Source organism: Excalfactoria chinensis, chromosome 1 (genome assembly GCF_039878825.1).
Source record: "Excalfactoria chinensis isolate bCotChi1 chromosome 1, bCotChi1.hap2, whole genome shotgun sequence".
Lineage (NCBI taxonomy): Eukaryota > Metazoa > Chordata > Aves > Galliformes > Phasianidae > Excalfactoria > Excalfactoria chinensis.
In genome coordinates, this window is record NC_092825.1 from 60,041,344 (window position 1) to 60,113,432 (window position 72,089).

The 72,089-nt window shown below is 37.8% G+C and overlaps 2 protein-coding genes across 4 annotated transcripts in view; one reads left to right on the plus strand and one right to left on the minus strand.

Moving 5' to 3' along the window:
* Nucleotides 1-236: 236 nt before the first annotated feature.
* SLC15A5 (solute carrier family 15 member 5) lies at nucleotides 237-32,339 on the minus strand. Of its 2 annotated transcripts, none has more exons than XM_072349570.1 (10): nucleotides 32,225-32,339; nucleotides 30,039-30,556; nucleotides 28,391-28,616; nucleotides 24,641-24,810; nucleotides 21,533-21,753; nucleotides 18,901-19,087; nucleotides 15,039-15,227; nucleotides 10,909-11,040; nucleotides 4,726-4,834; nucleotides 237-2,300 (listed from the first exon to the last, which is right to left on the minus strand). In XM_072349570.1, the coding sequence occupies exons 2-10, from the start codon at nucleotides 30,403-30,405 to the stop codon at nucleotides 2,150-2,152; spliced, it is 1,752 nt and encodes a 583-aa protein (XP_072205671.1). In that variant the 5' UTR covers nucleotides 30,406-30,556; nucleotides 32,225-32,339; the 3' UTR covers nucleotides 237-2,149. The 2 variants fall into 2 exon arrangements, with proteins under 2 accessions (XP_072205671.1, XP_072205680.1); XM_072349579.1 differs by having other exon boundaries at nucleotides 30,039-30,472; nucleotides 32,225-32,336.
* Nucleotides 32,340-63,286: 30,947 nt separating this feature from the next.
* Nucleotides 63,287-72,089, plus strand: part of MGST1 (microsomal glutathione S-transferase 1) — a 9,441-nt gene continuing 638 nt past the window's right edge. Inside the window, exons 1-4 of one of the 2 annotated variants that reach the window (XM_072326746.1) lie at nucleotides 63,287-63,436; nucleotides 65,965-66,124; nucleotides 67,352-67,446; nucleotides 69,173-69,775. In XM_072326746.1, coding sequence (XP_072182847.1) covers nucleotides 65,999-66,124; nucleotides 67,352-67,446; nucleotides 69,173-69,419 — 468 coding nt within the window. In that variant the 5' untranslated portion in view covers nucleotides 63,287-63,436; nucleotides 65,965-65,998 and the 3' untranslated portion in view covers nucleotides 69,420-69,775. Of the gene's footprint in view, nucleotides 63,437-65,964; nucleotides 66,125-67,351; nucleotides 67,447-69,172 lie in introns of both variants that reach the window. The other variant, XM_072326659.1, reaches the window with a different exon arrangement.

A 72,089-nucleotide genomic window follows, 5' to 3' on the forward strand; every position in this document is an offset into this window, starting at 1 on the left:
ACTTAGGCAGTAAAACTGCAAAACTGAACTGGGATTTTTCTGTCCACTGACAGCCCATGAACCCCACTTTGGAGGCGACTTTTTGTACACGCTGTTTCAAAGCTTCAGCTCTTTATGATAATGATCAAAACATGTATATCTGCATTTGCTTCATGCATTGCAACATGAATTAGTTATCTGAATGTTTGTCTCCCATGAGAAATGTCATAGGTCAACCAAATATTGAACAAAAGGCTATTTTAACAATTTACATCTGTTTATTACATTATTTCATATGTATGCATACCTTGGTATTTATTCTCTTCATTTTTCATAATGCATTAACCCTGATGTAAAAGGCAGCATCTTTCAAAGTCCAGACTGCAGCTACAGAGTCCTTTATACTTATTTCACATCTGCTGGGGCAAGATTTATAAAAAGTAGGAAATTGTTTGAAAGTTAAAAGAATTCCATGAGGTTTGTATGCAGCCCCAAAACGCTCCAGTTGGAGAAGCATCCCTGTCTGTTGAGGTACAACTACTAAATTGCCCTGTCATAACAACAAGCATGACTGACATACTTCTTCACACAAGTTATTCTGCATGACCAGCTGAAATAAGTCAATATCTAGCAATCAGTAGCCCTTCCCATCCATCCCAAAGGCCAAATATTTTAAATCTAATAAGAAAAAGCTTTTCTCAAGTTTGCGTGAAAAAGGTAGAAATTTCAGTAGCCAAATACACATCCCACAATCCATTCTAACTCATGTAATTCTAATATCTCCTTATGAAGGCTGCCCGATGCTTCAGTCTCCACTGCTGTAAGACTTCCTTGCAGTACTGTGTGACAGAGAGATCCTTCCTTACAGGATGTTCCCCCACACACACCTTTCAGAATGACAGATCTTCATCAGACAATTATACTGCAATATTTTATGTTCTCTGCTGTGATCTATTTTCAGATTTTGATCTCTGAGAAAAAGCAGCCTCGGTGCACATAATATCAAATTTCCCAAGCACAACTGGAAGAAATACAGATGTTCAGAATGGGGCTGAACTGAGAATCACCTGAACCACAGGCTTCTAAAAAGTTGATCTTCCCAGAAGCCAAGCAAATGTTGCCACCAACTAGCTGGAGAGAAGTCACCAAGACAGCACATCAGAAGGCCATACCCAAACACTCAGATATGCCATAACTTTTAAGATTAAAGAAGCACAAAAATAGAATTTCAGAGACCGGGTCTCAGAGACTTGAAAAGAAATTGTCCTCTTCAGAAAACTCTCTCAAGGAAACCAAATCAAAACAATGAGAAAGCTCAAGTACAATTAATGGTAGATAGGGTCTCTTCTGGGACCCCTGGAGTCTCTTCCTCTTCACTACAAAGTCAGTTCTGGAGGAAAAGTCCATATCTTGCTGGCAAGCAGAAGCCAGAGTGAGACAAGTAGGCAGCCTTCCTTCTCCCTTTGCCCCCTCACCCCCAGCAAGAACCCACTATCAGAGCAAACTGCCAGTCGCACACTCACTCCCACAGTGCTTCTGCTAAAGTGAAGGCCAGATGCCTCAGCTCAAGTGTCTCACATCAGATTTTTACAGATTTGTTACTGCATATGATTTCAGTATATTCCTGGTAGGCCTCAAGGCAATCTCCAGAGAAGCTTAGCATGGTAGCGCCCATTTTCCTGAAGGGGAAACTAGGGTAAAGGAACAACTGGCTAAAGATCAGAGAGCAGATAAATATTAGCCAGGAATAACACAAGGCTCCCACCTTCACAAGTATCAATTAATTAATACTGCCTACAGTGTTATTTTCAAGTGATACAGTCACAGTGTAATCTGCTAAAAAAATATATACATGAATTTATTAATTTTTAACCATTAGTAATCATAAATACACATGAATACCGGTCCTTTTCCCTATACGTATTAAAAGCATCTCTACAACAACCATGCTAAGAAGTGAGCTCTCACTGTCCGTGACATGCATTATGACAGTACAGCATCCTACAAGGCTAAATCCCAAGACAATTGCTGTATTGTAAACTTCTAAATGACATTAGTGCTAAGGTGATTAGTAACTACATTGGCAGTTCCACTGAAGTGCACCACATATATTTTCATTAGAAAACTTGCAAGCAACAACCAAAATTTAGTCCAACAAGGGTGAAACTTTTCAGGTTGTCTCTGTAGGAGACAAAATGGGAGAATGATCCAGGACGCTACCATAGTGCTCGATGACTTTGTCATGCTTCAGAAAGACTTCTTTTTCCTCAGAAAGACTTCCTCTGAACTCACTGGTATATTCCTCGGTCAGATTGCTGTATCTGGGAAGGAGAATAGTGAAGGAAAGTGCTAGGATAACCAACCTTTCTGAGATTGATTTCACACAAGTTACAAGCACCTTCTGAATCCTGAGGTTCTAAGCAGTCAAAAAATACGATAGCAATACACACTTTCATGGACTTTTTCATAATAGAAGGACAAAAAGTGCTGAACTTGATGCAGGCATTAACAAAAGCACTGCTTTATCAATAAATAAACAGCAGTTTGTATCTGGAATAGTACACAAAAAACACTGTTTTGCAACCATGCTTTTCTCAGAGAAACTTTAGTAGACTTCTTCTAATTCAGAGTTGTAAATGCCAATATCCTCCTACACTTAAATCAGCGCTTATATCTGTATAGTATCATCCTTTTTTCGCCCTTCTGCAAAATGACAAGTATGAGAATTTCATTTGGCACAAAATGAAACTGTAGCATTTAATGCAAAAAAATGTATTTCATGCTGGTCTTGGTCATCTTACTGAAAAATAAAATACCTTATTGTATTTTTTTTGTTATTGTAATGAAATGTCAACTTGAAATCAAACTAAACATATACACACACAATGTTTGCTCCAAAAGTAAAACCTCCTATTTTATTATTTTGGCTCACAATATTGAAGGCAGATATTGGTAGTATGGCCTTAGAGGTTGAACGTTCCCACTAATACTTCGTTACATTTTGTTGCCTCATGATGAATGGCAGCAGAGGGGGTATTCTGCCAAAATGGTGTCTGACATTGAAGTATCTATGAAGCAAAGGTGTCTCATTGAATTCCTCCATGTGGGGAAAAAAAACTGTATCCATTAACATTTATCAATGATTGCTGAATGCATATGGAGACCAAACAGTAGATTTCAGCACATGGAGGTGGGTTGTTTGTTTCAGCAGTGGTGACAATAATGTGAAAGTCAAGCCACATTCTGGACAGTCACACACACACAGCCGGTACAGATTTTGTATGATCACAGCTTGCAGGCTCTTGTTCATTGCTGGTGAGAATGCACAGTAAGTGGTGGTTGAAAAAACTGTTTTGTAGCTGACAATTTGCTCTATCGAATGGCGTTACTGTACTCTTTCTAGCTGATGTAGTTGCCAAGGAAATAACAGAAGGCATTACTTTCGGAGCAAACCACCTATTTCTAAGTAAACATGAGACTCTTGTTGACTTTTAAGAACAAGTTAACTTGTGACAAAATTATTTGTTGAGACTAAACCAATTTTGAAAACAAAAATCCTTCAATTTTCAGCAGTAAGTGACACAAATGGTTAAGAGAAAGATCTCATTTTATAGGAAGATAGAGTACCTGGAGGAGGAACATTTTCAAGCATGATTCAGGTCACAGTTAAAAAAAAACTGAAGTGAGAACTTGCTACCTGTACAGGTGGACACTCGTGTTTCAGATTACACTGAAGTGATTGATAAGATTCTACAGTAAACATTGGTGCTGCAAAGTTAGAGTAATATGTAACAGGAAAAGGAGCATTTTAGTTCTAGAAGTACAGTGCCTTGGAAATTTTCTATTACTGCCATTATCAAATCACTATTTCAAGTCTTCTGAAAGATTTTCCATAGAACTGCAGCCTGATATCTTGAGAGAATGCCATTTACACATAACTTTTCCCCCCTCACGATGACAGTGCTTCACTCTCCATTCTTAACCACAAGTATTCCTTATAACACTGATAAGTTGATTAAATACTCCAGAATACAAGATGCGGGCAGCTCTAAAACCATCTTGAATATAAGGTGAATTGTTTCTTGTAATTCCTTGCATTTTACAGTCAATACGTAGGCATTAAACCTGTGCTCTACAAAGACTTGCTTTGTCTTTGGAGGATAATTAGCGATTCCATTATACCCAGTAAAAGCTTTATTTGTCTCACACTACTCATCAGACTATCAGAAATTACTTATCCATTACCCTGTTGAGACCAGCACATCAAGCATTAACCAGTAGTGCTCCGCTATCTTCTTGCGGGTCTCACATCTACTGCCTTATGCTGAAGATGCAGGGACAATAGAAGTGTTTACCATATTTTGGTATGAAAGCAAGTGCACTCTAAGTCATTTCCAGGGCTTCCATTAACCCATATTTATGTCCTTTAGGAAAGGATTCTCTTTGTTCAAGACCTTTTTTTTTTTTTTTTTCTTTTTTTTTCTTTTTTCTTTTTTCTTTTTTTAATTAAAAAGACTCTTAAGGTATTCAAGGCTAATGATATGCCTTTATTAAATGTATTTTTAAGTCTTACCACAAATTTTCTGTGAAATCTCCTATTTCAGAGGGGAAAAAAAGAATGCCTGCAGAATTCTGAATCCAGACATCATACAATCACTAATTCAGTATTACATGCTACTTACAGGTTCTGCAAGAATTTCTGCCCTACCTACAAATGAAATATCAAGTTTACTTCCTCACACACACCTGTTTGCAATGGTCCAGAACCCAAGGGTGTTCACCATCATCAAGGAAGCCAAGAAGAAGAAGAATCTCTCCAATTTACCTTCATGTAGCAAGTGTGGAAACCAGGTGCCTGTCAAAGCAGACATTTGAAGCAGAATTAGTTTGCCTTGCAGGTTGAGATGTGGTTTCTATGAAAGACACAAAGAGAAGCTTGTGTAATACACAGTCATGGCAGGTGACTTGAGCCCCCTTGTAGCTATTTACACAGTCTTAATTCACTCAGCATGTATTTTTTTCCAAGTCTATGGTGTACTTTGCTTCTGATATGAAGACATGTAGTGAAGAAACTTTCTTAACAAATCTGAAGCATACTGGAAAGTTAACTCTACACAACTATTACAGTCATGACCTGGCCATTAACCCTGTTAAATGAATGCCAATGCAAAAGTTTTAGGAAGGGTTAGAATTAAGGTGGTTTGAAGAAATCTTAATTTACATCTCTCACTCTATTAACAGGCTTCTTCTTCAAAAAGTTTTTTTTTTTTAGTGCCTTGGGTGTTGCTCCATTGCTGATATGCTAGCTGACATTTAACTTTCTCTATGGCTGCCTTTAACTAAAAGTCTGTAACACGTTCTCACACTGTACACATAATTTGTCCTGCAAGAGTCACAGAGCTTTGGCTCACTGAGGCTTTTAGCAACAGTGCCTGGGACATTCTGGAAGAAAAACTCCCTTCAGCAGAAAACAGTACCACATATAGACACATGCCCAGAGCCTCTGCCCGTATTCTTGTGTGCTTTCAACATTGCTTACTACAGCCAGCAAACAAACTCAGGTGGTAAATTATTACTATAGAAATTGAGATGCTTACCAAGAAAGCAAGCCCCAGTCAGACTACATCTGAAGAAAATCACCTCCTGAAGTATTATAATCAACTACAGTGAGAGGTAAAACCAAGGTGAAAAAAAGAAATGACTATAGATACAGAATATCAGGGAGCTGTACAGTGCTACAATGACCTCCTACGTTATTTGGGAGCACAGGTTATTTACTGCCTTTGAGAAAGGAGAGTGTGCCCTCATTAGCAAGCATTGACGTTCATGAGGAGCACTCAGCCACAGTCGAGAACCTGATGCCTACACTGCACACAGCTCAGGAAGGCTGCATCACACTGATTCCCATTAGCAGCTGGAACACAGCCAGCACCGGCATTTTGGGGATTTAGTTTCATCCAAGGGAATTATTACTATTATTATTATTTTTTTGTGGTACAAGATTGCTGCGATGCAAATCAGCAGACAAATAGAAATGATCAGAAAATTCAGGTCAGAAGCTCACAACTGACCTCAACAAAACTATAAGCATTGATGCACTCAAATATGCTTTTCCTTGCTCCATCAGATTCTGGTATCAATTCCTCCCTGTTTATGTGGGGTCACTATTCACCACTTGAAGTAGCTTAAAAGGAAGAGGAGGAAAATAGCTTTCTAAGGCATAACTATCTGGTACAGAGCTGATAGCCACAATTTATCTTTTGACCTCTGAAACAGCTTCTTCCATCCAGTGCAATTCTTAGCATGTCCACTTTTTACTAATTAATTTTGGAAAGAAGAAAAAACACTGTGAAAGGGTTACACACACACACACACACACACACACACACTCTTACATTTTTCCTCCACAGTTTAGCGTGGTGAAAACATTTCTTATCAAAGCAGTTACCTCTCTCTCTCCCGGGACTATCAAGGAAGCTCTGTATCAGCAGCTCTTCCCCAGCTCTCAACTGACTCTGTGCCATGTCACCTTCCTGCCTGTCACAGCACAGCACCACCTCACCTCCATGCCTGGTGTCTTTCATAGCATTATCTCAGAGTGAGCTTTAAAACGTATCATTTAACTCTGTCAGTTGACTGAGCTCCTAGGTGCTATAACTTCATTTTAGTAGCTTATAAACTTTTACTGTCATAATTCACCATCAGATAGTTTTTCATTTTGCATCCCCATGTGGCCAACAGAGCTCAGCAGAGAGTGCGGGTCTATCTGATGAGAGGGGAAGCACACATGGGGCTTGGTGCTACAGCTTGTCAAAGCAGAGTTCACACTGTCTGCCAGGTTACTTACATCAGCTGGTCTAACTATATGAGCAGCAGGAGTTTCCTAATGGAATAGAGTTTACAATGTAAACTGAAGAGAAAATATGGACTTAAAAATAGTACTAAGCTACATACAAGGAATTTAGAATCTTAAAAAAAAAAAAAAAAAAACACACACAAAAACAGTGAAATAGATTTTGGACGCTATCTTGAAAGCACGAAAGGTATCATACTGAAAGTTGAAAGTGAGACTGGTTGGTTCTATTGGGGTGAAACATGAGCATGGGCATTAGGAGATCTGGGTTCTGCCTCCATTTTACCTCTTCTAGAACCTCAAAAATCAGGTAAGGTCTGGCAACATGTATTTTCACCAGTGTGTATAGCCAGCATTAACTAACAAATTCCTAGTTTCTGCCACAAATACTTGCTTCTTCTTTTTCCTTTTAAAAGTAGGCTGACTTCCCAATGAAATAAGTGTTATACTTAGGCTACATTATCTTCTGCTCACATAGAGTGCACAGAGAATCCTCTGCTGACAGAAAGACATGGGAGGACAGCCATTGCTGTTGAAACTTCCATTATGCATATTGGGCAGTGAAACTACCTTTAGACACCTCACTCCTTACTTCTCCAAAAGCTTTCACAAGCCATATGCAGAATCTAGCATGGGCTGGGTTTGGTCCATGTTTCCAGGATTTTATTCTCAGCCACAAATACTAGGAACTTATTGGGTCTGTTTGTTTGTTTTTGACGGAATAAGATGCCCTTGGCACTACTGTATTTGAAGAATTCAGAACTTTTTCATCCTTCAATCAGAATGCAATATGCTAACAATTCACTTTTCCCCCAAAAGACACTGCCTTTGGGTTCTGTCAATCCTTTACTTTTCTATAGAGATTGCCAACAGAAGTGCCAATTACAAGGTTGGTTTGTCACATAGATAATTGCTCACTGGGAATTAACTTTCTACAACAAGCTCCGGATTTCCATTTTTATTCCAACAATAGAAATACTCAGTAGCATGAATCACCACAGAATCAGAAGTTTCCTTCAGCCAACTATTTTAAAGAGCCTTTTGTTATTTGCTAGAGGTGAACTGGTTATGCATTTCATGGCAAATATAGAAAAGAATTAGAAGACTAAGCCTAGGAGTATCCTGAATTCCTCAACATTGCAACCAGATGTTGTCAAATTAAAAGTACCTGGTAAACTTGCACCAACATTCAGAAGCCTTATCCATTTTGCATCAGAAATGCTCAAACAGAACAAAGGAATATGATACACCAAGAAAAAAAAAACAACCTGATCCTTCCAACACAGGAAAAAAAGTAGGTGAATTAGTGACTCAAAGTACTTGTGGTGAACAGTCCCATTAGTGACAGATAGTGATATAAGCTATGGTAAAATATAAAACAATTTCCTCATGTGCTGGTACACACAAGGTACTTGTCACAATAGTGGTACCCTTGGAGTTCTCAAAGGATTCACAGTGAAGCCCAAACTTGCATAGGAAGGCATTCAGTTTGTTTACTGAATGATACCATCATTTTAGTACAGGGAAAGTAGAGGAGATAAAATAAAGAAATCATATGGCAGAGGTTAGCCCATTCTGTACAACTCTTGTATTTTTTAACTCTATCCTTCAACCTAGAATGTTACTATAGAAAAAAAAAACAGCAAAAAACAGATCTTAGAAAAGAATTTCACCTCCTATAATTTCATCAAGTCAGGAGGCATATATTCAGTCTTTAATCATATCCAAATTCAAGTCATGGTGCCCCTTTCTAGTCCTTATTAGCTAAGTAGGAACCAGTGGACACCACCATCTGGACTACAAGAAATATCCTTTAGCTTTATCATCACTGGTGTTTAGAACCACACAAGGCTCCAATATGAAAAGAGAAAAAAAAACGAGAAATCTCAATACAACTGTGTCAGGGCAGTTTCCATTCTCTGGCCTTTTTTTTCCCCCCCTTGCATATTTACATTAATATTTTTAGAGAACAGTACTCTGAAATGATTGACATAGGAGGACAGGTTGTGTCTTGCATCTTCTTCCATTAAAATGTTAGGAGAGGTAAAAGATCCAAAAGAAAGCAGTTTCCCAGCTTGCACTGAAAATATCACTGTCACCCATCATCTGTTTGCACTCGTCAGATTTTTTTTTTTTTAAAAAAAAAGGTTATATTTCATCATATTCACACCATCCCCCATAGATGTGATTAACAAGTGATTAATGCAGCTTTGCCTGTGACTGATATTTGATCGACTTTGCCAATAAAAATCTAAATAATTTTCTAAACTAGTGACATGACGTATTGTATAAAAAGGTTTAAATATTCTCACTCTCTGTACTTCGAAATATACACTAGAGGATCTTCTTCACCGTATCCTGAATTGCCTCATGGCAATCATGGCCACATTGCTTAAATATGGGAAAACCAGAAATAGTTTTGGCATAAGTTCAGTGAAGCAAGAATCGTTGCATAAAGCAAAAGCATCCGTAGCCCAAGAATTACAGGCTGAGACTTGTTAAATCCTACAAAAAGTGTTGCATAAACACTGTCATCTACTTTCAGCAAGAAAAGAATGAATTCCCATCTTGGTTAAATTGGCTTAGCTTTTCAGAAAAAAAAAAAAAGGATCAGAGTCATTTGTTTTTCTCCACAGTTACTTAAACTGTCCGGATACCAAATGTTTCAGAAGCTCTTTAAAGAGAGCTGAAAAAAAATACCAAAAGCAAGAGTATGTTAGTTGAACTTATTTCATTTAAGAAAGCTCACCATTTTGTTTTCTCAAGCTCTGTCATCTTTAGAAGTTTCAACAATTAACTGTTAATCTTTAAGTTGTAAAGGATTACTACTTTGCTGATCTGAAGCTTTTCATTGGAAGCACAAAAGAACACCTTGAAAAGCACATTATAAAGATTCAGAAAAGTACAGAACATGAATATTTCGTAAGAAATGTTTTCACATAAAACAAGACCAACTCTAAAGTAATTGTTACACATTTTGTCCAGCCCCAGAAGCTAAATCTCAAGCTTACTTTGATTTGAGACAGAGAGACAGAAGTTCAGTGGGGTGAGTGAAGGAATACTTAACTGGAGGTGGAAATTCAAGCAGCTCTGCTCACTGCCACAGATGTATCTGCACATCATGGTTCTTTGCCTGATTCATCCAGTGCTTTCTACCCATCTCCAGGTGACACTTGTCTGTCTGGTAATTAAACTCTAACAGAAATGTGAGCTTAAAAACATCCCTATTTCAGATATGTAAACAAAGGGATCTCTGTCCTTGAGCTCAAGGTCTCAAATGCATCCCTTTTCAAATTTACTTATGAAAAAGTCATATGTATTGAACAAAGATCTATCAGCAAAAAAACCTTAAACCTTTTGTCTTTCTTCAAAGACAGCATTGCAGAGCAAGCTCCACTATGGGGGCTTGAACTAAATACTGCTTAGAAGAATCAAACTGAATTACACGTAACTCACCTTGAAACATACCAAGTTTTCTGGGAGTGATATTATTTGCCTGGAAAAGCGTAAAAGCCATGGCAAAACCATGCCATCACAGAATCTGGTTCTTCTAGCAGTTGGGGGAAAGGGAGAGGAGTAAAGACTGTGAGAAAGGAGAAGTGTGTCTGGGGGAATAAATCCCTTGGACAGCTTTGAAATGCTCAGTCCAAGTTCCTTTCCTTTATGACACAGTTAAACTGAAGAGATGTATTCTGCATTCTCTGAAGCAGTAATCTTGCTGTCACAGCCAGAAGCCTCCATGTAATAATTGTGGCTAGCATGAACATATTTGTTCATTAACAACAACAACAAAAAGAGACACATTTCTAGTATTCCAGAGGAGAAAAGAGATTGGAGGTAGAAGCTTCCTGCACAGTGCCATTCTCTAATTATTCCACCTATCAAAACTAAGATTACTCATTAAAATTAGATGAATACAGCTGCAAAGCTATTTCCTATCTTAACTCCATTTTAACTGTGAAAGCACATCAATAAAACTTCGGCATTCCCTTCAGCTGTGCTGTCTATTGCTCCAGATCAATAATCAGTGGGATTAGAAAACTGCTCAGCAACACCAGTCATGGCCATATTCTTACCTTGAGTGCCTGCGTGGGTTGTCTGAACAAAGAAAGCTCCCATGAAGCAGCCAGCACCATTGAAGAGAGTTAAAAAATGCATGGAAATTCCTCGAATTCTTTCTGGTACAAACCAGAACGATAGCAATGCACCTTTAAAATAGAAGCAGATACAGTGACAGCTTTGTTTTATTTTTAAAATAGCAATGGTAGAAGATAAATGAGAAAAATATCCAGTCCATGTCACATGAACTTTGTATATTTTATCCATAGAACCTACTGCAGAAGGACAATTACATCTGTTCCCATAGAAGTTAAGAAAAACCCAAGAAAACTCCATCACAAGTATGATGTGTGAAGAAAGCAGATGTGATATGTAACTGCAGGACCTCATATGCCAGAGCCAGTGCAGCAAGGTCACTAATGAATACTTCTGAACTTCAGTGCACTGCCTTTAGTAGGACACTTGATTTGGCTTAAGGCTTGGCAGTACTCCGCTTCCTTGGACAGAAACTCCAAGGGTCACTAGTTACTTTAAAACTTATTGTCCTTCACTTGCTTGCCACAGAAGAAAACTAGAAAAAAATAAAGCTTTAGATGTAGGAGGTTGCAGCATATCGTTTTAGCAGTTTTTGTTTTAGACTGTAATTCCCTTAGTTGTAATTTGGCTAAAGTTATAGTAACAGCATGTGCTTATAACAATTTTTCTTTGAACAAGTTTACCTGGTCAAAACTTTTTCTCCCTAATGTTACATACTGAGCACTCATCCAGAACAGTTTTCCAAGCCCCAGTATCTTCCAGCCTGCTTTATTACCTGAGTTTGATCCCCAGACTGAGAAACTTGTCAACAGAGAAGTCTATTCGGATGCTGAGCTGCCTGGAGCATTACTGAAAACAAATGAATCCCCACAGCCACTCTCTTCCTCCCTTTTTAATTTGGATGTCCAAATTAGACCTCCGGAAACATTTTACAAATGAAAAATAAAAGGTACTATAGGCAGTGATCTTTTTTCCCCTCATTTGCAATAGAAGCCAAAGAGGCCTGAGGGCAGGGGAAAGCAGGTGAGCCCAGGACACCATCTGTAGATGGAACAATACAGTCTGAAACACTGGACTGTCAGTGTCTTAGCTATACTAAGTCTAAGAGCTTAGAAAGTGATTAAGGGCTTATTTTGTCCTACTCATCACCAGGCTGCAAAGCATGCATCTTGGCCAAATTCTGCTTGGTAATAGTATCCTACTTAGTAAATTACTCCTGCTGTTTCAATTGCATACTCCATTCCTCACTTCTCCCACAGTACTGCTGTGAACAATTAACCAGCTGCTGCATTTCTCTCTGGAGACCACAGCATTTCATTGGTGGGTGAAGCGATCCCCAGTATATCCCTTAACTAATAAGGCAGTTTGTTACAGGGCTTTCCATTATTAAGCGTTTGGAGAAATGCTGATGGGCAGAGGAATGTATTGCAGTGCTATAGCAAACAAATCTTGTAACCGTGGGCAAGCAGCTACAGTGCACCCAATTGCTCAGATGCTGTCAGTGCAACACAGCTGCCATGCCCAGAAGAACGGCTCCCCGTCACCATCCCTATCTCATGCACTGCAGGGGCAAATGCCTGCTAATGATGCTCCACAGGATGGACTTTCCTCCACTCGTTTTTCTAACACTAAGCTTTAGAAGAATAATTTCCTACTTCAAAGCAAGCTAGGGTAGCAAATTCAAGCTCCCTGCATGCGTGTGTGATCTTAAATTCTAACAGTGGATGAGAGCAGTTATTTCATCATTTCATTATATATATAGATTTTAAGCAAGTCTTCAGCATTAGGCAAAATTTATATACTGTTATTACATATTCTTAAAGATCTTCATGCCACCCAAGGCAGGTGATTATGTAAGCCTCCTATCAACAAGATAATGAAATATATCTTATAAACACAATTGTATGTATCAGCAATCAAATGCAGATAAAGAGTTTAATATGCCAAACCTAGCTTCTATAACCAGTCACTCCAGAAATGAGATATTTCCTCTCTTCCCTCTGAGTACAAGTGTGAACATTTCTGTCTTCAACTAGGATCATGTACTTTCAGACCAAGTGAATTATTATGATAATTGAATTTGACCTTCTGCATAATACGGGCAGTAAAACGTCTTGAAAGGTGAAACAACTATTTCAGTGTCTAGGCTGTCATTACCATTCATGTGGATCCAGTGAATGGTTCCTCAACAGTAATTCAGTTCAGAATGAAAGAGAAACCAGTAGGCCAGATGCCAAACTGCCTGAAACATTCCAGCATGCCTTGGTCATCTGCCTGGGGCTGCCTCATGGGGTCTGGGTCTCATGGGAGATCTATATTCTACCCCAGCAGCAGCTGAAGACCAGGCAGGTATGATAAAAGGAGCCTGCTTGCCCTGCATGTGCATCTTTGATTCTGTATCACAAGAGGTGCCAGACACCTACCTGTGGGCAAAGGAATGCAAGCCTGCATCTCAACTGAAAGTAGTAGCAATCTACCTATTTTAGGCATCTACCTTCAGTTCTTTTTCATGCAAATCTCAAGTTCTGACTTAGCCTGAGGATTCTTGAATCACTATGACTGTAGCTCTTAGTGAGATGCCTAGTCTTTATTTGAATGGAAGACAATAGATTTCTTCCTAATGCTTTCTAACAATAATTCTTAAACAAAACTATTTGGTCTTGTAGGGCATCTTTTTGCTTATTTTGTTTTTAAAGACTAACGCCATCTTCCAGTCACTGGACTTGTGTTGTGTCCTACTATGCTAGTTAGGAGCTTTATTCCATCAGAAATATTCTTTTCATGCAAAAGAATAAGACTATAAGCAAGCCATCTCTTAACAACTTTTTTTTTTTTTTTTTTGTTAAGCTAAACAGAGAAGGTCACAGTTTTCTGTCACGCTTAACCTGTAACCTAGAAACCACACAACCTGCCTAGAAACCTATCTCAATTAAGTACTTGAGAGCAAATTGGATGAGGAGGCATTATGAAGGTGTTAAGTATTTAAAACTAGGGAAAATTACCTTTTTCGTGACAAACCATGACCCACTGCTCTGAGTAGTCTTACAGTGCAAGAGTGAAGCCAAAATTATTTTCTGCTCTTAAATAAAAATTCAGACATTTCTGGGGGTTGCACTGGGAACAACAGATGCTCAACCTGTCCAATTAAATGCTTGTGGAGATCAGCTAGCTAATAACATTACCTACATATTCTTTTAAATGAATGCCAACTAGGTTATTTTTGTTAATAACTTTTTTTTTTAAAATAAGCTTTGCAAGGTAAAACACCTTGCAGTCCTCAGAAGAAAATAAGCCTCAAGAGTGTCAGTGTAAATGTGTAAAAGTAGATTACATGGAAGGGGGAGAAGCTTTAGATTCACAAGCACGAGGCCATCTACATAATTTATGGATGACAGATGTGACTTAAGCTCTGCCTGTGTTGTGCAGGAGTGTTTATCTCTGGCTCCATTACACTAACTAAGGCATGATGCTCTGTGGAGGCATCTTCACATGACTTCTGAATGGAGTACAAACAGCAGTCCTGCATCTGCCTACAATATTTTTCCAGTTATTAGGTGAGTTAAATTGTGGTATCTCCTTGCATTCACTTTATGTCTGTGGAAAAACATGTGATTTTATTACATGGTTCCATAAATGTAAGCTAAATTGCTTCTCCTCGCTGTGGTCTGAATGTGCTCAAAAACTGCAGCCATGGCTCAGTTATCATGTGTATTTGTTCAGTCCTAAGAAAATAATCAGTAACAGAATAGTCCAGAACTGATGGAACCTCAGAAAGACATCTGGACTGGCCCCTACCTAAAGCAACTTCCATTTCAGGGAAAAAAAAAACCCAAGCCCAGAATCCTACTGTCATCATCTCCTACAAGATGGCAAGAAACACAACCCTGGGGCCTGACAAGGCTGCAGCACCTCCCTGTAAACCTAGAACAATGCCACTACATTACAGCCTGCAAGACAAATTATGCTACCCAAAGCAGGTAAAGAATAAATCTGCTCATTAAGCCTGTGAAACAGAGCCAGGGATAAAATATTACATGATAATTTATTTTTAGATAGTGGTGTTCTCTACAAATCAGGAGGCTTTTGTATTAGCCTTTTAGGTTTTACTTACAGGAGGGAGTTACCAAGGCTTCAGCCACTCCAAGCAAGATATACTGAGGAGCTAAGTGGAAGCAAGGCATGGATGAGACCAGGAGAACCTCTTCAGAAAGGGTCTGTTCCACCTGAGGGAAATGCTTTCGGTGTATTTCAGAGAAGCCAGCAGCCATCACAGAAAGTGCAGCAGATAACTGACCTGCAACTGGGTTAGGAGCAGAATATTCACCAGGGTTACAGTTATAGGAATATCACATACTTACAGTGAAGCAGAGTCCCAATACATGCAAAAGTTTTTTGTTTTTAATAATTTTTTTTAAAAAATACATTCTGGACAAAGAAACAAGAAAAGAGATCCTATTCCACAAATTTTATTCTAAATCTCTCGTAAAGAGACACCAGCTCAGCACACGCAGAACGCAGGGATGCAGAATAAAGAAGAGATTTTTCAAAAAAAAACACTTTAAATTATTATTATTTTCTTTAATACTAGAGGAGGTGTGAAAGAAAAAAGATGGCAGGTTGTTCAGATACCAGAAAAGACTGAGTACAAAGAGCACGGGAAATCCTACAGTTCAAGCAGGAAGAAATATCTGAAGTATAAAGACAGGATATCAGCTTTACCTTTTTATTTTCCCCCTGTACAAAAAGTAGTGCAAGCAAATGACTGTATTTCTAAAGTAACCACACCATTTCCACAGCTTAAGACCGTTACCTGAGGCAACAGAACCTAACTTTGGCATATACCGTGAAGTAACACTATTCTGGAAAATACAGCAGCTACCTTTGTGTTATCAGAAATACCTGCAGAACTAGAAACTAGTAGGTTTCTTTTATTTCTTTCTTTTTTTTTCCCCTGTCACTTCTAGACAAAGGAACACAAACTTCTCATGTCAGAAGTTATGTACTTCTCACTTGGTACTAGTATCCCTCCACATTATCACCTCCCCCTACTCTTACCATTATTAATGGAAAACCTGTGCCGTCACATACTCAAGTTTGAGATGATCCTTCCTTTTATTCACAGTTTAAAGAATTATCTACTCCCTTATCTACCTGTGCCATCAAGCGAGCAGCAGCGTTGGTTGAAGGGGAGTAATGAAAGGCTTGGCTGGGGGAAGAGGAAAGCTGCAGCAGCCCATGCTTCAGGGACTAAGAGTGTTCACTGTATTTTATGACTAAGCTTGAATAATGGACAACTATACAACAAATACATATTTCATTCTCTGTCGAATTTTCTGTACTATTAGTTAAATCAAGCAGGAAAAACTCAGAACACCTAAACTCATCTTCTTCATGAGGAGGCCCACCATCTAAAATTTACTTTCAGATTTTCATGCTTGCTACATCATACTAGATTTACAAACAAACTAACAATTATAAAGTAACAAATTACAGTCTCCACACAGGTCTTATTAGAGAAATTGGATAGTTCAACATTGTCTTGTGGTTTGCCTTTGAAACTTATACTCTTAACATAATGGAAGTTATTTAAATTCCTTCCTCTTAAAAAGTTGAAATATAGTTATAAACTAGCTTAACACTACCATCTTATTTGTACTTTCAATTTTTTTCCTGAAAATAATTGTGAATTTAACTAACTGTTGGCAAAGATATTGGCACTTAGAAGTCTGCTATATTTGCAGGTGCAGTCATATGCTTGAATATCTCAAGCCATTGCCTGTACTTACAGGCATTTTTTATGCCTCAGGTAATTTATCACTCCTAACAAAAGGCTATTTTAATAAATGAACCTATTAAGAAGAAAACACTGCATATATTCTACTGCTGTTCAATGTAACAGGATATAACATTAATACTAACTTAATAGTTTTCCTTAAAACCATGGAAACTTCATCTGAATGTGCTTTCTGTGCTTTAATGCAGATGTTATTTTAAAAACTAGGGTAATTGCAACCTGCTGTGTTATATGCATCTGGTTTGTATAAAACTTAATAACACTCTTAATTAGGCTAATTTAGTCAGATTAATACCTCTATGTGTGTCAGTACTCACTGTGCTGCATGCCATGGGGCACTGAATTAATAGTAACACACTGAGAAAATAGTCGTTTATAAATATTTTTGTCTGAGGTTTGTAATATAGGCTGCATGATAAAACGTGCGGGAAGTTTAATGAGAGCATCTCTGGAAGGGAATAGCTTTAAGTGAACGCAGAATGGAAGCTGTTTTTCTTGTGGAATTGCATGTAGTTGATATCAGAAGACAGTTGCAAATATCCCTCCAGATCTCAGAACATAGGAGGTCTGAGGTTAGGGACACCATGGCAAAAGGGACCAGGAAATGGAAGAACAGTATTGCCAAAGGAAAGAAGTCCAACTTCATAAGGCATCACCTGTACTAAAATCATAACTGCTTCTAGGCCATGAATTTCCATAAATGAGCCCCAGTCCACAAGTCTGAGCTTAAATGCTCACTGCTGAAAGCGCTGGAACTAATAAAAGGAGAGACTTCACACTATTTCTATGAGGAAAAAGAGCTCTGGAAATCCTTCCTTTCTTCCCTTTATTAAACTGAAGCACACAAGAAGGAATAGGTAAGTTCCATTTTAGATTGATAATTTATTAAAATGCTAAACACTTATATAATAATATATTACATACTCAAAATTGTAGTGCTAGAGAGGAAATCTATACCTCTCCAAGTAATCTTCCACTTGTGAAATGCTGAAAATTGGGAACAGCACATAATACTGCACATTTGTTTGTTTACACAACCAGTAGCCTGTGACTTCAGAACTTGGGTGTTTTTAAAGACCGCTATTGCAGATAGAAATAGGCTAACTTTTTTTTACTTTCTATTTGGGATTCAATTAAAGTGTTGGGAATGAACTGCAACAGTGATAAGTTTCATAGAATCGTAGAACGGCCTGGGTTGAAAAGGACAACAAGGATCTTCTAGTCTCAACCCCCCTGCTATGTGCAGGGTTGCCAACCACCAGACCAGGCTGCCCAGAGCTACATCCAGCCTGGCCTTGAATGCCTCCAGGAATGGGACATCCATAGCCTCCTTGGGCAACCTATGCCACCCTCTGAGTGAAGAGCTTCCTCTTAATCTCTAACCTAAAACTTCCCATTTATTAATGGTTTAAAACCATTCCCCCTTGTCCTATCACTATCCGCCCTCATAAATAGGTGTGGTAATTGACTGTTTATATGCTCCCTTCAAGTACTGGAAGGCCTCAGTGAGGTCTCCCTGTAGCATTCTCTTTTCCAAACTAAACAAGCCCAGTTATCGCAACCGTCTCTCATAAGAGTAAGAGTTCTAGTAAACTGCAGTCCTAATGCCAGAACATGCATAAAAAAAATAAAAAAATAATATATGCATATATATGAAAAAAGCTTATACTTATAACAATTATTTAAATCTAAACTCACCATCTTGAGCAACAGAATCATTTTCAAGAATCAGAGAGCTACTAACAAAGGTTATCCCCCCACAAAACCCTTTCCAAATTGAACAAAACTTAAAGATTAGGATAAAGCATGTAGAGGGTAACCAATATGAAATAAAATGCAAGTCTAAATGGTTAGTGCTATTTCTTTCACTGGTTCTTTAGGATAACTTTGTTTTTTCTCAGTGTTTGTCTCAATACAAAGAAGAGCTTTGGCCTCCATCGTCAATAAGAACTATGCCTTTTTTTCTAAATAACATTTTCCAGGATTGTCTTCTCTAAAGCTTCTTTGATATATACCCACCTCTGTCATCCCAAAACAAATCTAACTATATAAACTACATATAAACTATATAAACTATAAATATAGTTTGTAATAGTGGTAAAACATATTATCATCTCCTGAAGTTTCTTTTCAAAACAAAAATATGCATCAAAACTGAATAAACAGATTTTAGACTTACCAATGTAAATTGTTGGAGAATGTCTACTTCCCTTGGAACTGAAGAGATATGAGTTAATGCATTCCAAAATTGGAACAAGAATCAGTAGTGGCACGATGCTTATCACATTCATTGCAGCAATTGGCAATACAAATCCACCAAAGTTCAAGTTGGAATTCATGGTTTGGAGATAATATCCTGAAGGAATCTGTATTGTGGAATACAAACCATACATACCAACTTCAGTATAAGTTACCTTTTGTGGTATATATATATATATATATGCATACACACACACATATATATAATATATATATATTATATATATATATTATATATATAATGTGTGTGTGTGTATGCATATATATATATATATATATATATAATGTGTGTTTTTTCCCCTACAGTGGAAACTTTTTCAACGCTTCCTTCTGAAGAAGTCACAGAAAACCAATTATACACTAACCAAAAGAAGTAACCATTCATGATAAGAGCCTTTCAGATAGCGACTCTCATTCTCTGCTAGGCTTTCACATTATCTACTTATTTCACTTACTCCTCAGTTTAACAAATCTAAGCAGCAACCTGTCAGTTTGTATTAGCTCTAATGAAGATCAAATAAACTATCAGTCAACATAATAAACTCTCCTGAGTACTTTAGTGAGTTCTTACACATCTTCACAGCATATAACAGGACTGTTTTCATTTTAGAATAGTGCGATGCAAAGTTGTCTTGAATTTCTAATTGTGTGCTCTAAGTGGAAGAAATTTGTTAAAGACATTCTTGCCATCACATAGCTTTAAGAGCTATGTACTTAGCCATAGTCTTTGAAGCAGCTTAATGTGGCCGACATTAATGTGACTGGCATAGCAGCTATGTAAGGGGTTCTTTTTTATTTCCGTAAATCAAAACCAGAAACCAATAATCACATGAGCAACATACCAATGGTAGTCATCAGGATATGAAGTTAAGTAGACTTATAAGACTGTCTTTCACTTCAAAGAGCAAATAGTTCCTACTTGTTTCATGAAGCAGAAAATCTGAGTTTATTGACACATACACAAGAAAGCCCACAACTGCTTATGTCAACTAATTTTTCCGCAAGTGTTCTTTGAGGAACCTTGGTGTACTAAGCACTGAAATTTCACTAGCAACAGGGAGTTACAAACTACTTCATTTTACAGACTGATGGGAAAATAAAGAGGTAACTTGGGTAATTCACAGAGCTTTCACAATGGCAGAGCTGGAGGTAGAATGGATTTCTTTAATCTTATTTCTGCTTTCATAGCATTTTGAATTTCTGAAGTTTCCTGCATAGCTCATACCTGTGACTGGTAATGCCAAATCCAGATGGAATGTTACTTGTAGTTGTCTGAAAATTGAAGTGTAGCTAGTAACCCAGCTCTTCAAGGGTTACTTATCAATGATTATAGCCAACCCTAACCAACAGAATTTCATTCTATGCTAAAGAATTATTTAAATATTGACTCTTAATAAAAATACTGTCACCCATATTTCACCTCCCCCCTCAAAAATAAAAGACGTGAAAGGGTGAATAAATAGAAACAGAATCATGATAGATCAGATGTAATCTAAGTTTCATTGGTTCCTCATTTCCACTGCCTACTGCAAATCAGAATTGACTTATTATTAGGAATTATCATCAACATGAAATCTGTTAATAATATAGAGAAAACACAATTTAGGCAATAGATCGATGTTTTTTCATAGTCTAAGGAAAAGCCTTAAACATATTGGAAATTCTGCTGAGTGTCATCACTTTCAGGAGGTGCAAACAGTCTTTTCCAGATATATACCTAGACATTACAACAGAGATTATTGATTCCTGATTCATTTCCACCTGGTCATTTATTTTTTCTTCCACTCTCCCTGGCACGCAGCAGAGTGAGAGAAGAAAAGGTGGCAGATGAGTGGGAATATTTAACAGTTGCAAGATAATGTCAATGAAATTGTATATGTTACACATTGGTAAGAATTTCCTTAAGCAGCCTATGCACACATTTTAAAACCAATAACTAAAGTGAAGTTCTAAATTTGTTACGCCAGTTGCCAAAGCGTAAGCTGCTTCAAACTCCTGCTTAGCCAGGATCATCCATTCAGAAATTAATCTGAAGGAATCGTGACAGTTGAAGTAACTCCGTGAAATATTTACATACCATTCATACAATTGAGCTTTGAAAGAACTCTTTCCAAAAAGTGGAAAACCACCCATGTCCACTGTAGATACAACAAATATATAAATCTACCAGAACAGCAGTAAATACACCAGAAACATGCAACTGAAATGGCAAAGAAAGATTTTATGTCTTTTCAAAAAATTGAGTGAATATTTAAGAAATAGGAAAATTATGTTTTTCATAAGAGTGCTGATCCTGAATCTCCAAAAAAATGTAACAGTATGAGGAGCACAGGAGTCTCAGCACTAGACGTTTCAGTCAATAAGGATTGATAGAAATAAGCAAATTGAGGGCACGGGAACTACATCACAACAGAGCTGATTTACTTACTTGATGAGATAAAGACTGTTGTGCAAGGTGGTTCTGTTAGTAAAGCAACAGTTAAGAACCATGCCTTGTAACAAGGTAGTAAACAGTCCTTTTTGAGATTTGGTTTGAAAAGTTGTTTACTCACCTGCATAATACATGTTCTGTAAAGAATTTGGAAAGCAAACAATGGGAAGAGCCTGGCGAGTGACTTTGTACTTTCCACTTGAGTCTCGCTGTACCGACCACCATGGTATTCCTTGGCATGGTCTAACCAGCTGGATACATCTCCACTAAAGTAGCGATACCGCACACAGCACATTTTCAGTGCACTACCAATTACCCCAAAAGTTGTCAGAAGGGAACTGTCTGAAAACAATCAGACACCAGGTATTAGTACATTTTTATTTGCTGCCCAAATAAACAGGACAAAGCATTTTGTGAGGAAAAATACAACTTAATATATTGGAAGGTAGTGTACTACCTTCCCTTGTTTTTGCTTTCTCTTGAATGAATTTCAACTCAAGACAGGAATGAAATACTGCATGCTGCTGAAGTCCAACAAGAGGCGTGTAGCAGTGAAGTGAGAAGGAAAGTGAGCTCAAAGAAGGGCTTATGGGATAGAAAGTTTTGAGGAACGTTTTTCAATGTCAGAAATATCTTAGGACTTCCAAGTAGCATCCTGTGGGAAAAGCCTCCAATCTAGTTGTTAGCATATTAAAATTTGTCCACAAGTAATGGCTAACTTTGCTCACAGAATATAACAAGGACAGAATTGTTACTTGCATGTCTGAAGATACAGATTCATTTACCTTTGGTAAGTTGCCCATTCACAAGAATGAAAGCTACTGCATCTCTCTGCCTTTCTGATGTGTTGAAGAATTACAGCAACCATCTACATTGTTTACAATTACAACATGAATTCAGAAGATGGTAGAAAAATATCTCCCTACCACCTCTGCTGTCGAAAGTATTTTCTAGGACATTCATCTGACACCTATAGGTTGTTCTTTCAATACTAAAAAATGGAAATTAAAAAAATAATGACTGTCAAGTACCAACCTGTGGACTGCCAGCACTGTTAAATAAAATCTGAAGTAGAGAACATGACTGAAGCTTCCAAACATAGACATTGCATACAGATTTTATTTTCTGTGACTTTGCTAGGCTAATATTCTTACCAATCACTGTAAGCACTGCTAAAATTCAGTATCCAGAATATTTCAAGACCAGACCTGGTGACTAAGAAGTCTTCAGACTTTCAAATTGAATTGACTAAGAACATAATCAGAAAAATGTAAGAGTTAGGGCTCTTGTCATAGCAGAGTTATCTTCAGAAGTAAACAAGCAAGAAAGTAGCAGAAATTATCTCCATCAACTCCAACTGACATAACTAGAAGGTACATGTTTTAGGTGAAAGAAGTGAAAATCCCTAACTTCATCTCATGTGAGAAACTGAATATTCATGAAAAAGGAATTAAATGTAGTACATTTAACATTAACATTATTTTACCATTTGCTAATCTGCTCTGAATTCTGTTCTAAGTAGCATTCATACTTAATGCATGTAACTTTTTGTAGGTAATCGATTGAACTGACACTAAGGAGGTCCTCAGCTGATCTGTTAGTAAAGGCACTGAAATGTCAGGATTTGATTTTTTTTTTTTTTTAACTATTATTATTTATTTTTTACCTCCTCTTTCAATGAGGGTAAGCAATGGAGAGCCTGTTGTACATGATCTAATCCAAGGAAAAGGAGATTGGCCTTGGTTGTATTTGAAGTGTTAAGTAAAAAATAATAATAATAAAAAAAAAGCACATACAAAAATCCTGTAAGGTCATCTATGGATTTGAATAGCATCTTTGATGTATTTAATGTTTCACTATCTTACAGGAAGATACAAAGCATATTATGTTTTATTTTGACTAAAGAGATAAAAACATGTTTTTCTAGAGATTGGCATTCTGCATAGATGTGGAAAACATAAGTTGAATAGCATTCATAGAAAAAAACCAAACAATACAAGAAATACTCTGCTAGTTTTGTGGATGGCTAATATTGCAGAAGATTGGCTAGTATAACACAAGATTACATTACTCTTCTTAGTAGCATTAAACTAGTTGATAAGCAACCAGATTTGGTTCATACGAATCATTCCAGTGCAGGCTAGATGCTGAAGACTGTTCTTAGCTTCTGAGGCTGTAAGACCTGCAGTGAGTCCCAGAGACCTTGACAATTACTATTCTCTCTATAAAAAACAACTTAAAGTTGACACTAGCCTTTAATTGCCTCTGCCAGATATGATTTTTTGAGGGCTGTTGGGGTAAGGATACATTCTTTCTAGTATTTCTATCATATAACATTCCAAGATACTTGGTTCACACAGTGTTTCATCGCTAATAGTTTTTCTGTTAGACTGAACTAATAACAAAACTACAAATATCTTAATTTCAGTTTCTGTGTTCTACTAGAAAAAGAACAGCAAGGTTTGGGCACTTCTACAGCCTTATGCTGGTCCCTGAGGCTCCAGTTACATTTCTGTGCTTGGTTAAAGGAGAGAGAGAAGTTATCAAAACATTTTGAAAAGCTAAGGTACTAATTGGTACTAAGTGCTAACTAGTGAAACCCCAAAAGTGTAAGAACTTCTGCTTTAAAATATCACTAGTCTGCTTAGGAACTATTTAGAGCTATTCAGTATTCTCAGTTATTTTCAAATATGTACAAATAGCCAAGGTTGTATGGGAAAGCACACTGAAATAATAAGCAAGAGATGTTCTGGAATGCTGAGACATTACAAAGCTTCCTGGTTAGTCTACCAAATTCACTGCTCAGTTGCTCAGTTGTAACTTCAGACTAAACTCTGGAGCATACTTATATGAGAAAACAAGTATACTTGGTACACCAACATCCCTGCCTCAACACACCCGAACATCTTGGGCATAGATTGCACAACACACACATTAGTAATGTGCAACACGCATATAGTATCTATCCCTGTACATGACATTACCTTGAACCTATACCTGGACAAGGCAGAAGATGTACATAAGTTCACTAGAGACTGCTTTCAATCCAATGAGAATCTACATATTTATCTTCACAGAGAAGGTTTTCTCTTACAGTGACTCTGTAGAGCTAGAACCACTCTCCAAGTATCTACAGTCAAACAGGTCACTGTTATTGAAGAGCTTATTTAGATGGCCAAAATGACCTCTTCTGTCAAAAGATACTTCTTAAGAGATAGCTTCTTCTTACCTGTTTTGGGTTTGTAAATCATTTCACCACGCACCATGTGAATTGTGATCATGGCCATAAGCACAGACACAAATGGGAGAAGAAAACCGAGATTTCTCGCCACAGACTGCTGGATATAAGAAATGCTGACAAAGACAACTGCTGAATTTAAGTTAATCAGCCAGTAAAACCTAGTACAAACAGACAGAGGAGACAAGATTAGAATAATTAACAGCTTTTATAGAAAATAAAATATTAAAAATAAAATTAATGGTATAGTTAAGTATTACAGTTATGGACAGCATCAGTACCACACACACACTGATGCACCAAATTTCACTCAGATGTTTCAGCTCCATGAGGTAAACGATTAAACTAAATAAGACACCAAGGCAGTAGAGCTGAACAAATTATCAATCTAGAGCCAGAAATAAACTTGTGGATAGGAATAATTAAATGTCAGCATTTACCATTTCTACTTTTAATATGTGATAATGTAAGCTTAATGCATATAAAATGATGAAATTGCATTTTTAACCTTAACAGAGAAATAACATTGCATCTAACAGCCATTCAGTTACTTCCTCTGGTGTGAAATAAAACTTTTTACTCTAATTTACATATGAAAGAATATTGCACAAATAATATCTACTGAAGTAGTTGACCAAGATATCCCACTTTTTGAGGAAATACTTTGGACAGTAGGTTTATAAACATGAAAAAGTTGCTTCTCTGTGAACTAAACATTACTTTGAGACATTTAAAAAACAAATTCATTGCAAATTCATTCAGTGATCTAGCATTCAGGGTACTTGCTTGGCACAACCTCTTCAGCAGCTCTAGTTCATTTGCTTGGATTATGTAGAATAAATGTTGGGCAGATGGCCATAGTGAGTAAGAAGCTTGTTAGCAGACTTTCCCCTTCACTCTTAGAAGTCCACGGAAGACTTTTTAATTAAATTCTTTTGAGAATTTCATGCTTTGAGAAGACCACTTTGGGCAACATCTTTTTTGTCAAAACCTTAAAGTAAAATCTGCTTCTGAAAGAGGAATGCAGAAGAGGAATGGATCTGTAGAAATCTTGTATTAAGGACCCAATGTGTCCAGCCATGGATTTTACTTTGTATTTGCTCTAGTCTGATCCTATGGACTCAGAGTTTGCTATTGGCTTGAGAGTACCAAATAAACCATACATTTTATGGTTAGATATTCTGAAAGAACTCAGCTGCTGCTCTCTGATTTCAACTCAAGAGCACAATCCTGATATAAGCAAAAATGTTATTGTGAAATGTCTAGAAAAATGACCTTATTAGACTATATTATGGGAATATATTCATTATGACAAATTAAGTAGTAATACCCAGGTGACTTTTAACTTAAAAGCATTGTTACTGTACTTTTATTTACTGTAACAAATGAGATGAACTTGTTGAAAAAAGACAGATCTAGATGAAAAAAACACTTGAAAATATTCAAAAATTGAGTTTTGTCACTTTCTTCTGTTAATTCTGAAAATAGAATATTTTCCCTGTCACTTAATAATATTTAATTTTTTAAAATTTGTTGAGCCAGATGAGCTTAAGTTTCAGTCCAAACTTAGACCCAGATATTCCACATACTTGAGAAAGGTCCAGTAACTTTTAGGGTGAGATGGATTTAATTTAGAATCACTTCAGAGTTCTCTACAAAGAGAAAGTGAAAAAAGACAAAAGGGGTAGAAGAACTATTTAAAGTGTCCTGGGTTGACAGCAGAAATGAATTTACTGTATGTAGTAAGAAAACTGACTTAGAAGAGACCTAGGAAAGAAGAGAAATACTATAGTTCCAACATTGCCTGCCTTTTTTTGTATCAGATCAGTAAGAGAGGAAAACATTGCTAACTGCCATCCTTTATCTAAACTGCATATCCTTTGCTCTTATTTTCTGCCCCCATAGACAGAATTTGTTTAAGAAGGAACAGCAACAGAGCATTTTGAGAGTTAGAACCAGGTCCTAAATGTTCAAATGTTCTTCAGGAACTGAATTAGACAGCAGGTAGTTGCAGGTTTATACTTCACCATTTCATTTAAACCCTATCTTTAGCTTAGTAAGCATGATTTTCTTTTAAACAGAACATGTCTAAGGACATAGGCTCTTACTCATCAAAAGTATAGTATGCAATCACCTTTTCTATCTATTATTTCAAAATTCAATCCTGTGACAAATATCCACCAAGAAAAAACACTCTGCCAAGATAAAATGATTATATTCTGAGAGGTTGCAATGAGATTAAGATCACTAAGAACATAACCTCACTTTTTAAATCTTGAGATGCAATTAAATAGCCCCTTTTTGGATGCCATCACAAAAAACATACACGTGCCTTTCTTAATATTTCCAAAGCCCCAAGAAATAGCCCGTTTGGATTTCATCCAAGGAACTTTTTATTCAGATTATGTCTTCTTTGTAATCAACACTGAGAAATGTCACTTTGATTAAACACAATTCTGAGTGGCTAAGACCACAGTACAATAAATTCTCCAGCGCTATCTTTCAGAACAACTGATTGCACTCCAGTCTTAATCCCCTAGAGTCTTATTTAATCAAAATGATGTTGCTAATTAAGGATTAAAACTCAGAACAGAGTTAAAAGTTTTTTTTTTTCTTCTCTCCTATGGGCAGGTCAGAGAGGCAGAATCTGCTCTATGGATCTAAAACGTCTCATCCACCTTTGGTAAAGCTGCTTTATTCAGGTTTAATTCAAAATTGTTTGATACTAATGTAATTGGAGGAAAAAAAGAAGAGCCAGGAAAGCCACTCCCAAAAGAATAAAGATCTGATTCACAGAGGTATTCATTGACTCATCAGTGTTTTGTTGTCAGTATGACAATGTGATAAGTTTTGATTTTAATAAGTGTGTGTACAGGATAGGAACAGAAAAGGAGACAGCTTCAGAGTTTATTTGATCCTGACTTAAAGTAGACTCAAAGTCTGAAAGTTCCCACTGGAAACTTCAGTTCTTTCCTACAGTTTAACAAGAAAGTCCAGATGAATGTTTAGTGTTACAAAGTGATAAATGAAGGCAAACACGTGACCAAAAATTATCCCCTGACACAGAAACAAATATTTAATTTGATATATATATGTGTGATTTTTAGAAACCATTTTGCCTCATCAAATTTTCCTCCAAATTTCCCCCTAAAAATATATTGTAAATGAAATATAAATGTAAAGTGCTTTATCTGATACCAAATGTTCTGAGTGCAAAATAGACACAATATATCATTTTCTTACCACTGATATCAACAGTTAGAGTCTACTGGCAATTTTTAGTTCCAACAATGCAGTGGAGTCTATTGCTATCTGTGATTTCTAAAAATTTACTCTGATGCAGATTCTAACGTATCACCAAATTTTGGCACAGTCAGGGATTAATGGCAAAATATAATCAAATTAAAGGTATGTTAGTGGTAGAACAATGTATTCCATTCACTTTCCTAACAGCAGCAGGACACTAAATCTGAGTACTTGAGCAAATTATGTAATCCTGGTTCTTGACTGAAGATTACTTCTGAAGGCCAAAATAGATGATCACCAATTGGTTCTAGGACCAAATGTTTTTACATAAATTCTTGGAAACTATTCCCGAACTTAAATGTCCTCCATTTTAAAACCCAGCAAAGAACGACAAGACTGCCAGCATCTTGGAACCTGCCTTGCAAGTCTACAAGGAATTTCAAAGCAACACAATATCGTTCTCTACAGATATTTAGCTGTTGTTACGTTACTAACCAGTTGAAAAAGGAAAGAAGTTCCTTCGGTCCACAGTTCTCAAGGTTGTATGCGCTTAATGGACAAACTATAGCTCTTATCCCTCCTATTCCCAGGCTAGCCGTGAGTAGTGCAAAGTAGAACACTATTTTCTGCTCCTTTTTGGTCAGTGTATGAAGAAGAATATGCCGTTTGTCAATGTAGATATCTTCAAAAGGGAAAGCCACAATGGGTAACAGGGCTGTGCCTATAATTGGAAGAAAACCATTATTTCAAATAAATTAAAATCAGTCTGATAAATATGAATTTGTAAGCAATTATGTTGAAAAGATAAGAAACCATAAGACAACAGATGAAAGTGAAGAGGAAGGGCCTTCTGCAGAGAACTGGAAAGACAACACTACTATGTGCCTCTACAAAAGCACTTTTCTCTGATATGCTTGCAGGTTTTTAGGTCCTTCAGTATATTAAAGAGCTTACCCTGGAAATGATACTCCTTCCATTATGCTTTCCCCGCTGCTTGTGTGTAGAGGGCAGTAGCTCTCCATGAGTCAGCAAGGGTTATATAAGACATGTAACAGCCCAGCAAAGAACTTAAGACAGCAAAAAAGCCTCCCCATCGTGAAATAATTAAGATTTAAAAAAAAAAAAAAATATTTTAACTGAGGTGTATGATTTAACAAACAAAGTTTCAAAGGTTTTACTTTTTTGTTGTTTGTTTTTTAGCTGTTCTGGTTTTCTGTTACAGGTTTATGGGGAAAAATACATGTTTTTGGAAACTTAAGTCATAGAAGCGCTGCCATGAATTACTTACCAACTCTGTTATTTCAGATTTGGTCAGCTACAGATTATCTGGGCTTTAATCAGATAATTTGAATATTCAGGTTCAAATATTCAAATTCAAAATATAGTGAATTGAAAACAATATCAGCTGACATTAGTCGAGGCTTAAGACTACACCTGTGCATCAGACTCTTACAATTTAGAAGCATTCAATTAAACCAACAAGACTATCACCAGCTCTGAAATGCACTGATTACTGCAGAATCTTCCTATTTAGTTTGAACAGTTTTGGAGACCTTTTTTGCATAGATGATCTCCAGAAGAACAGTTTTGGAAGATTCAGATTTCTGTTAGAAAGCAAGCTCTCAATATGAATAGTAGGATATATTCTGCCTACTCACTGCAATGTTTGTCTATACTGGTGCGTGCTTAAGTGCATCTTTCCCAGTTATTCAACTACAACAGTCATGTCTTCACATGCTACCAACAGCTGGGAAGTTATTTCCACTCTCTTTATCAAACTCTGTCTAAAACATCACATTTGCCCTAAACAGTAGCAACAACAAATGCTTGTTAAAGGGACCAGGTCTAAGAAAGAGCTGAGCAACTGCATTCTTAAGAGCTAAGCCAGTTTAGAGAAGTAAAAACCACATATCTGCTAATCCATAAGATGTACATGAAAATGCTTCTTGGACTTGCACTATGTATTACCTCACAAAAATACATAGGCAGAAAACTACGAAATGTTTTGTAGAGGAAAAATGATTTGTTATGAGCAAAACTGGCCATGAGCTTGGAGAAAGTTACTGAATTTCAAACAGCGTTCAACAATGCATTTCTATAACAGAAGTACTGTAGCATTAAAGGACATCTGGGTGTCACCTACCTAGGAAGTGTAGAAACATGCAGATGCACACCAGCTTGATCCGCCCCACAAGGCACTCAGCAAGCCAGCCAGCCAGCACTGGTGTCAGCATGGAGGTGCCCACAAAGCACATATTGACAATGGCAGCCTGGTAGTTGCGATAGCCAAGTCTGACAGTGCAGAAGAGGATCATATTGCAGACGATGCCAAAGAATGTGAACCTCTCACACAGCTCCACCAGCAGCACACAGATAGCCTCTTGGACTTTCTTCTCAGGCAAAGTCAAGTTTCCAGCACGGTTTCTCCTACCAGGTAGCAGGTTTTTCTCCTTTTCAGTGTCAGTCGTAAGCTGCTTCTCTTGAACATCACCACTGCCTGCACCAGGCATGCTTGACTTCTTTGATTAGGACTCAGGAGGACAGCTTAAGTTACAGGTAAACTTCTGTTCTCCTCCACTGTAATTAGCAAACTGGTAAGACTCTCACTTTGAATTCCACACTTTACCACTACAATTTCGTAGGGCACCAGTCACTTTTGTGCTATTACATGTAGGATCAAAGAGTTTCCAATAAATAAATTAATCAGAGACATACCAACATTTCAACTTTTGAACTTAGCAACATTCAGGAACACAGTCTATTTAATTAATCCATTTATATACAAAAAAGATTTTTTTCTCCCAAATTATGCTATCTGTTAAATTACTTGAGTCCAGTACAGTACATACAACTCTATTTGTATGTTAAAGGTTTAAATACACAGGAAAGCCAACATTTGCAGCAAAATTCAAATAATAAGTCAAGAAAATAATTTAGATATAATAACCTGGGGCTTAAAATAGGCGAGAGTTGGAAAACTGCAAGCCAAGAGGTTTTCTTAAAATAACAAACAAACAAAAAAACAAAACAAAAAACAACAACAAAAAACCCAGTAACTAATTTATTAGATTTGTTATATTTAGCTGAAATTCAGATAAGTTAATTGTAAAAATAAGTAATGCTACTACATTTATGTTGGAAAAGCAAATTTTAAAAGGAAATAAGTTGAATGCATTAGCAAAGAGTAAAAGCTACCTGAAAGTAAAACAAACACAAATTGCTTCTCTAACCAAATATTGTGTAACAATACATTGTACGGGACAAGAGCACATACAATTTCTCTCCCTAGTAAAAGCAATCACTAGCTTAAATAATAGTTCTCGTGAGCCAAAGTTATAGTGCTTTATAATGTTCCCTGTGCCTCTCATCCACAGAAAAGTTTACAGATTTCCCAAATCAGTTTCTTTATTTCATGGAGTTCATTAAGATGACTATCACCTCTTTGAAACTCCTCCAAAGAAGTATGAGAAGTACTTCAGACAAACAAAATGCATAGGCATGTAGCAAAGCAGTAGTAAATCAGGCATACTTCTGTAAGATGATCCCTCAATACCTCAGCAATTTTTGTGCTGTACTTTTATTTATGTTTATATAACTACTTACATTTTACCTTCTCATATCAATTAAGATTCCTACATCACCAAACTAATGCACAATAGTATATAACCAGTATTGATAGATTCTAAGACCACTGCCAAATAAAATCTTTGAATGCTACTGCCAAATTCTAGTTTGCTTCCTTGTCTTGTTTCTAAAGTATCTGACCTAAACACAAAGCCTAGAAAAACTTGGTTCTACATAGTAAAACACTGTTCCCTAAAATAATTCTATAATATATATTTTTTAAAGCAAGTAAAAACCTTAAACCCAGAATTCTAACAACAAAGAAATCTTAACCAAAGATATCCAAATGAGAATGAAAATAGCTAAGACACGTAACATAACCAAGAACTGCTTCTCTTTTCATCTACAGTAACTATAAAGACTTTCCTTTGGACAAACCCAGCAGACAAATCCAACCTAGAAATCACCTGTAACTCAGCCAACCTCACTAAAGCCTAATGAAGCCAAATCCAAGAATGAACAATAACAGCTATTAGACCAAAAAGCATATATATCTTCCATTGCATAAAGACAGTCTCATGTAACTGTTCAGACAGAAAATGTTATTTCTTTACTTCAGTTTTTTTAGGAAACACAACCTTTAAGAAAATACTAGTATCAGATAGAAAACACCAGGATAACCACACTCTTACTACTAGAGACACTTCAATATAAAATAGCCTGGTTTTCTACAAGCTATTTTGTCTATAAAAGTGCAAAGCTTACCTGTTTGCATGGGTGCTAATAATTCAGTGTGAATCAAATCATGGAAACTACTAGTAACCTCTAACTAAAAAATCAGTACCTTAGTCTTCACATAGTTTTATTTACTCTATCACTGGATAACAAATGAGGGAAAGGAAATAATTGGCTGAGCTTTATAAATGCCATTGAAAGAAGGCAGTGGTGATTGTTTTCATTGTTTATTCTCAATTGCCTTTGCATGTGGCCACTGAGGGTGTGGTGATCCTGACAGTCAAAGGTAACAATTAGTAAATGAGTTAATGATATCCTCAGTGAAAACACTGTGGTCTTTCTTGATCTAACTATTTAATCACATCTGAAGTAGATATGAGTGAATTCCATGACATGGTTTCAATTGAGTTAAATCACCTAGTATTCTCTTAGCCTGTTCTTAGTAAAAGAGGTAGTAAAACTAAACAGAGCAAGAAATCAAAAGGTAGGTTTAATTTCAGTATAAACTGCCTTTGGTTTTTTCTGAGTTTTTTTTGTTTGTTTGTTTTTTAGTTTCTTTTGTTCCTCTCCCCTTTTCTTCCCCCCATATGTTTCTATCATTTTGAATCTAGTTTTTCCCGGGGAGGATTATGAAACAATTTTTGTTTAAAGTCATACCTTAGACAACTATTTCAGAGATTTCTGTGCAGACAGAGTTCAGTCAGAACTGAGATTAACTGGAATCAATTATAGGTTAAGATGGTCTTGTTTTATCTTGTTCACAGCATTTGAAGCCTGTATCTGATGTTTCTGAAGAACTTTGTGAGCATCACTAAAAATGCAGGATAGCATTTGCCTGCATTTCTGTTTGACTACATACCAGAAGAACAAATACAAACAAAACCTAAGTACTCTGTAAATAATATAAAAGATCAATTAAGAAAGCGATATGCAGTCATCAGGAATGAAGCTGAGAAGGCTTACTTGTGAAATCTTTTAGGTTTGCAAATCTAATATAAAACTCATCTGTGTTTTATAAAGATCTGTTACACACCATATAAGTAATCAGTTATTAACATTTTTGAATATATAAAAAGTTATCTCAGACATTCTGCATCTATGGTATCCATCACATCATGTCTGGATAATTTTTTCCTTCACTAAGCATTTGTGTAATTTTTTTCCACATTTGAACTGGAGGCAACTGAGAACCCTGGTTCAGTTCTGCACTGCTGTTGGACAGATGTCATAGTCACTAACTTGTTCTGCAGCAGCTTTCTTCTGTGAAGGGGCAAGACCAAGGTGAAAGATTTAATGTAGAGAGTAGCTGTATTTCAAGTTGTGTGCTTGTCAATTTTTTTTCTTTTGTAGACATAATAGGTTGTGGGGAAGCCGTATCCTTCTTAATTCAGAGTGTAGCAAAGAGTTTTGATGGAAAGGTCTTTCTATTCTCAGCTTGTCTTATGAAAGAGTGCTTTAGCCATTTATCCCTGAGTCCTATTTCTGTCCCCATGTTGTGTATTTTTTTCCTCTCTCCTTCCCTATTTCAAGCACAGAGTGTGGCTAAAGCATAGAACTGACAGACTGCCTCTGTGGTAGTGTGCAAGCCATGTTAGTTTGCTGGGATCTTTCTCCATCTTGAAAATAGAAATAGATGGAACTACTTCACTGAGGTGCTAAGTTTAATTCACTAAAATTTACAGTGGTGTTCTAATTCAGATGAACAACATTACAGAAAGACAAAATATATATTTTTAATATTTATTTTTATATATGTAATATTATATATTTTTTTATATGTATATATATGTGTATATATATATATATTTTTAAGACACTACAAAGCCTAAGGTGCAGGAGTAGCAGAACAGGTGACAAAGTCCATCCTTAAGTGCTTAAGGAAGCACAAATACAAGAAAGTTCAAGAGTGGACATACCAGAATGAACCCAATGAAGGGACATGAAAATGACGAAGGGTCTGGAGCATCTCTTCAGGAGAGAATGAGAGAGCTTGGAGAATGCTCAGGGGGTTCTGATAAGTGTACATAACTATGTGATGTGCAAGGACTTACTAAAATGGGTCCAGGCTTTTTTCCAGTGGGGCCCAGTGACAGGAGAACAGTTGCCAAAAACTGAAACATTATTTTGATCACAAGTAAAAAACTGTGGTTATCAAATAATGCAAGAGGTTGCTTGGGAAGGTTGTGGAGTCCCCAACCTTGGAGATCTTCAAAACCCAATGTGACGTGCTGTTGAGCAACTTAATGCTTGTGACCCTGATTTCAGTGAGGCTGTTGTACAAGACGATTGTAAACAGTGACACTGAATATTTTGCTAAAGCAGAATCTAAGGAAGAATGTGATAGAGGCAAGAAAATAGTTTTTTGTCTTGTTGCTGAGTATGCCCCTTACCAATAGTTAGAAAGATTTGCTAATTTACTTCTATATTTTTTTTTTCAGGGAAGTGGTTTTAAAATTGCTGATCCTCAAACTTTTGCTATGAATGAAAATTATTTTGGCATGATTACCCTGTTCCATCAAACTGCACATCTTTTATTTTGGGGATTTTGTTCAAACATATATAATTATCTATGCTAAGCAGTTTTTCATATGTTGTAAGGCTCTTGTCTTATTGCACCTATTTGACGGTTTTATAATTCAGGAGTAATTGAATTGCAATTATTTTTCATGATGCATGGTACAGTTTTATATCACGTTGTTGGCAGATATTCTTTATGATGTCGTTTGGTCTAATGGGAAAATTACAAGTAGCTCTATCATATAGAAAGATGGCTTTTTTTTTTTTTTTTTTTGCCATGTTATAGTTTGTAGATGGCATTCAGGATATTTTCTTTTGACATATAGATTTTTAGGTACAGACTGAAATGAGATTCTAAAGCAGGGTTCATAGTTGAGACAATATTATCTGCACATCCAAGATTATTTCAACTATTCTCCCACAGGGATGGTTCATTTATATTCCAAGTCCATTTAGCAGTTAGCATTCTAAAATACATACGTAAATATAACATGATGGGAGAGTTTCTGCTCTAAATTCATCCCAGACTGAACCTGACTGTTTCCCGAGAAGCCATGAAAAGGTGCTAGCATCTTTTTGGAAGCAAATGCTCATCACAACAGGGGCACTGACAGTAGATCTCCCACCTCGTTGAAGAGCTTTCCACTCACTGCTCTGCCCACATAGTCTCTTAATCTCTCCTGCTGGAGCTGTAACTCAAGGTGTAAAGCTTTATGAACTGTATATGGAAACTGCCCCTGTAGCTTTGAGAGTGTTCTATGGGTGGTTCTGTAACTTGCAGAGAGGCAAACCCAAGGCTCTGTGTCAATGAATTATGTCAACAAAAATGATAGTCCTCAACAGGCAGGAGTGAGTAGACATTATTTGAAAAGAGCATATTTTGGCACAGTGGATGTAGAAGAATAGTAGGAAATGACAGCTGAATGTTGAAGCCACCAGAGCATTGTTTTACAGTGGGTAAATAAATAGAAGTTTTTGGTTTTACCTATGAAACAATATTCAGAATTTCACAGATTTTCATGGGATGGGTCAATGGGTCATATGAAACTGATATCATTTGTTCATATGAAATTCTCATAAACATCACATAAAAGTTGATAATAGTTTCAGATATACAGCCATCTTGAAATCTTTTCTCTTTCCATCATCTGCTTATACATACTCGAGCCTTGTGAACTGGTACAGAAAAGAACATCACATAACTTATTTATTCAGCTGCAATGTTGAATGTCCAAAAGCTGAAAACTGTAAATAATGACAGTCAATAATACCTTGTGTGGTTTGGGAGAAGATGTCAGAGCTAGAAATGCATGTTCTTGCATGGGCCAATACATTCTTATTAAAATTATTATTTTCTAATGGAGAAGCAGTGGTCAGTCTTTATGAAAGATGCCAGCTTTGCCAGCAGATCAAGGGGAGATGATAATTCCATTCTGCTCTGTACTGGTGAGGATGCACCTGGAGTCTGGGGGACAATATCCTCTATTGTTGGAAATTTGTCTAAAATGAATAATATTGAAGCTATACTGCTAATCTCAGGATACATGCAGTAGCATATTTTCAAAATTCATTCTTTCTTCTGCATATAGTTTAAGCAAAGGCAGGTAAGTTGGAATTTTGTACCGAGCTGAATCCAAACACAGATTTGTTGTTACTAGTTTTGACATAAAATTTGAACTGAAGACTTCAGTTGCAGCAGGTCTGGGCAGATCTGGATTGTGATCCAGATGTGATCTTCTAATTGCTGACACTTTGTTAAGCTTTCTCATTTAATTTAGAAGAGTTTTGGAGAATTCCACACACAGCTTCTGAAAGCATAGCATGTGTGCAGCAGGAGGTTAAACTGTCTTATTTAGTTTCCAAGAAATTCAAGATGGTGCTTGGGGCAGCGATATTTGTCCAGCAGTATGGAGTCTAAATTCCACTTTTTCTTCCTTTTTTTCCCTCTTCCCATTAACTTCGTACCAGAGTTTGAGACGGGCAACATAGAATGGTAGAATCATATAATGCCTTGGACTTGAAAGGACCTAAAGATCCATCCAGTTCCAACCTGCTGCCAGGCTGAGCTGCCACCCACCAGCTCAGGCTGCCCAGGGCCCCATCCAACTCAGCCTTGAACTGCTCCAGGGATGGGGCACCAACAGCTTCTCTGCACACCCACAGCTTCTCTGGGCACCCTGTGCCCTTCCTCATTACCTTCTGAATAAACAATTTCCTCCTAACATCTAACCTCAGTCTCCCCTCTTTTAGTGTAAAACCATTTTTCCTTGTCCTATCACTATCAGACCACATACAAAGTCTGTCTCCCTCTTCTTAAAAAGCCTTATGAGTTCTGCAATTAATTCTCCATGGAGCTTTCTTTCTTCTCCAGGCCGAACATGCCCAGCTCCATCAGCCTTTCTTCATAGGACAGGACTCACTGCATGTGGCTCGTATGTGGCACGTGACTCATTGTGCCTCATGGTATGTGGCATATCACTTGTGGCTCATATCTTGCATGTTGCCAGCTGATGGCACATGGCTGATATTTTTTCTAAAAAAGAAGGGATGCAATCCAAAGGGACACAGACAAGTTTGGTAAGTGGGCCTGCATGAAATGAATGAAGTTCAAGAAGGCCAAGAGCGAGGTGCCGCAACTTGGTCAGGGCAAACCTAGATATGTGTACAGACTGGAAGATCTCATTGAGAGGCCTAGATCTCTCTACATGGACCTCTAAATGTTAGTCCAGTAGCATACAGAAACCTCAGCAAAAGCAAGAGCCTTAAAGTGAAAATGGTTTGCCTGGTCAGAGTTGCTCAATCATTTCCAGTTTCACACACATTCATGACAGTCCAGATTTCAACATAACTTCAATAATCAGTTGATTATTTACAAGATTCAATTATGCTTTATCCCAAAGCACTGACAGAGTCTATCTAATACTTTCTTTGAATGGTTCTCCAAAGAGCTGAGATGGAGAGGCTAAGTATGCTACACCTAGGCAAAAGAAGAAAAGCTTGGATTTACTCATTTGCTCTTTGGCTTTTCTTAGCTGCAGTAAGACACAGTATCAAACCACTATAAAGCTTACAACACTTAAACCTTGAGTTGCCTTTTAATATAGTCAGGTAGCATGCTACTGATTTAATACTGCAGACAAGACTTACTTATTACTGTCTGTTACATGCTATGAATGATTTTCAAATCATTTCAAACAAAGCATGTTTTTCATTGAAGTAAGATTGGCTGTTTTAAAACCACCAGTACATAGGAAAAAAAGGAAAGGATTGCCACATGCCAAGCTAATAGAGTGAAAATACTGCGTTGCTTAAAAAAAATAAAAAGAAGAATTTTTAAGTGTATGACTCAGTCATTATTGCAGATTTCAAAAGCTCCCTGGCACTCTCAGTAGATGGTGCTCGGCTCCAACAAGAAGGTGCTCTTGAAAATCAATGGGCATTATGACACTCATAGTATGTTCAATGGCTTGCACTGGTGATGTGCAGGACAGAGAAAATATATTTTGTTAACTTGTAAGTATGGGCAGTATCTATATTTAATTCCTTGAGATGTTTTGCCATTGAACATGGCATGTGAAAAAAACCCTGACAGTTAATTTCAACTTAAACATAGTGGATTAACTTTTCCAACTTCAGTTACTGCTTAACCTGACTGATTTTGACTGAAGCAGATTAAAGAAGGCTCACATAATCCTTTCCACTGATGGAATTGGTGGGTGCTGGGATCTCTGTCCCAGGGTAGCGATTTCTTCAGCTGTAAAGGTTTATGAAGAGAACATCTGTCCATGCCTAAAATGCTGAAATCAATACATCGTGTAACTTCATAGCAGGCTGTACTGCTGTTTGATGACTTAAATGCACATTTTCCTGACTACTGATGGCAGTTCAAGGAGATCACTGAATTTCCAGAAGTATAATTAACTAAACTTCAATTGCACTCACTGAGATCTGAATTTGAAATTGGATATTTTTTTAATAATTGCTTGGAAAATAAACCACATCCATCAATAGCTGTTATATCTACTACTCAGTGCTCTTGCAGAATGTCTGTCATACAAGACATCATCTGCAATATTTTTCTGGGTAATCTTCAGAACACTAAAGAAATATGAGCAAATTGAACCTGGAAATAATTATTAACCTTTTTATTGTTTGATACAGTCTTCAGATTTGGCATTGTTGCTTCGGTGGGAAATTTAGGGTAGAAATACAATTGCTTACACAGATCAGACAGCATTTAATCACCCGCCCTCCCCCCCCCCCCCCCCCCACACACACACACAAACCTCCCCAAGTTCTGAGCCATGCAACATAGTCCACTTTGAAAAAAACTTTATTTATTTATTTATTTATTTATTTATTTATTTATTTTCCCAGAGAGGTGAGATGGAATATGAGATTCCTAAACAGTATAATCAGACTAAATAGCTTTATCAAAGATAGCAATTCAAAGCTTTTAGTGCAAATGCTTACACTTAGAAATTCTCTTTGTAAGATTGTGTTTACTGACTCTGCCACAATAGGTAAAAGAACAAAAGTGTCTTTGATGATTTAGCAGAGAAAAGGGTAGTACTGAAAAAGAGATGAGAAAGAGTAGGATGCAAAACACTGCTGAAAAAATAATTGATACTGTTAAAGGAAGAAAGACTAAACTGAAAAAGAGGGACAAAGAGAGAATAACATTGAAATAATTTTTGTACTGGATGTTCACATTTTGCAATTAGATATGTAAGGGTTTGTGCATCAGTAAAATTTTGTCACATTCATACTACAGATTGACCACATATGCATTTCTCAGATTTCTTCCCTATTTCCCTATTGCTTTCTCCTTGACAGACTTTTTGAAGATCTTAGATATGAAATCTCTAACTGAGACATAGATCAAGTAATTATATTTGTGGCTGAACAGATGAAGGTGGAGGAATGCAAGCCATTTTTAGGTTATCACATCAGGATGTGACAAGAAAAGAACAGCAAAGGGACACCCTAATTTCCTCATCCAGTTCTTCTGGCCAAGTTGGAAGGGTCAAAGAAAAACAGGGTTTGATGTGATGCACAAAGGAACCACAAAGGCTACAGACTTTATACAGTCATATTATCACAATGATTGGCATTCCCTATGTATAACAGTGAGTATAAATGCTGAAAGAAGACTTCAGGTTTTTAAGAGAAAAATGTTGAGAACTAGCCCAAGAAATCAGTCTGCAACTGAGTTTTAGTAGAGATTATATTTAGTTTTTACTGCCACACAGACTCTCTGTCTGCTATATGCAATTCCCTTTGGTCCCCTTAATCCAAACAAAATACCACAAATATACTTGAGAGAGCAGTAGGACTTTAAAGCAACTACTTTAAAAATAGTAAGTACTAAACTTTGGGTGACCTGCATGGAATTTATTCAGTCTTTATTTTATTTTTCTTATCTTTTCTGAATTGTGAAGTCTTTAATTAAGGAATAAAATTTGTTAATAATCTCAAAGTACAAGATTAATTTGCTCTGGGGATAACAGGCATGAAAGGAGAGTTTTTATAATATTCAGCTTTATTTTTTCCAGAGTATGTGAAGTGTGGAGTGGATAAAGTAAAGTAATACAGATGACTTCTAACCCCAAGTGATAAACTAAGGAGAACATGTTGGCTTCCACTTCCACCCTCCAGTCTCCATCTTTTTTTTCTTTTGCTTTAATTTCTGTCCCACCCTCTTTATTCTTCTGTCCTGTTTCTATTCTTACTTATCTCCAATTTAACCTGGCCTATATTTACTTTTCTCTATCCCTGTACATTCTTATTATTCATCTGCAGAGAGCAGCAGGACCTGAGATTTCTGTATCATTATTCCTATTCAGTCTGCTCCCAGCTTCCTTCTTGTTTCCACCAGCTTTCTCTTCATTTTCCCATTCTACATTTGAAATTTCTACCTTTTCTTTGATGGGAGTGGAAAAGTAAAGGAAGATATGGAAACCAGAAGCTGGTGATTGCCACCATGGCTTGGGTCATCAGGCCAACAGCTGGAAGTCAGAACAGATGAAACGCACCAGAATGGGAACACTGTTCCATCTGTGAGAGCTTAAAAATTCTGGGGCCTTCTTCTAAAGTTGCCACAAGCGCAGTTTCAACATACTGACTAAATCTGTCAAGTTGAACTTTTTTTTTGTTTGTTTTTGTTTTTGTTTTTAACCCCTTCCACTCTGCAGGCTACATGGGTGCTGTGTGGGACAACTGGGAAATGGAGTCCTACCCTTCTGTGTTCCCATGCCCACAGCACCACAGTCACAAGTAGTAAAACAGCAAAACTGCGTGTAGGTATGGGGTCTGGTACGTGCTTAGGAGAAGGGAGGGCATGGAATATATCCCATTCAAATGAAACCTTCTGAAGATGCAGGTGCTAGCAATCCAGCAATCCTTTCTGGACTTCTAAAACTGATTTCAGAGGAAGATACAGTTACTAAATACAGCCACATTTTTAGCATACTTGGCAAGTGTTTCAAGGGATGAGGGGGACATCTTTGGTTCCAGTGACTTCCCATAATTAAAACTTCATGTTCCATGGAAGACATGCAATGAATTTATGTCTCCCAGATTACAATACCTCGCTACCACAAAATAAACAATGAATTAAGATTGTTTTTTTCATCTTTTCATTGTGGATAGAGCAGAGAACATGGTCTGGCACCTTCCAAGAGAAAAGAATCACTCCTCTTGCTGAAAGAAAAAAAAAATCTCAAGGAGATCCTAATGTGACTGTAACTAACTGATAAAATTCAGGCAAACTGTGGAAGAAAAACCAGCAATGTTAGATGCAGAGATGTTACATTTCGTAAGATAATCTCCAACACAGTGCTTGCAGCTAATGTTTGTTCACATACTTCAGAGGAATGTTTTCTAATCATCCAAAGAAGTTTACAACGTTATGTTGAGTTGACATCAGTTGAAATCAGGTCACCAAGCAAGAGATCCATAATGAGAAAAGCTGTATAGCATGTGTGTGCCACGCAAGAGGCTACTGCTTACAGTTTGGTTAGTAACAAAATCATGATTTTTAAATTTTTTAGTTTTGCAGTGAAAGATTTTGGTTTCATGGAGTTGTGAAGTCCTGAGCAAAACTAAGACTGAACTCTATGTTTTACAGTTTTTGTCTTCTCATTGTCACGGTGTGTTTTACCTCTAGATTTATTGGTTCCCCTCAGCAGGTAGGGCAGAGTTCCTGCTAAAAGATGAAGAAAATTGAATATATCAACCAAAAGCAGGAAGGGTTTAAGTCCCTAGCAAGGAAGAGGAAGAGTTAGGTTTTGGAATGTGTTTATGAAAGTAGCCATTAATATATTTTCTGAGGTTTATAATTGTGTTTAAAATGCATAATCTCTGAGTACTGTTTTTCAACAACTAATTTGTGAATTTTTAAGTGTGAAAATATACCCAGAGGCACCTGATTGTCTTCAAAAGCCTCATCTTTCACAGGATATCTCTATCTAGTCACTTTTCAAATCACTGTTGCCAATTAAGTCTGGCATATTTCTGTCAGATAGGCAGGGAATGTTATTTCCTACACTACAGAGTGGCCAACTGTGACACAGAGGTTATCACATCATCATTGCAAATCATCATTGTGGCTAAATATATAAATGAAGAATCTTAAATAAGATCTGAGGAGAAACTAAGATCCTACATAATGATTCTCCAGCATTTTTCCAAATTTTCAACAAGCTGTGATGCCGAGCTTTTGTATTCCCCAATCCAGACCTGTGCTGACCGTGTCTCAGGAGATGTTGCTATGGAAAGAAATGCCAAGCTATACAGTCCCCAGATGGTGTGTCTTTTGTGTCTCCATGGGACAGGAAACCTGTCACCTGGCTGTTTTTCCCCGAGTGTCAGGTAGAACCCATATGTCAGCTTCTAAGAGTGAATAAAAACTTTTTAATGCTTAGGCAGTGCGTGCCAGTTGGGAATAAAGTATTAGCAACTAAAGTATTAGCAACAGCATCAGTTCATGTTCCTTGGTTCTCAGAAATTCAAAGATGGTAGGGTTTCCTGGAGATTTATTTATTTATTTGTATCTACCATCTCTCCCACCAGCTGTACTTAAGCAGATCAAGTGAGACCACTGAGGAAGAAACCATCACAGAATTCTTGAATTCCACGAGGCACCACCACACCACTTTCAAGCAGGCAGTGCACTCAGCAGCTAGGACAGAACATGAGCTTCCTGCTAATTCAATACTTCAAAGAAAAATATACCTTCAGAAAGCAAGGCTAATAAAATTACAAAGTTGTTGTGACAGCTTTGCTAAAGTTTTAGCACAGTCTATTTTTCTACTCAGCTGATTCTTCCTACTTCAGCTGGTAGCAAGGATCTAATGCAACTCTAACCTTGAGACAGAAAGATACTGACCAGACAGTGAAAAGCTATCAGCCTCAGCAAACCTGCAGATAGTATGGTTCACCGAATACCTAAATTGCATTCATGCAGCTCTTGGCATAAGAAATATGCTGGGTAAGTTCAGGGACAGGTTAGCTTGCCATAGATTTATAAATTTTATATATTTGTATAGATATATATTTGCCCTAAATCATTTCTATAAAAGTCTGCTTTTATGTTCTAAAGCAGTTCTGAAGTAAACTAGATTATCAGTGAAAGCTGTCAGACAGATAATAGAATTCTTTCTTTTCCTATTTCTGTTTTTAACAGAATGGGAGGCAATAAATTCCCTCATTTGGTGTTTCTAAATGCTGGTGAGGACAAGTCCTCTCCCAGAGTTTAAATTCCACGAGTCCATTCAGTCTCTAGCCTGCTGACCGCTGCTACCAACAAAGATTTCTTTAATGAGTGCCAATAGTGATGGTTCTGCAATGCTGAAGGACCAAAGGGCGCAAAACTTGCTCTGAGAAAAATGTTCAGTCTCAATCAGGAAGAGTGTGAAGCAAAAAAGAAAGGAAAAAACAACAAACCAAGCCTCAACAAGTATTCTAGTATTGAGGGACTTTTCAGCCCAGTAAAGTCTGAAAGTATTTTAAACCTCATTAGAAAAATAAAGTTTGCCTATTTCTCCTGTTTCATACACTGTGCAGGCAATGAACATATATGCTGTCACATTCATATATTATGGGCTCTTTTTTTTTCCCAAACCTTCGTACCTTGGACTTGAACTTTAAACTTATGACAGTGTTATGTTCATTAGAATAAGAATCACTTGCTATTTCCATTGCAAAGCTCCCCCCAAGAGGTTATCTTAGCTGTTTTATAAATCATATCAGGAGGAAAGCTGGCATAAAGGTTGACAGCTCACTCTAGATAATCATTTCCTCTTCTCTTAAGTGACTTTAAGGAGAAAGGAACGTGTAACTTGCCAGTTCAGTTTTAGTGGTCAAGCAGCCACATCTAACCACCACCACCATCCTGACTAAATTAGCTTTTAAGCATTTTACTGCAGTACAGGAAAATCACAGTCCTGCTCATAAGGAGAAAGACTCAAACATTCATCAGCCATCAAGCTCTGTTTTCCCTGTCCTCCCATTGCAGAGCTCATTACACAGAGCTGCATGAACTGGAGTCCTTTGACACAGGCAGCACTTGAATGGAAGCTGAGGTTCAGATTACTGTTGATTTATCGGCTTCCTTAAGAGTGAGGCTGATTAGGCTAATGGCTTCTATGGGATATGATTTCAGTGTACAAGTCCTGTATTATGAAGGAAGGAAAATGAAGCAAATAAGTTCTTGTAGGAAAGGGAACCTACAACTCAGGGCAAAAGCCTATTAATTGAAACCTAAAGAGAGGAAACAGGCAACAAAAGAATGTTGGTTTTAGGAGAAAACAGTCTTTTTCTAAACACATTACATAAAAATTAAATTCTGGAAAGAGAGACTTAAACAAATAAAATCTGTCCCTTTAAAACTGCACTTCACCACCAAGACCTGAATCCTTTTTTTTTTTTTATTTTATTTTTTTTTTTAGAAATCAATAGGGATCTCTCCCCATTTCTATTGGACTTTGGAGCCAGTGTTGCTGGAAGAGAAAGGCTCACTATGGCATCACTACAGTAGGCAAACTGGGAGGTCACTGACATGTGGGGATGTAAAGACGTCCTTGGAAGTTGGTAGTGAAAGCAGCAAATACTAAGGAAGAAAAAGAATCTGGCAATACTATTTAAAGTGTAAGCATGACTCATCTCCTAATCACTGCATCTATCCCTGAAACTGTTGTTTCTTATTTGAGTAAGGATAATAAGGCAGTCCTTTATAAAATGGATAATCCTAAAAGTGTGTATCAGTAACTAAGATATAGGGAGCTTATTTTCTCGCTCTCTGGTAATACAGAATCAGAAGACAAATTCAATTCAGTGCCACTGGGAAGAATAAAATCTAATTCTGATAAAAACAATACCTTTTTACACAGCATATAATTAGACTTTGAAATTAATTTATCTTGGAAGCCAAGAACTTGACAAGGTATAAAAAGGAACTAGATATTTGTACAGACGGTGAAAATATGGAGAATTATCATTTATGAGGAAAAACTGTTTGGAAAAACTATAAAATCTTCTATTTCATCTATTCAACAACTATGAAACGACCAGTCCAAACTGATCAAGACAACAACTAATTCAATTTCATTAGTTACCAATACAAAGTTACTTGTACTTGTGTGGAAATAAAGGAACTTCTGAAAGTGCATTGGAATTTGAATCTTATGCAAGAGCTTGAATGGAATACAGCCAATTAAAGAGATAATGCATGAAGCAATACTGCTTGGAGAGATCACTAATTCTCAGTGTTATTGTAACTTTATTAAGCTGATTTTACAACACCTCCAAGAAACAGGAGTCGTTAAAGAGCTTGGCAGCCTACTTACATTGATATAAGAGATTACTATTATCACTGAGTTATTTACACATATAGCTCTTGAAAAAACAATGGACTACACAAGAAACTACTCTGTAAAGTGGATCATGGTTGAAGGCATGTTTGAACATAGGTGGGAGGACATTTAACAGCTTCCACTCTCAGCTCCCTGCTACATTGCACTGGGGCTTTAGTTTCCAGAGCTTTCAGGTTTCCATCCTTAAGCCCACATGAAGATGTTTCAGAATGGTGCAAAACCACTGAAAAATGTTTACCTGTTTTTGTTATTTTATTTTCCACTATCGATAGCACAAGAAGTTTCTATTACTAGTAGTAGAGCTAGATGTGACTTGCTGTTAAATAGGTTTTATTCCTAGCTTTTACCTGCCATTGGCTGAAATGCTGAGAAACAAGACTAGGACTCAAATACAAAATTGGTACTGTGTTTGTTCCAAAAGAAACAAGGAAGTAAAGAAATCCTGAACCAAAGCTGATGTATTTTGCCTTCCACTTGTTTTCAGGGTTGTAATGTATTGCACTAAGTGGTAAACAATATGCTAAGGTCACTTCAGGCTCCTTGAAGACAAATTCTTGAAAACTGGTAGTTATTAGAAATAAGCCCATAATTTGAGACAAGAAAGATCATATCTAATTTCTAGGAAAACAATCTTACAAAGGTATGATGTTACAACTAGCTTTGAGTTTAATGTACCTCTCAGTCTTCTGTGAGAATCTGGTGGAGCACACATGCAGCTGTCCTGAAACCTGTCCCAGTGCTACTGCAGTTAAGTTTGAACTGTGTGTTTAACATGCAGCTCTTGAAAGTTACTGTATCAGGAGCTCCTGTCAATACTATCTTAGACTCCCAGAGATGAATTTGCCTTGTGATTGGTGTATAGTCCCAGAAAACAGTGCACTATTGCTGGGTGCTGAGGTCAGTGCTGAGATTAGGACACCAAACAATGGTCACTTGGTCCCTTTGTTCCCAGGCACACAAGTGATGTACAGCGTCTTTCAAGAAGACAGCATCATTCTCTTCAAGCTGGGAAATCAGCTTCTCTCTATAATGCTGCCTATTTTCAGCTTTGGTCAGAGATGTGAAAAGGCCAAGCTGGTATGCATTTTGCTGGTCATTCCTGAGGACATGGCTTCATTACACCTTGTATGCTCTCTGAGAGAGAGGAAGAGCATTCAAGTGTATTAGTAATTGACTGGGACATTAAATGCCTGGGAAACATCTGTACATGTGGAAGTCTGCTTCAGTGTGAATTCAATATCAAGGCATCTAGAGGACTATTCCTATTTTGTGCATGTTTGGACACCGGAGATGATCTTATTCTTTTAAGGATGTAGTTTATGCAAAATTCATTACAAAGTCTGATACTCCAGCTAACCTCCGTTTTTTGAAAGCACTGCAGCATGGTGTGGGATGAAAATGTTGCCTGTTTCACTCCAAACTAACCTTAAGTCCCTAACAAATTTTACAGTCTTTCTGCATTTTTTTGTTATAGATGCCAAACCATTAGTATACCTTCTTGCTTGTACTAACCTAAAATTAATACATGAATTGTTCATTATTGTGACTGTATTTCATTGTTTCTTGAATGTGGACAGTTCAAGACAATTTCTAACCTGCACATGCTTGCTGCCTGGGGGCTATGAGTCATGTTTGTTTTAAAAGAGGCAGCACTCATAGACTGTCAGTCACCTGGGTTATTAGAAACAGAGCACTTTAAGAATTACTCTGCCACCTCCTCACCTCTAAATATAGCTAGTGTGTGTGGGTCTAAGTGATTAAGCAAGTCTGAGAAAAGGTCTCATTCCAAATAATCAATTAAAAATCCATCATTTTAAGAACTATGTGGGCCTCAGGCCAAATGCATCTTGAATGTAACACCTTTGACTGTTTAACGTGGAAATTAATTATTTGTATTACAACTCCAGGTCCTAACTCAAAATGAGATTTCTTTTTACTAGCAAGTAATGAGACCTGTTCCAAAGAGCTAACTATTTAAGTAGGCATGATGGACAAAGAGCAGCGAAAGAAAACCACTGTTATGCCCTGCTTCACAGATGGAAAATGGACAGGGAGATTCATTGACTTGCTGAGGGTCACACAGGGAAAAAAGTAATTCATAAATCCTAGGTTTTAAGCTATAAGATTTCCTCTCATTCTTTAATCAATAATAAAACATCACAGATGTCTAAGTATCTAATATCTACAGAATTGCTCTAAGGTCTGCAGGCTTGGTACAGTTAATTTCATTAAGAGCAATGGGATGTGAGGACACTCTGTACTGACCACAAAAGTAGGCCTTGAAGTATTTGCAGCATTTTAATACTCTTTTAATAGAGAATGAAAAAAAATCAAGGACAGTCAAATTAAAATAAAAAGTAGAGGAAACAATTGCCAAACCTTTGACCCAAGCTAAAGTCAAAGTAACTGATTCAGGAAGTAAATAGAGTTTTAAAATAATAAATAGTAATAGTTCAGGTCTAGAAAAGGCAGACCCTATTAGTGAAAATATTACTAATTAATTTTTCTTATTTAAAATTTAGAGCTGTGGGTCAGTCCCCTATTATCATAAAGGACTACCGAGAGAAATTTTCATAGAGTCACTTGCCTGAAGGATTTGGATTTCAGGAAAACACCAGAGGCATCAAAGAACTTGCAACATAATCACAACAGTCAACAACACCTAATTGTTTAAGTCTATACCTTCAGGTTGTAAGAAATAAGTTAAGCACTGTGGGAAAAGTTTATCTGTACCACATCCCGTAAGCCCAACAGAGAGAACTTCTATTGACACATGAACTCCTTATATCCAAAGCTATCAAAAGTCTATTTCAGATATTCCACAAATGTAACATGAATCATCCCTATGTTGTGCAGTACTTAATGCATTCTCAGCATGCATGGAGTATAACCTCTGAATTTTCTCAGCCCCTTCTCCTAATGCTTGTTGAACTGAAATTTTGCTACCACTCCAACTCTAGCCTGAATCTTGCAGAGCTACTGCCATACCTAAATTCGTGCACAGTACATGCACTATTGTCATTACTACAGTCACATAGCTAACTCATATATCCAATGTGGTTGCTGTGACAGGTTTGAATTTCATTTTGTTTTTAAAGCAACTAGTTTAACTGGAATGTTTAGCTACTGTTCCAGTTAAAATATTAAATAATAGTACTTATGTTAATTTTAATAGCATTTATAGCACTGATGTTGCAGAAAAAAATGGATAAATTAAACCAGGTTTTGATACAACCTATCCTAACCCTCCATCCTTGTCTGCAAATAAACCAAACTGATTTAACCACCATTCTGCTGTAAGATGCTGTTGGATGCTACAGTTTAATGCTATTTTCCTTACTTCCTGCGCTGTGTAATGAACTTGATTCTGTAAGGAAAATACGCAGGGAGCTGATCAGTTAAAACTATTGCACAAAAATACGGGAATAAAAAAATAAATCTGCTGCCTTCTAAGATTCATTTAGGTTCATGGCTGGCATGGACTTAATTGCTGAAAACTTTGTCCTATTAGTGTTTATTCTGATAAGATATCTCTAAATACTGTGGGTTAAAGTTCATAGGAAATGTATGCCATCAGTATCACCACCTGCAGTTGTGAGATACAGACTCAGATAGGCCCAACTAATTCACATCACTATATGAATTTTCTCATCACAGGAAATATTTGAGTTTAAAATAGGTGTCACTGCTTGTGACTGGGTTTATTCAAAAGATAACAAATAATTAAGTACTTGAGATCCACTTACATATCACTCATACTGTGACAGAGTATTTAGCTTACAGTTAGTTACCTGCCACACAACCTGCTCCCTTACTTCTGTGCATTTGGTAAGGCTTCTTATTTCTGCACGAATGGTAGTCAGAGGACTTGACTTTAAGTGAGTATCAGCCCATTAAACAATAATTATACTTTATGTGTTTCTGAACTTATAGTAAAAGGTCACAGAGCTTTCTAGATGACTTGTTTATTCAATAAAATTTAGAAAGTAAAGTAAACTTGCACTGATGCTCATGATTGAATGGAATGTCCACAGAATTTAACACATTCAGTGGAAGACCAGCAGCAGAAAGATCGCATTGAAGGAAATCAAACAAACTGTAATGTGCCCTTGACCTTCTTTATGTAGCATTAATATCAATCTATCTGCCTTGTCACAGGAGGTGTAGAAGGAATACTAAGTCCCTGAACTTGCTTCAAAAGTATAGTGGGTACAGCTTCGGAGAGTCTTTTTAAAGCTTATAAATCAAATGGTGCACCTGAAAATACAGAATTAAATGACTGAAGTAACTTCATAAAAGATGTAAAGAAATCATGGACTATGAGTAATGGTGAACATACACATAATTTAAATATATGGGACCTAGAATATGCCCTTGTGTTGTAAGGCTATAAGAAAGGTAAAGGAGTTCATTTACACTGTTGGATGTATGTTTGCCTTGACTACTGTAGACTGGGAAGGCAGTGCAGAGACTGAGTGCATCACGTAGTGTGGTGCTAATAGTTGAGAAAAATGTTAGCAGAATGGGAAAAAAAACTGCATCCCTGAACAAGGGATAGTCACTTAACTCTGCTACATGTCTAAGAAGTTAAGGGGCAAATCCTGCAGTCTTCTGTAGAAAGAGCAATTGGTGTCAGCACTGGGGAGGACAGAACTTGGCTTCTGCCCTTGAGTAAGCTTAACAACTTCAAAATCTTGCCCTTTGATAGGATGGATTAAGTGTTCTAAGAAAGGCTTGCAATAACCACCCCGTGAAAACTAAGGTGTAGCATTTAGCAACAGGCTTCAACACAGGTACTGATGTGAGACAATTGTTGGTTTCTGGGTCACCAAGGTACAGAGGATGTGGAGCTAGGACCTTGTAAAATTCATGGACTTGAACTTTCCATTGACTTCAGATAGGAAGCTTTATGGAAAAGGATATTTAACATTTACTGAACACAAGGTCTGAAGCAGTTGGTCTTTTCATTGACTTTGGTAGATTTCATATCACAATCTGAAAGATCAAAAAGCTACTGCACCAAGTATAAAGCCCACAGGTTAGAAGTGGAGCATGAAATCTTCATCCCTGCTATCAAAATGTCACGATGCCTAGTGACCAAAAGCCATCATCTGACAATTAATTGCTCAATTGCCTTTTGAAACAAGCACAGGATCTTAGTTCACTTCCCAGCAAATGACAGAATGTGACTGTCGCACCAGTATTTTTGTCAGATGTCACAGTAGGAACCAAGCACTGAATTGTCATCACTGACTAGTTCATCTCTCACCTCTTCTTGTAGTTCACTCAGATTATTGTTGAGGTGGATATAACAAGTCTTTCTATTCCTGTCCTTGGAACAAGGAGGTGGGAGCAACACACAAAGTATTATCTGCCCTTTCAGAAATATTGTCACTTATCTGCCCCACCTCAGATTCAGTTATCTGAGTAAGCAGGTAATTCCCTACTCAGTACAAAGCGTTACAAATTGAATTTGGCAGATGTGAACTGTATTATGATTCTTGAAACATTCTTTTTTTTCTTGTTTGGATCTCATAAACCACTGCCTAAGAAGTATCAGTGTGACTGTATGTACAGTACTGCATACTGTGCACAACTGAGCAAGATAATTATCCTTCATGGTCTCTTGCTGAGTCTGAATATAAAATGATATAGAAACATAAAGTGCCTAAAAAGGGTTAAAGTACACTTTGAAAGACTTCTATTGGAAAAGATTCATTTGGTAGATGATTACTCTGAGCTCAAATGGGCTATAAAGTTTCAGGAAGAAAATATATAAAAGAAGAAAATATTACTATTATCAAATAGGTTTTTTACAATTGTCAGTAAGCTGATCTCACAAAACAGAAACAAATGAGTTTTTTGACAAGGTAGTAAATGGATTTGAACACATATGCCTATTCATTTTTTGTTACTAAAAGTGCCATTTGCAAACATACTTTCACAAACAGTGATAGTGTGAGCACACATGCAGGAACTTGGTGGGGCAGTGAACAGAAAATTAAATGCATCATGAGATAAAGAATCCTTTTAAAAGAAGCAGTGAAGATAAAATGAAAACTCACCAAAGCAAAGGAATCAGTCCTGGAATCAAGATACATTAGCACCCAGGACACTTTTGGACTGTAGTGCCCAAATATGTATCCATCCAAACATAGTTTTTCCCTGTCTTAATATGCATCCCATTCTGCCTCTGTCTAATCCAGGATTTTGGAAAGCAAATTACATTTAAAGAACACATCCAGTAGCATCAACAGCACAACTCTCCACAAGTCATTTCTCTTTCTATATTTTACAATATATAGATCCTCCTTCAGTAGCTTCTTGTAGCATCTTTACTTCACTAGATCTATAAGTCTATTTCATGATCTGCATACTCCAAGTAAGTTTTCCAGGATAGTATCATAGTATCATAGTATCATAGTATCGTGCGAGTTGGAAGGGACCTTAGAGATCATCGAGTCCAACTCCCGGGATTCGAGCCCTCTGTGTAGCAGAGCGGCACTTCTACCCCCTGCTCCACAGGGGGAATTCGAACCCGGGCCCCCTGGTGTTGCAGACGGGAATTCTACCGCTGCGCCACCGGGGCACACAGATAGTATGACATGGTCTAGGAAGAAGACGTATGCTGAACATCTGTGCTTTGTTCTGTTCCTACGACACAGTCAATCACATTTTCCCTACTATTTCTTCAACATGTAACTCATCAAAATCAGCTTCACAACATTATAGTGTGAAGACTGTTTATGTCATGATTACAAACCATTAATCAGATATTGCCTCCTGTAGATAAGCATCTATATGGAAATTAGGTTAGGGTAAAGAACAGAAGGAACTCAGTCCCAAATACTCTTGCGGGGAAACCAGTCTTCTGTGGAAAGGGGCAAAAACCTCCTGCCCTAAGTGTTGTAATCTGGTTACTTTTATTATGATTGTTTTTGTTTTTGTTTTTTTGTTTTGTTTTGTTTTGTTTTGTTTTTGTTTTTTTTTTTCCTAAGAATGCTTTCCAATTCTCACTTACTGTACAGCTTCTGGTCATTTTATACATATACTTCTATGTACTTTTATGAGTAACTACAGCTATTCTCAAGGCCCTTTTTCATTCCCCTCAACTTCAATATACTCAGTATGTAGTAAAATGTCTTAGCTAATAGGAAACTGACTCACTACTGATGAAAAGCAAACAAACAGAAAAAGCAAGGTTATTACGCTACAATCCTTCCTGAGTAAGAAGAGATATTTCTCATGCCTCAGGAAAACAGTGGGAAGAAAACTGGCTCACCTCCATGACGTTACTGACCCCAGCTCTACACCATCTTAGAATGTGATGGTTTTTCTCCTGCTCTGAATCCAATACTCTTGGTCAGAGTGCAGGAGGCGGGATGTGGAAAGGGGTGAATGCAAGGTGTTTCCCTGCTGCATGGTAACAAGGCTGCGCTCCTCCTGCTGACCTCCACCCCAGATGAAGTCAATGAAATACCTTTTTTTCTGCAAAGGGCATAAGGGAGTAGTTCAAAGCTCCTGTGCGCAGTGTACAGATATAAGAAAACCTTGCCCTAAATGTAAAAATAAAGATTACAGATGGGAAAAACCTACAACCCAACAAAAACTGGCACAGTAACTAGAGCTATGTTACTGAGGATGTTATTTCTTATCCATTGTCTAATAGAGTATATATTTGGACACAGGCTGGCAATTTCATTCACTTCTCTTTCCTATTCCACAAGTGTCATTGAAAGCAAGCAGCAAAGTCACTCTCTTCATGAATTTCTCAAGCTGAAATGCCCTCCTGAGGATTGTCATCCTCCTGCAATGTGATCTAGTCTGGAATTAAAGAGAACTCTATGAATCAAAGCTGCAAGACTTGATACTGAGGTATATAATGAACGCAAGAGCATGTAAGGCCCAGTGCTGCTCCCACAAAAATGAGTAGCAAGGGTCTGATTCTGGTTTTGCTTATCTGGCTATAAATCAAGAGCAACTTCACCAAAGCACACATCAGTGAAAAGTGAACAAGCAGTCTTTTAGAACCAAGCCATTAAATTCCCAGCCAACCACATATGGTATATAGTACAAAATACTTTCCTAGCTTGACTTTGCTTGCAGAGTCATCTTGTGAGAATACACTAAGGAAATGCTCAAACTATGTCTTAAGAGGAAACTGGTTATGATGCAGTGGAGTAGAGCATTAGTAGATCCTCCTGAGCTTCCACTAAGCGCCCATCTGCAGGAAAGAAAAAAACAAAAAACCAAACAGGGATACTTCTCAGAGATCAAGCTAAGCAAGAGTACTTATTTACTTTAGTGACTGAAGGAACAGTCACCTGGGGCTGTTTAATCTGGGGAAAAGGAGGCTGAGGGGAGACCTTATTGCTTCCTTCCAATACTTGAAAGATGCTTACAGCGAGAACAGGTTTGGACTCTTCTCACTGGTGACAGGTGACAAGATGAGTGGAAATGTCCTCAGTTGTGCCAGGGTAAGTTTAGTTTGGATATCAGGAAAAACTTCTTTACAGAAAGGGCTGTTAAGCACTGGAATAGGCTCCCCAGGGTTGAGTCGACATCCCTGGATGTGTTTAAAAACTGTTTGGACATGGTGCTCAGGGAAGTGATTTAGTGGAGGGTTGTTAGAGCTATGGTAGTTTGGTTAGGTTGTGGTTGGACTTGATGATCTTTGGGGTCTTATCCAACCTGAGCCATTCTATGATTCTACGATTCTGTCTCTTCGTTGTACTGCCAAATCCTTTCTGAGTCCAGAAATGAAGGCAGGATTTGATGACCAGGTAGCTACAATGAAAGTTATTAATAGACTCCATAAAATTTTATGTGTGTTTGAGTGCTATTTATTTGAGCTAAGTAGACAGTGCAGCTGAGTATCCCTGTGTGTGGTGAAACTTAGGACAACACAAAGTATCAAGTTAAGCAACAACTGTATTAAAGAGACGAAAAGATTTTCATGAGGACTAGTTAGAACTGCAGTGGCAGTTGCAATAGAGTACAACAGAATGTAACTGGCTATCATGACTTGGGGGAAAGAAGGAGAAATAGTATTTTTGCTATGACATAGTACTCACCAGAATGGCAAGGCTGAAACTGTCCATTTTTACCAGTGAGGAACACTTGATTTTGTGATGTTCTTTGTAAATGGGATTACACCAAAGAACATCATCACTACTAGAGTAATTGCATCCCGTCTTATCACCTCTTCATCTTTTTAATGAGAATTGGCTGGCAAAGCACCATGCTCTGGGTCAATGCTTTGCCCAAAGAAGATTTCTGTTTGTGCAGTGACTGCGTATGAATTTGTAGCCTGTTATTTCTGGGCGTTACATGACCCACTAAATGAAAAATGGCCCTTTTCCAAATTAACTTTTGAATCACTTGCAAAATTCCTTTTTTGAAAAAGTTAAAAGATGGAGCAGGACACATACTCTTGTCTTGATGTTGTGGTTTGTTTGTTTTTATTTCCCATCCCAGGGCTTTAGGGAGTGTATCTCTGTTAAGTGTTTCTGCAGCTGTTCAAAAGCAATCTTACTGCACAATACAGTATCTGAATAATTGTCCCAGGTGACTATTAAAGTCTAAGGCTACACCATAAAATCATGAGGAGTAATCTTGTACTGCAGCAGAAAATAACCAACAGCCAGCCCCGCAGTGTTATTCCTTTTAGCAGAGAACTACTGCAACCAAGTAAAGATTCAGGAAGACAAAGCATATGGAAGGCTCTAGATCTTAAATTGCCCATTTTCTTGCCAACTAAGCAAAACTTGCTGATGGTTGTTAAATATTGAATTGTCCCCAGTCAACTGAAGTCCATGGACTTACATCAAGGATGACTTTAACCCGTTATAGGTTTATATACTGCAGCTGAGGAACTCCTTTAAAACCTAATGTATGGTAATACAGTTTAATTATGGTTGGTTGGCCTGCTGGGGATAAAATGTACTGGTTACAAGTCATTTTGCTGATTCTAAACTTGGCTCAGTACAAAGAGCTGGGGGAAGGGATATACCCATTAAAAATAACTTTGCTACCTGGGAAGTCTCTGCATACTGCAAAGATACGGCTGGAGTAGGCCCTATAATTGCTGATAATTGGTTTTTTAAAACAATGTTTGACTCACATCGGCTACACCTCTTAACCCTTAAATAAGAACAACTTGCACACAGATTTAACTCCCAGATGAGCACACTTTGAGCAGTCACTTCTCACTGAACAGCATACACGAACTTTGCATTCATTACACAACTTCTTCCAAGCTGAGGGCTGGGGACAGCCAAATTGCTCAAGGCATGAATCTCCAGGCTTATTTTCTTGCACCATGACAACAGTTACTGAGAAGTAGGGTTGCCTGTTTCCTTTTGCCACTTCCCTGATCTGTCACTTGGGCAGAATCCCAAAGTCCTACCGTGAGGTAAGAAGACATAAAGCACTCATAAAGCCATTTAGCCTATTCACACTTCATATCTGTGATATGAACGTAGTTAAGAGTAGCAGACCCCAGGAGTTCGTACCATTACAGAACTTTTTAGCACCCTTTTGGAAAAATGACCTTGCTTCAACCAACGGGGCCTAGAACTTCTACTATTTTACATAAGTACCTACATCGACATGAATATAAAAACCTCAAATAAGATCTGAGAAGCTTTCAAAGTTACCTTTATAACTTTACCTGTTCAGCTATAGAAAATACAGGGCAGTAAGCCCTTTCCAAGCAACCATTCGAGGACTAATGACATGATGGAATCTGAAGCTAGCTAGCTTGTTTCTTTCACATTGCAAAGTACCTTTTAAGTAAGACTGGTTCTCAATCAGGCACTGCTGATGTTTTTGATTCCAAGCCTCACCATTCTGAATTTCAGAAATGGGACAGCAGGACACTCATTCCTGATTTTAAGATCATCACAGCTGAATTCACAATTAAATGATTTGCCTGTGCAGCACTGGTTATGGTATTATGTCTGAAAGCCAGTACTAGTGCTTCAGGCAATGAGGAAGATAGTTTCGAAACAAGATAGCAACAGTGCAGTTGATATGAAGAGACTTGCACATTTAGGCTTTATGTACAGACAAAAGAATTTCAAGCTTGCAGCTGTGCCAATCACAAATACTTGAAAATTCATGTAATTCTACCCAAGCATGTCCGAGTAACCCGGATTTTCCAACTTCCAGCCTGCTGTGTAGCAGTCACTGACATTTGAAGTAATTAAATACACTTAGCAAAGTTCCAGCTTGGCATGATTACATTCTATCACTCTAAAATGCATTATGTAATTTAAATTTCAGATTCTTGAGGTTTCTCTGTTTCCTACCTCCAAAGTCTGTCACAGAAGTACAAAACAACTAACATTACTTTTTCTTCCTCCTTCTCCTCAACATTAGCTCCAGTTCAGCAATGTAGTATTGAAGTAATTAACTAGTGTGTGAGAGTGTGTTTTGAGATGGGATTCATCACAGATTCCCTGTTACACCATTAACAGCAGCACTACATCCCTATCTGTGGCTAAATAGCAGACTAGAAACAGCTCTGATAAAAGGCTGCAGCCCACATAGGAGTGAAGACACTGTAAGCAAGGCTAGGAATTGTTTTTTAATTTTTATGGTAGTTTTGCAAGGAAGTACCAATGGAACAGACCTAGGAATTCTGTCACACAAAGAATGTGGCAAATTGAGTAGCTTTATATGTACTTTTTGAATTTGTATCTGCGCAAAGCTGAAACATGCATGGACTAGGGAAAAAAAAAGACCGTAGTTCTAAGGAGTTGACAAATTCTTAATGTTTTTTTTTGGGAGAATGAATATAAATCTCTCCCTAGATCCTTCCTGGAAGGCTTCTATTGGTCATTGGTGGCTTTTTCGAAAATAAAAGCAGTTAGTAAAGACTAGCTGAATTGATGATATGCCCAGGAAGAACTTACATATACAACTAAGAAAAGGAGGGAATCCAAACCAAGTCCTAGTGTTGTTCTGCATTCCTGGGGATACTTACATTAGTTGTGGTATAATTTCCAGTATCTGCAAAAGTTTTGCTTGCTTACTTCTGGGAATCTCTTGTCTGCAGAAATACCTTGGCATTTTCAGTTTATATAATTTTTATCAGTGTTTCATAGTAGCTCACTTAAACTGACTGCAAGCTTTCATCGTGCCTTTGGAGTGGCCTTCAGGATTTGTAACTTCTTTGTGCTGTTACAGCAGAGTAGTAGTACTATAACAAAGAAAACCTATCTTAACTGGACACTTGTAGTAATGATTATAACCTCAATGTCTTAAAATTAATTTTACCCTCTGCACTTTGTCTCCTCTCTGGACCTTGTTCAGTCTATGAAGTGACACTAGATAAGTCTTTCAGCTCTTGCAAATATTTTTCACATTTTGTTCTTCAGGCTGCATTTAATGCTTAACAAAAAACTCTTTGCTTGTGATCAGTTTAAAAGTAACTCACCACACATCTGCAACATCAGTTTTATTGGCACATCTGAGTATTATAATGATAGTGAATCCTTCATGACCTTTACTGATACGAAATATCTTGCTTTCCTAACAACAAATTGACAAATCAAATAGCCTTACAAAAGCTGAGGTTACAGCTCTTTCCACCTCAGTACAACATGGGTCTTTAAATACCTCACCACGTATGTGCTACTGTCAGCCACAAAGTTGGCTCTGTGCTGCAGATACATCCTCAGAAGTGGAACCTTTGCTGCTGTATGCACATGTAGCAAAGCAGGAATCAAAGCAAACTGTGTTCCATGATGTGTTTAATAAATAAATCCACTGAAATGACTTACCTCTATGCTTGCCCAAACTTGTCTGACTTCTTCCTCAACTTAGGCATCAAGCTAAGCAGGGCATCAGACTACAAATACTTTTCATGTGCTTGAGTATTTCTTTTATGTCCACATCCTGACTCTTGATCCTTGTCTTACATGTTCATTGTAACAACTGTGCTGCGTGATGGAAGACAGTAAGCAACTTCAGAAGATAACCTTTCTCATTGTCTCTTTAACTGGCTATCAAATGGGCTTTGTGGAATTTCTGAGTAAGGTATAACTGAATAGGCAAACAGTAGATGTGACCATTCCTGTGCTTTATAGAGACTGTCTCCTTTCGCCTTCCTGCTTTGTGGCCACCCACTACTGCAACTGGTCGAATATGTGTTTCTTTTTCCATCTCATAAGTGAGCGACTGGAATTCTTTAAACAATCTGACTTCTACTGCTGAGAACTGTTGCTCTTCACAAAGTCTGATGAATAAGAACCCACTAGATGGGCTCTTGGTTTTGAACACTTGTTCAAAAATCAAACATAAGAACTGACAATGTGTACACCAAATACCCATTAAAAAAGTGAAAAGATTCTCTTTGATTATTGTGATAGGTATATAGAGGTACTGGTAAAAAGCCCATCTTACAAACTGATGAGAATGTGGTCAGGCTGGTTTTGTATAAACACAGAACATTTCCTGCCTCAGGGAGCTCACAATGTGAAGAATGCTGCTCTGTGCTACAGCCCTTACACTGGTAAAGACATTCTTAATGAAGCAAGAGACATGCATTTTGGTGAAACTATTTGAGATTTGTTATACTGCCTCAGTCTCTGTGCATTCATTGTTTGGTTTCTGAGTACAGATCATCCTAACTGAATGTACTAGAAGAAACACCTGGGATGTACATATCTGCTCTAGAGTCCTAGCTCCAACCAAAAGGCAGCATATGCCAGAGGAGCCTTCACTGAGCTATAACCATAGAAAACATTCCTAACTTAAAAAAGATTAATATTTTTAAAGCAGTTCCCCAGGACTGCTTCAAAAGTAAAACCTCCCATGTTATTATGCTGGCCCACAATGTCAGAGACAGATGCTGGTGGTATAGCAGTAGAGGCTGAGCCTTCCCACCGATATTCCATTGCATCTTGTTGCAGAGTGACAAATGGCAGCAGAGGGGCAGTCTTCCAAAATGGCATCATGGTAGTGCATATGAAGAAAAGTTGTGCCATTTAATTCCTCCAGGTGAGATAATGGCACCCACTGACATTCATCACTGTTTGCTGTCTTAAGTAGAACAAACAGCGTAGGTGAGCAGAGTGAAGTGGAGGATGGCACATTTCAGCAGTGGTAACAGCAACAGTGTGTCACCTTCTCTGGTGCAGGTTTTCTTGAAAGTGGCACATAAACTCTTGTTCATTCCTAGTGAAAATACATAGCTGATGGTGGTGACTATGTTGAAAAATAGTGTTTTGTAGCTGAGAATTTGTGCTATCAAATAGTGTCATTGAGCTGTTTGTATCTGTTGTAATTTCCATAGAAATAAACAGAAGGCATTACTTTTGGAGCGGCATATATAGCAGTTTGACGTCTTCTGAAGCAGATGCATGTGAATCACAGTAAAATTACAGAGATGACAATAGTGAAAGTGCTTTCTAATCAGAGGAGGTAGGTTTTTGTGGACAAAAACTGACTGGTCCATAATACTAAGCATTTATGTAACACTTTGGAATTAAACAGGTTTAGAGTTAAAATATGTACTATATCTCACTGTTCATGATTTGTTTTACCCTGTAAACTATTAGTTCTTATAAAGCATGAGGCATTACCTCCCAATTTTGCAGAACAGCTACACAACTAATTTATGTTAGCAAGGTGCAAGAGGGTGAGCAGAAGCTTCAGGTGGGGTGAAAAAGTATTGTTGGTACATTCTTTACCAGTCCAATCACGATGAGTAAATGGAGCCACAGAAGGAGACAGGATGGAACAGGGTTGATCAATACATGCTTCTCCTTTGCCTTTCCTGCAGTCAAAAGAGAATGATTATATTTATCTGACCTTACTGGGAAGTATCAATTCCTTCTTGGAGGTTAAATGAAAAACTCGTATTCCTACTTTTATGCTGACCCAAAATTTGTGTCCTGATTCTACTGTCTCTGGCTATATGGATAGTTCTTCAAGTCAATGAGAAAACTGTCATGAAAAAGTGTTTCTCACATGAATGAAGCTTGCAAGATCAAGCCCTTCATGATTGGTATAACCCTGGGCACTGGGCTGATACAGCATCACTGATTTAGAAGAGCAATCCTATTAGCATCAAAGGGAAAATTCACAAGTAAGGACTGTGAGAATGGGTCCCTCAGGAGCAACTGTAGCCATAGTTATGTATCTAACCTCACTTAGATCACAGCAGTTTTCAAATGTTGTACAGGCACTTTATGCTGCTACTGAACTTTTAAGAGAAAGTATGCCTTGAGTACAAGTTCACTTCTGTTTTACTGACTATAGCCCCAGTTTTTGCACTCTATTTAGACTCTTCTTCCCCCCACTCTTAAGCAGTCAGTTTGCAAGAAGTACTGGCTTCTATTCTTGTTTCTTTTCTTTCTTTTCCCCTTCCCTAAACCTTTCTTTAACCTCCTCCTCCATTCCCCCTCCTATCTTCCCCTCCTCATTCCCTCCCCTTCCCGCTCTCTTCCTTAAATTTCTAGAATCCATAAAAGAGAAATGAGAAATCCAAAGGAAAGGGTGATTTTTATTTTATTTTATTTTATTTTATTTTATTTTATTTTATTTTATTTTATTTTATTTTATTTTATTTGGTAGAATTTCTGACTGCATTGCTGATTCTATCTAAATCCTACCTATATCTATGGTCTTTCTCCTGGCATTCTGGCACTTCCATGTCTAGGTCTTGATGAGTGATGTCCCCCAGGGGTCAGCGCTGGGACCAATACTCTTTAATATCTTCATCAATAACATCAGTAGTGAGTGCACACTCTGCAAGTCTGCAGATGACACCAAACTGTGTGGTGTAGTGGACACACCTGAGGAACAAGATGCCATCCAGGGGGACCTAAATAGGCTTGAGCAGTAGGCCCAGAAGAACTTAATAAGGTTCAACAAAGCCAAATAGTCCTGATAGTGGCCTTTCAGTATCTCAAGGAAGTAGGCTGTAAAGAAAGAAGGGGACAGACTCTCTAGCAGGGTCTGTGGTGATAAAACAAGGAGAAACAGCTTCAAACTAAAAGAAAGTAGATTTAGGTTGGATGTAAGGAAGAAGTCTTTTAGAGTGAGGGTTGTGAGACACTGGAACAGGTTGCCCAGAGATATGGTTGATGCCCTGTCCCTCGAGACATTCAAGGCCAGGCTAGACAGGGCTCTGAGCAACCTGATCTACCTGTGGGTGTCCCTGTTCATTGCAGGAGAACTGGACTGGATGGCCTTTAAAAGTCCCTTCCAACTCTAAGGATTCTATGATTCTATGGAAGACATGTACACAAGTATAGTAATGTGGATTTAATTTAACTCTGTTAACTTAGTAGGTTTACCTTCTTCAGATATGAAGTAGTGTATTAAACAGCAATAAATAAATAAATAAATAAATGAGGCAATAGAAAATAATTATATTTTTATCACTATAAGACTAATTAGACCATGTGACTGGGATATATTATGGTAGGTGGTATACAAATATTTATTAAGATTAATTTTCTGCCTTGAATTAACAGTTATGAGCTGCTGAAGCATTTCCAGAATTTTTATAAATCCATTCCCTGGGAAAAGAAAATGTGCAGAATTTTCACTCTCTCAGTTAGGGTATTCACACTCACATGACTTGCTTTGTTGACTTCGACTGAAATACAATTTGCTGTGTCACTGCTGGGAACAAAGGTTGTTCAACACAACTCTTACAGTCAATTAAAAGCAGTTTATGAGCTACAGTCCTTGCTCAACTGAGTTTTGCTGTTTGATGGTTGATAAAACCAGACACAGAAGGTCTGAAAACACAAGTGCTTAATGTGACATGAGGCACTGAAAAAGCTTCAATTAATGTTGGATATGTGTATACAAGACTAGTTTTTCAATAATGATGCAGCTTTAAAGGTTGTATCCCTTTCTACTTCATGCATAGTTCTAGGATTATTTCTTAAATCCTTATTGTGCACCTGAGTATATTTGTCTACATCTTCTTCAGCCTTGTTTATTTAAGCTTAGTCACAAAAACTGTTTCGGTTACAAAAAGGAGTGTCATGGGAAAAGTGCCTTTTTCTTTGCAGAAGCAGAGGGAGGTTTGCACACCAGGCTTCCTCCTTTCATCACATTCAACTGAGTTGGTTAGGAGAGGCTGATGCCCAGCACTGAAGTTCCTTTATTTTCAGTTCGGCATTGCAAAACAGCACAATGCTTGTTAAATGCAATAGCACCGGTGGTTTCACAACAAAAAAGAACTTTGCCTTTGGTTAAAGTTCAGATCCACCATCTGAAAGTAAGGACAGAATGTACGTAGATTTTAGGTGCTTTAGTAGTTGGCCAATGTCTCTACCGGTGTTCAAGAAATGTGTAGATGTGAAACTTAGGGACATGGTACATGGGCATGGTGGGAATGGGCTGATGGTTGAGACTAGATAATCTTGGCGGTCTTTCCAAATCTCAGTGATTCCATCTCGAATGAATTCTGCTTGTGTTGCTATCTTTGGTTTCCCTCTAGGGTTTTATAAGTCCTACAACCCGTGAAGGTTCAAACCAAAGCGTTTTTCAGGGTTTATTTCCTTTTTCATGCTATTTTCTTTCAGGTAATGCTGGCAAAGGCCAACCAAGCAAAGGGCCGCTGACAAACCAGCAGCCGGGATGGCCGGGAAGCCACAAAGTGACCGTGGGGCCCGTCAGGCCTCTCCCAGCCCAACAACAACCTACGCCAGCCCCTAACCACCCGCGCGAGCACACAACCCTCACGCTCTCGCCGCGCCCGCTCGGGACCCGCCTCCGCGCTGAGGAGGCGAGGCCAGGCGGGGCCGGGCCCAAGCGCAGTGTCCGGCTGCGAGCATCGGGCTGGTCGCGGTGTACGCGTTCTCCGAGGGGACCTGGCGAGGTGCGTGGGCGCTGCGTGATGACGGCTCCCGCTGTGGGCTGGAGCGGAGCGGAAGGTCTCTGGGCCCGCCCCGGGGCTGCGCTCCGTGAAAGGCGGCGGGGTTTACCCGGGCACCGTCTGGGGGGGGGAGCGCTGGGGGCTGGCGGGGGGCGGCGAGGGGGTGGCTCAGTGCTTGGAGCTCGCTGCGAGGCCGTGCCGTGGTGAGAGGTGATCAGGCTGGGCCGAACCGGGCCGGAAACATCCGCGGATCTCCTCTGGCAGAGTGTTTTCTGACTCTGAATGTCCCAGAGGGTGCAGTTTTGCTTTGGCCTACAGTAGCTTAAATGTTCTTTGAGTAGTTCACAGCTCAGATTTGATAAGGAAGCAGGAGGCCTCGTGACTTCAGCGTGGCTTTGAGCGTTTCCTTACGAGCTTTTGAAGGTGCTTCTGTGGAAAAGTGATTGCAAGTTATGGAAGGGGTGGGTGTAGTGCCAGAGCTCAGGGGTGCGGTGGGGGAGAACAGAGAATACGTTGTGAAGAAGCTGGACTTGCCGTGACACTTTGAAAAGTGGTGATACAAGAAATGAACAGCAAAAGGCCATCCCGGCTGAACTTCAGCTAATGACAACTACATGGAGAACACACAGCCAGTTAGAACTGGAACAGAATCACACGTGATGTGAATGCTAGCATAGTTGGGGTCCTAGTGAGGACCTGAATGTACCTGAAATATCTTCCCTTCTCTGCTTTGAAGAGCCTGGGTGTGGGATCTAGGCTTGTGCATTTAGCAGATCCAGACTTTTGTTCATGCTCCAGTGAGGTGTTACATTTCCAGATAAGGTTGCTGGCAGCTTTAGTAAACATATCACTTTAAACTTTGTGCGGTTGTGTGAACTTTTTTTTTCATGTGGTGTTAAAACTGTGAATTTTGTCTTCAGTTTTTCATCTTCCATTTTCATAGTGAAAACAAGGCCTGGGCTTGGGGAAAATTAGAAGATGGTAACCCTACGAGTCATAAAGATGGACAAGTGTGATATAATTCCAGTGTGAAGAGTACTCTCATGAACAGCTTCTCATGACTTTGCATCATAGTTCTTGAATATATTTTCAGTGTGACTTTCAAATTCAGTATGGAAAAATGCTCTGAAGCCACAGATTCACTTTCTTCTTAATATTATTATTATTTTTTCCTCCCCTATGAAACCATGCATACTCCTTGCTGTGATAGGAAGTTAGAAATGACAGTTTTTGTTCACTGCTGAGTGATATCTTTTCTGAGTTGCCGGTTGTACTGCAGTGTGAGTGGGGAAAGAATGGTGCTCCTTGTTCCATAACCCTGAGTCTCAGTTCTTGGCCCAGTGATCTAGTCACTCTTCTGGAAACGATAAAGGAGGGAGCATAATTCTACTGCTACAGCCAGACCTATTCTGGCGAGGCTAGGTTTGTTTCACTGAGCAAGCTGCTGCTTACCTATGTCCTGCCCTCTTCCCCACCAAGGAGCTGTTCTGAACAAGAGTCTTAACGCAGCTCTCAGCTGGTCCAGTTTCCCTTGTTTGATTATAGCTGACAGTGACTCCTTGCTGTAGGCAAAATGAGATGTTGTTAGAACTGTACATATTATTACTATTTTGTGACTATTGTTAAAATATAATAGGAAATAATGAAGTTAATGGTGATGAAAACAAGTACATTTATTTTGGTCTTGAATGAAACAGCTGGGAGCTAAGACATACTGGATTTATGGAGTCCTGCTCACTAAGTGTGTGATGAATTGGTGAGACTGAAGACTAACTCTGTGCAGATCACAAATTAAATGTACAGAGAGGCATGCCTTTTATTTTATACACATTCAGTCCTCAAAACTTTCTTAACATTATGTTGTTGATAGAAGATACCACCTCCATCAGGTTTTGAGTTTATTACAGCCTCACTGAAAAGAACCTTTATTAGCTTAAACCTCCCATGATAAAGGCATAAATACTTCTCTGCTTTCTCAAAGGAAAATATGCATGTTTAACTCATTTGGATCACAAGTTATTATTGGGTTGGAAGAAAGTGATTAGTTAGAAAACTGAAATGAAGTTGTAGTTGTGTCATTTTGCAAGAAAAAATGATAGGCATTAGTAATTCTTCTTTAAATGCTATAGTATATATATTATGTCATCACACTCTTTGTATCCTGATAATTGGTCTGGGAAATTCACTAGTTTAAATGATGGTCTGTAACTGGTTGTGTTATTTGAGAAGTATTCTAGTTTGACTAAGTTTTGTGTTACACTCAATACTTTCATTATAAAAATTGGCAGTTTAATGAGCCAATGGAACAGAAGAGGAAAATAAAATGGTAATTTATCATCTTAAGGTATTAGATCATGTCTTTCTGGAAGTAAATTGGGGAAAAAATAAACTTGTTTGAAACGACTTCCTTTGGGGAGCCAAAGTTGTGTAGTCATTGCAGTGCAGTAATGCTACAAAAAAGCCCCACCAAATCCATTCTATCTCTCCTGTTGTCAGAACTTTAGGTTGCTCTAATGTCAGTCTAACTTCAGTATTTTTCAAAGGTCATCAGTGAGAAGTACAGAAATGGCTAAATCGACCCAGCTAATTGACAATGAAGTCTTCCGTGCTTACGCTACCTATGCAGCTATTGTTCTTATCAAAATGATGCTTATGAGCCTTATAACTGCATACTTCAGAATCACAAGAAAGGTAAGAAATTGGGAATGCTGTCTGGTATTATTATAAGATTGTCTCCTACTGTTGCATTTGACTCATTCTACCCTTCTGAATCATCTCTATTATTTTTAAACAATAATTTTTCAGAACTGTGTTTTCCACTGCCTGTATAATGCTTGTGTCCAGGGTACCCAGTTTGTAAAGCAAATAAAATGTGATGTGAAACCATGTTGTGAATAACCAACCAGTAGGGTCAAAAAGGGCATATGGGTTAGATGTTTATGCATCTATAGCCCTTTCATCCAGTAATTCTAAAGCTTTTTATATTTCTTAGTTGTTTTAGCCTTCCCTTTTCATGTAGGTCATTTAATAAATAAAAAATGAGAGACAGGCTAAAAGTTTACATGGATTGATGATAATGCTAGATAAGCATATGAAAAATATAGTGAGGTTTATGAAGTGATGCAGAAGCAAGCTGCATCTGATTTAGGAAAGGGTGCTTGTGGAGAACACTGTGTAGTTTGCCCTGTTCTTGGTCATTTCTAGGTATGTGTTACTGGCTGCTGTGGGAAACACTTGATCATGAGCTGAAAGAGCTTTGGATTTGCCCCATGTGATTGTTTTTAGCAGATCTGCTTCTGCAAGACAGTGTGTGCTTCAAAGGGCTTATTGCAGTCCTTTTATTCAAGTGCAGCTTTTTATTTTTGCTGGGTGAAAGAGAAGACAGCTGAGTTATTCTGTTCTGGATGTTACTCAGTGCCTTTGAGGTCCTAGTAGAACAGCATTTGAGCTACTGCTGATTTCAGATAGCACTCTCAGCCATAAGCACAGCTTAATATTGAGTTTAGTAGACCACACAGATTGTATTTTGTTCAAAATAGAATGCAGATTTCAGGTAATTTGTCAAGAATAGTGAAAAGGAGACTTAGACAGTACAAGCAGTAGTTCTACCTTCCAGGTTCTGATATTCCTTCAGTCCTCTGGCATTGCTTCAGTCATCTGCCATATCCATACATCTTCTAAGAAGGCATCGTCCTTAATAAATTACATTTATTTGTCAGCATGCAAACTATGCTTGGGTTAGATTCAAGAGATCAGTAATCCATTCAATGATATATTGTCCCCTGTGCATTTAAGTGCAGGTACGTTATGTGGGGTTATAGAGGCATTAGTAGAAGGAGCGACCTTTGTATCAAGCTGCATTGACTAGAAGAAGCATCCTTACATCTAATGTCACTTGTGTGTTTTTATTTGAAACAGGCATTTGTCAACCCAGAAGATACAGCATCATTTGGTAAAGGTGATAGTGCTAAAAAATTCCTGCGGACTGATGCAGATGTTGAACGTGTACGCAGGTAATGCATGGAAGTATTAAAAAAATATATATATTTTAAGTAGCAGAATAGTACTAAAACAAGGAATTAATTTCATCTCATTCTCTTTGGCAAGCCTGTGTGTGTTGCAACTCTGTTGCAATATGTAGTAATCTTTTACAGTAATTTGTCCAGGTGAAAAAACTATTCCACATTCAAATGGTCAGCAGTTATACTAAAAGTAAGAGTTCATTGTCTTGCTATAATAGTTCATTGTTCAATAATATCCTGAGTGCATGGGAAAAGCAGTGAGGAGATGTAAAATACAATTGTACATTGATTTAGTGTGAATAAGTGTATATTAAGTATAAATCAGTTTTCTGTATAATCTGAGTTGCAATAGTTACATCTTTTGTTAAAGTGTAAGGGAAATAACAGGGGGAAAAGGAGTAAAATTATGTTAAAGTTGTGGATCTGCAGAGTTGTAATGAGGGCATAATCTGGTGAATGGTACTGCGTGGGAGTTGAAACCTGTGTTCTTTTTGTTGGGTTGGATTGGGGTTACTCACTGATGTATCAGTTGTATAGGAAAGTTGACCAGCCTTCTGGAAGAATGCTAATAATAGTGCAACCTGCAATGTAAGAGTTTTGTTTTGCAAGATTTATGGCAGAGTGTAAAGTGTACTTCAGTGGGCTAAATGTTGCAGTGTATTTTATTTAGCTATTGGCAAAAACAGTTCTGTTACCAAGTTCATAACTTAAGAGATAGTGTTTGATATACTTGTGCTGACAAGGGAAGCTTTAATATTCTTAATACTTACTGTTATCATTATTCCTTAATGAAGCTTTTAGTTTGTTCTCTGCATTCAAGTTTTTACACCAAAATCTTGAATGTTTGAATGTGAATGAGCTGTTCTCATTAAAACCCAACATTCAAGAAGATCTAGAAGATAAGGATCAACTCTGATTTCAGAACGTCACATCCTTGCAGATGTAGTTCCATGAAAGCTAATATATTAATGTATGGCTCTTTTGGATTAAAATCTAAGAAGAATCTCATCTCAGTATGCAGTAAAGATGTTTTGAGCTTTCCTCTTATCCCCCTCTATTGTTTGAGGAATTGCTAATTGTTTAACTTGTTCATTGTTAAATGAAAATTGGTACTTTTTGTTGATGAGTAATCCTTTTCTATTTGTAAATTTTAAGAAGACATCTAAGTCAATTTTAAGTCCAGGTGTCCCTTTGACTCAAATTCTTTTGTTAGGGAAGTGACGCTCACCTCAGAGTCTCAGTTCCACAGGATGGAGTTTTATAAGACTCAAAGACTTTGCTGCTGTTTTTCAGTTGCCCATGAAGTCCCTTAGTTGCAGTCACAATCAGCTGGTTAATTGATGTTCGGTTGTGAGGGGCTGCAAGAAAATTGCAGCTGTCATCTTCTTTCTTTTGATGCATTCTTACACACCAAGTTGCACTGATATACCTCGTGTACATCCATAATGCTACTAAGATCCTAGAGAAAAATGAAGACCTTACAGTCATCACAAGAATAAAAACATGGAGTGCAGCAATAGAGACCAGAGTGATGTCAGGTGAACACGCTGAAATTGTTTCAGTGTCTGAATCAAGTTCCCTCTGCAGAGAAAGCCAGCAGTGGTGTTAATGGTCTTAACAGTAGAACACTTTGAAGATGCTAAAAAACAAAGGCTCTTGAAGTGATTTATTCAACACTAAATGTAACACTATAAAACAATTTTGCTTCTTTCCCCAGAGGCCACCTGAATGACCTTGAAAACATTGTCCCATTTTTGGGCATTGGACTGCTGTATGCTCTCTGTGGCCCTGATCTATACACGGCCTTGCTGCATTTTAGGATCTTCGCAGGGGCAAGGATCCTTCACACGTTCGCATACTTGATCCCTCTTCCCCAACCCAGCAGAGGTTTGTCTTGGGCAGTTGGGTATGCCGTCACCATCTCAATGGCATACAAAGTGCTGAGTAAAGCATTGTACCTGTAGCTAAATCATAGCTTCTGTGTATCATTCAACATTCCATGCAAAGTTTCCCTTGGTTAGTGTTTCGAATGAGCTGTCATAAGTTTTACAGAGTGACCGGAATTCATTTTTCAGCAGAGGTTTTTCATTCCCGTTTAGAAATATTTCTTTTTGAAGAAAAAAATATATCCTTTCTCCTGTATTCCCTATTCATGGACTGCGCTGCCAAAATATTAGATTGAATGTTCTGTTTGCTATTTGTCAAGTGCTTATGATTCTAAACATACGATGATGCTGTATTGATAGCATGTGTGGTAATTTTCTACAGATGCACTATTTTTGGCTGTAGCTCTGAAGTCTAAATCAATAAAGACAAGATGAAAAAAAATGTTTGATTTTTTGTTTTCATTTTGACACTTCTAACTGCAGCCGGCAAATAGAATGTCACTATGTATCAGAAAAAAAAATTCCAATCATACAGTTCTTTGAAGAATGCTTACCTTAATAATAAGATGTAGCCAGTAATACTAGGCTTGTTGTAAAAAATCTTTGATGGAATTGTTGTTTGTGTAATCCACTTTGGGATTAAAAAATGCAAACCGTTCTAGCTCCATTTCACTCAGATGAATAGATTAAAGGAAAAAAAAAGATATTTGGGTTAAACTCTGTTTAGTGTTACTGATGAAATTTTGAAGTAATTATTTTTGTGGAAGTTACGCCACACGTAGGTTTTGTGTTTGGATAAAGCAGATCCTTTGTAGAAGTTCTTTTCATTTTTGAATAAATTCATCTTAAAATGAGTGACACTTGCAAATATCAAGTAATTCAGAAGTGAATATATGATTAGTTTTGTATGTCATATTGTCATAAATATGCCGCTGATAGGAAGTTTTGCTTTTTGCTTATATCTTTCTATGATGTGTCTGTTTGAAGTATTTTCTTTAAAGGACTCTTCCTGTTCTTATTTGTTTCTTCATGTAGGTATGGCTTAAATGATAGCACAAAATTTTGAAGAAAGAAAATAACCTAGAAATGACTTTATATCTAGTGTGCTGGTCATTGGTAAGTTTTAAAGAGAAGAATGGGAAGTTCAGACCAGCTTTCTTGAGTAGTAGGATTATAATAATGTCACATTTCCCATCAGCCCTTTTTATTTCGAGGAGAGCTGGTAGTGGCAAGAGAAGGGACCAGTCTGGGACCTTGAACTGAGGCCTAAACCAATGTCTGTCAATTTTTACCAACTCAGTTTGGTCTGCCTGTGACTGTTCCCATCCTTATATTGTAATTCCAACTTCTAAAACCGTATTTTTCTCATTTCTTTCTAGCTTGCCTCTTCCTTCCACCAGATAGTGGTAACCAAATTCAGAAGCAGAGCTAGTCTTTTCCTCTAGCACCAAAAAGGTGCCTTTTTGGTGGAATGAAAAACACAGAATACCAACTTTTCAACAGAGGAATTCTTAGTAGGCGTTTGCCCTCTTAATTTCAAATTTTTCTGAGGATTGTTTAAAATTGATTCTTGCTCTAACTTTTGAATTTTTCTAGTATGCCTGCAGTAGCACTAGGAAAGCAAAGGTCCATGCATTCAGATAATTCAGTTGTTTAGTACTCCTTATCTTAACCATCAAACAGCAGTGTGATCGGAAGTTTAAGACCTTAGTTCATTTACAGGCATGATAAGAGATGCAAATGTCAAAAGTTGTCCAGCAGGAGTGATGCAGCCTAGTTGTCACTGCAAAATATGTTTGGGAGCAGCTTTAAACTCCTTTTGCATCAAGTTTGTGGAAATCTTATTCTAAAGAGAAATACTCTGAGCTTGTCTTTATTTCTGTGTTATCACATTTGAAACAAAGCTAGTTTAAAATCTTTTCCATTTGCTCACTGTTATCAAAGCCCTGAACATACACTCACTGTGTGGTGAGAAGTAGGAAAGATAAACAGAAACCCTTAGAAATACCTAGAGTAATTCAATATTATTCTGTGTTTTTCTTGCATTTATTTTAAACTTATATTTTATTTTCCTTTGCTCCCACAAACACCATCTGTGCATCTGGGTGGGGTACGTGCTCAATCTGTGAAATCTGCCTTAGCAGATTCATTGAATCTCTGACTGCCAGCAATGTGGAAATATGTTACATAGGTTGATCTGAAAGTAATGCCTCCTGTTTATTTCAATGGAAACTACAACAGCTACAAACAGCACAACAACTATTTGTTGAAGGAAGTTCTCAGCTACAGCACCCTGTTTTTTGACTTAGTCACCACCTTTAGCTATGCATTTTTATTCACAATGGACAAGAACCTGTATTCTGCACACACAGAAGTCTGCACTGGCGGAGTTGACCTACCATTGCTGTCACCACTGCTGAAATGCACTACTCACCCACCTCACTGTGGGTCTCTGTAAATGTTCAGCAAGCGTTGATGAGTGTCCTTGTGAAGGAAGTCAATGGCACTTATTTGCTTCAAACACAACTCAGTGTCAGGTGACATTCTGTCAGACTACCCCCCTGCTGCCATCTGTCACACAGGAACAAGATGTGATGGAACATTGGTAGGAAAGTTAGGTCTCTGCTGTCATACCAGCAACATCTACTTCTGGCACTGTAGGCCAAAATAATAAAATAGGATTAATTGCTTATAAGACATATAGGAGAAATTTGCTGTACATGTGTCATAGATTCTGTTACAAAGAAT

Bases quoted from the DNA above. Each gene is read 5' to 3' on its own strand.
- SLC15A5 (XM_072349570.1), bottom strand. From the start codon at position 30,405: ATGCCTGGTGCAGGCAGTGGTGATGTTCAAGAGAAGCAGCTTACGACT. The intron at 11,041-15,038 runs GTAAGTAAAACC...TCTATTTTAAAG, and splicing joins AGCCTTGGTAACTCCCTCCT to GTGCATTGCTATCGTTCTGG. The intron at 2,301-4,725 runs GTGTGTGTGAGG...TCTCCTTCCCAG, and splicing joins TTCTGGACCATTGCAAACAG to ATACAGCAATCTGACCGAGG.